Source organism: Oncorhynchus kisutch, linkage group LG2 (genome assembly GCF_002021735.2).
Source record: "Oncorhynchus kisutch isolate 150728-3 linkage group LG2, Okis_V2, whole genome shotgun sequence".
NCBI classification, from domain to species: Eukaryota; Metazoa; Chordata; class Actinopteri; order Salmoniformes; family Salmonidae; genus Oncorhynchus; species Oncorhynchus kisutch.
Window position 1 is genome coordinate 45,878,395 of NC_034175.2, and position 72,089 is coordinate 45,950,483.

The following is a 72,089-nucleotide window of genomic DNA, read 5'->3' on the forward strand; positions in this document are numbered from 1 at the left end:
CAATCAAGGCAAATGTCTGGGCCATAACTCCTGTCTGAGACCTGTCGGCTCAAGCAGGCCTTATTGTATCTCTCCACATGAGTGTCTGAGAGAGGGCTCAATTTTTGGGAGGGATATAAACCAGGCGCCAAACACAGCTAAAATATGTTACGGAAAGTACGGTAGCAGTAGGCCTACATATTTTTTTATTTTTTTCTTGTTTGAGTGTGAACGATTGTTATGGACAGTATATGGATGGAAAGAGAATGGATAATTTAAATGAAGCTGTTGTGAGACATTCATATGCTCTAGGCTTGAGATCGAGTATTTAGTGACTCCAATGCAACCTGACCAGAGAAAATTATGTGGTTCTGTCAGTTTTATACTGTAACGGCAGAAATAGATTATTTCGCCTGGAATCATGGTGGAGCTTAGAGATTTCAAGAGAGTGGCTTACATGGAAGCGATGCTCAGTTCATCGTTTCTCAGCTTGTTTACCGTTCAGAACTAAATCTTCTCTGCAAGGGGAGCCATGCTTGATAAGTTTCACAGCAGTGTTTTGATAGTGGGCTCATCAGAGTTCTTGACAAACAGACTAGCTATGACTACACTCGGCTGTCTATTGATCTGGAAGACCAGTCACGGCTCACGAGTCGTGGAAAATACTTCTGAACCCGAGCAGCACTTTTCACTTAATAATACATTTATATATGTCATTTTCGAAAACTTGGAAATAGTACAGTTGACTTAGAATGCCTTTTATTTGCTTTTAGTTGGATTTACCTCGTGGAAATAAATAAAACATTTGTGCTTCAAAATAATGCGTGAACATGAATAATTCAACAGTTAACAAAAACATTCAAGGTGAAGGGGACGTAAAGAGTAAATTCCTGCCACTTGAATCTGGTAATCCCACAGTGCAAAAGAAACAGAGAGTAAAGTTGTATTTCTTACTGCCGCTGAGGCTAGCTCAGATCTTTCCTCTCTGTTTCTCAATGTCAGTGGTCTCCTGTCAGTTAAGAATGAAAAAACAAAAATGAACTGTAGTTACAGAGAGCTCTCAGTTTGAAAGCTGCTATTAATGTATGAAATACACTTATAGTGAAAGTCAACGACATGCACTATTGCAAAGAGGGCCAAAAGCAAACAAATGATGCACAATCCCGGGATCAAGGTATCTTCAGTTCTGGAACAGCTTCTGTTAAGTGCTATGCCTTGGCATAGCCATGCATCCTCTTACTACAAGTCTTCTCATTTTTATCTTGTGTTAGGAAATTACAAGCTGGAGAGAATTTCGTTATCTTCAGCAGAGATTAAATACATTTTGGTAGCAATTGTCTTACACTACATTTAAGGTGTGATCTAAAAAAAAAGTGTCCGCCCTCAGGAGAGTGAATAATTACATTGCTGCGTATGTGTCTTATACTTGTTTGCATCAGCACTAGTTATCAAAGCATAATTTGCAGAGGAGCCATCTTGCATTGGCCCTTCTTTTTTGAATCAAGAAAACGGTCCTTTCTATTCTTTTTGAACTTGGCAATCATGGAGACAAAGAAAAGTTCACATTAATCAAAGCCAGCAGAGAAGAGAAAAAGGGTTTGGGGAATTGAAATGAGATTTGGAGAATGGGGGGGGGGCATATTTTCAGTTGCCATTTCCACCACAATAAAATTAATTGACAAAAAAATAAAAAATCCTTGGGTGTTCTCATTTTTGTCTAGTATCATCCTGGCGGAACATCACAGACAATATCCAATGATTGCAGTTGTCGTTTTACTGAGGCAGTGCAGTTACAGCTGAATGAGTTGTACTTCAATATTTTTCCTTAGCAAGGCAATTTAAAAAGCATCATTACAGTGTTCCAAGAAATAGACCCACAAATAGTGGTTACGGCTTTGACCAGATCACAACACTTATCCACCCTTAGACATTTATACAGGAACCTCTGGTGCTCACAAAGTCATCATTGATTTCTGCATCAATCCAAAAAATGTCAGGTCTATAATGTTCATGCAAAAAATGTTATGGACACAAACCGCACAATACTTTTAGTTTGTGTAATTTATTAAGCCCAAATCAGGATGGGAAGACCACAATATGTTTGGTTTTCTGTGGCTATCCAAATAGCATGTCAATATACTTGGAATTGATTTTCGGCTACTAGTGAGAAAATGTCATTAGGAACCTGTTTGAACCCTGATCCTCCCTGTCTAAGACAGAGCATCACTTTGGTATTCACAACTAACCTCATCCGGCAAGGTCTTCCTGCAGTTTTAGGTTGTTCAGCTCTCACTTTATCTCTTTGGATCTGTAATTAACTAGTTATTAACCATTGCTAAAGCCATTCCCTTGAACACTCACAAATTGACAATCACAATCCAAACAAAAGTTCTTGAAAAGTAATTCCGGGAGCATCCAGGCATATTCAGGATTTTGGTACGGGCCCATTGGTGATTAATTTCGTACAGTAAAAGTCGCTTCCTTCGACATAATTTGTTCCATGTTTTCCTCCTACTATTTATTGAGAGGTTTCTTCATTACAAAATTGATTTTGCTTTGGGTTCAATACCATTAGAAAATAGAATTAGTTTTGTGAGCTAAATTCTACATCCATTCACTTCCTTGAGTTTCATCATAGACGTTTTTGAGAAGGGTCCATTACTTACAACTCTGTGTTCTAGGAATACTCTTGCTTTTTCCACAGAAGGCATAGGTGTCTATGGGTGCCTTAGATCCTCATAAGAAGCGTTTTTCCTCACTGTTCCCCACTTCTGCATGACAAAAATATAGCCTCCTAATAGCAAAGTCAGTGTTTTGAAAAGTATATATGCTTGGTGATATGCCAAATATATTGGAGAAAGAAACAGATAGGGGGAAGAATACTGAATTGATATTATTGTAAGATGCATCTGATGTTTCTTTGGTAGATTGTCTGAACAGTCACTCTGAGCATCAGTATGGTGAGGCGATTTTCACCCCCTCTCCAAGCTTTTCTATCCTCCAACCCCAGAATACACTTATTTTGGCAGACCAAGTTCATTGTAAACAGCAGGGGGTGCCGCTCCTGAGATCAGATGAAGTACTCCTTCTTGCTCTCGTCCATGGCATCCTGCAGAGCCGGGTCGCCTCGAAGTGCCGCATCCGCTGTTTCGGCAAACTCGGTGCCCTTGGCCTCATTGGTGTGGTAGGTGCCTTTGTGCCGGTACATGTAGCGAATCACTACCACTGCCAAGCAAAGAAGCACCAGGACCACAGCAGCAATGACAGCTGCAAATTGAGATAGATGAGGGTGTTACAGAAAGGACTTTGGTCTCACAATGACAATTCACTATCACAATGACAAAATACAATGAGGGACGCTTTTCACAATAGCCCGCGATTCTGCACAGGCAGGACTTCGACATTGAAGTGTCATTGATCTTTGAATGGGCAAAGTCATTGGACTGTATGTGGATCAGAAAGATGACCATTCCCTGATGGTTGGTAAATGCCAACACAAAACCAAAAGGGATATGCATCTCCAAATACTTATCAAGCTTCAATCTGCCAACAGAGTGCAGTACAAAACAAGAGTTTGCTCAATAATGTGGTATTCAGAGACAAGTACAGGCCTAAACAACTGTTTCTCTGTTATTTTCAAAGGACAATATTTAAATCAAAGTTCATTGTGATGGTTTGCCAACAGTGAATGGTAGTGGTAATGTGGTAATAGAGACACATTGTCCTACAGTGACCTGTTAAGTTTGAAAAATCTGTCTTGGGCCAAAAATCACAACTTGTGAAGATGTTTTGCAACTTAATTGTCTATTTTGTGAAATGCCAGTCTCTTGATAATAAAAAGTCAGTTTCACGCTAGATTCTAGTTTGAACACATTACTGGCAGAAGAAGGACAAAGTGTTTTTTAAAATGCATATTTTGTGGTCTGTTACAGCTGCTGGGAGACAAGGACAGTATTTTGTGCCATAAAAATAGCAATGGCATTACATGTAAAATTTGTCCCGTTGGTTGGCTGACTCCAGAAATTAGCTTTAAATAGCTCTGTTCCGAAACATTTAGCAGACTGCTGCTTTGAAAGAAGGGGAAAGCGATGTCTTTGTGTTGCATCGTTAAACTAAGGAGGATGTCTGCCTCCAGCATCAAATCCATCAGCCATATTGACTTGGATGAGGTTTGCAGAGGGAAGCAAAGCTGATGGAAACCCTTTGAGTGTTCTGGGCATGAGAAGAACCCTATTATAACTCACCTCCTAGTATGGCATCAAAGTATCCATCATCCACGTCGCAAACTAACGAGGCAAAAGGAAAGGGATTTCAGATGTGCTCATATACACTACTGTTCAAAAGTTTGGGGTCACTTAGACATATCCTTGTTATTGAAAGAAAAGCACATATTTTGTAGATTAAAATAACATCAAATTGATCAGAAATACAGTGTAGACGTTGTAATGTTGTAATTACTATTGAGGCTGGAAACAACAGATTTTTACGTAGGCACACAGAGGCCCATTATCAGCAACCATCACTCCTGTGTTCCAATGGCATGTTGTGTTATCTAATCCAAGTTTATCATTTTAGGCTAATCGATCATTAGAAAACCCTTTTGCAATTATGTTAGCACAGATGAAAACTGTTGTGCTGCTTAAAGAAGCAATACAATTGGCCTTCTTTAAACTAGTTGAATATCTGGAGCATCAGCATTTGTGAGTTCGATTACAGGCTCAAAATGGCCAGATACAAAGACCTTTCTTCTGAAACTCATCAGTCTATTCATGTTCTAAGAAATGAAGGCTATTCCATGCGAGAAATTGCCAAGAAACTGAAGATCTCATACAATGCTGTGTACTACTTCCTTCACAGAACAGAGCAAACTGGCTCTAACCAGAATAGAAAGAGGAGTGGGAGGCCCCCGGTGCACAACTGAGCAAGAGGACAAGTACATTAGAGTGTCTAGTTTGAGAAACAGACGCCTCACAAGTCATCAACTGGTAGCTTCATTAAATAGTACCCGCAAAGCACCAGTCTCAACCTCAACAGTGAAGAGGCGACTCCGGGATGAGAGTTCCTCTGTCCAGTGTCTGTGTTCTTTTGCCAATCTTAATCTTTTCTTTTTATTGGCCAGTCTGAGATATGGCTTTTTCTTTTCAACTCTGCCTAGAAGGCCACCATCCCAGAGTCGCCTCTTCACTGTTGACGTTGAGACTGGTGTTTTATGTAGATATTACAAAAAAAAATATTTTACAACATTAACAACATCTACACTGTATTTCTGATCAATTAGATGTTATTTTAAATGGACAAAAATGGTTCTCTTCTTTCAAAAACAAGGACATTTCTAAGTGACCCCAAACGTTTGAACGGTAGTGTAGGTTCACATAAGTTACATAGATGGCTAAAGTACAGTGTGTAGTTATAATGCTGTAAGAGCAATTATTTTACCTTCCATTTATCCCATGTATCTTGAACCACATTAATATTTAGTTTCCCCAGGCTTTACTTTGTTATTTTAACAAATGTAAATGTTTCATAAAGGTTTGTTTTTATAGACAGCTGTCTCCCTGGTGTGTGTGTGTGTGTGTGTGCAGAGAGGTACTTTGTATCCGTCACCGGGGGACAAAACTCTCATTAAAGAAAGTGATTAAAGGTAATCATGAATTATTGCACAGGCAACATCTGCCCATCTTGACTTGACTTTCTCTGAAGGACAGAGTCACAGAGTCAGTCAGTCATAGCCGAAACCGTGTCATTTATAAAAACACAACGTTAAATCCAAAAAGGAGATCGATCCCTGCAAGCATGAGAAAGCGCTATAGCTTAAAGAAGGAAGAAAGAAAGGAAGAACAAAATGGTGATTAGTTCATGGAGACCCCAAAGTGCGCAATTAAAAGGCAGCCTCATTAATGCCTAATCACCCGAAACACATCTTGGTGTTCGCCCACTCATTAGATCCTCATCTCAATGCATTGTTTATGATGTGGACACATTCTCAGCAATTAAAAAAGCCCTAACAGAGCCTTCTCATTTGGGACGGAGGGAGGGAAATTCAACAACAGATCCTCAGTGTGTAGTTGTGGGAACAGAGTAGTGAAGTGAAGCAGCTGGGATGGGACAGTGTCCAGGATGCGTGGCTCATTCAGTTACTGTGTACTAAATCAAGATTTGAATTGTGTAAAACACCTCAACTTTAGGCCTATGGACTTTGACGAATGCTTGCCTGTTCTGGGGGCCTCAATATGCATATGAAATCCATAAGTCATTCAATCTTGATCCAAATATGATTGGCTATTTTAGATGCAGACTCACAGACCTTCCCTTCTCCCTCAGTTAGACCTGACCAAAGCAACACATACTCCGTTATGAGACTGTGGGTGTTTCTCAAAATGCATACTACCGTGCTCCGAGCATGCAAATTGGAGCACGGGAGGATCGGAGTATGTGTCCAAATCAAAGTATGTGAAACGGAGCACGGAGGGCACTTCTCGAATGCGTACTCTGTTTGTACATATTTTGAAGCATGCATCGATGCAATCTTCAAAGGAAAGTATGCAAAGAAATAATGACGCAACCATGTAAAAAATGACGCAACATTTATTGAAGTCAAGTGCGCCCATTACTTGAGCTGAAGTGAGAGAAAATTCACTCCGACTTCGGAATGAAATGTTACCTATTCACATCTCATATATTGCCTGACTACAATATTTTATCTTGATATGGTAGTAAATACATGCTGTGTTAATTTTGGCATGTTTACCTGCCTACGTACTGTAGATCGCAAGCCCGTACTAAGTCAATGGGGCTAATTGGCTAGCTACTATTGCTAGCTAGCCAGAAAGTCACAAAGAATTGATAGCTAGCTACCCACAAAGAATTTACATCTACCTTGCATCACATTTATTTTAGGTTATTTTACATGTTAAACTATCTGGTTAGCTACATTATTACGATTCACATATAGCTAATTGATAGTTATGAAGTAAAATGTTTGCTTTGTGTATATCTTGTTTCGTCTCTTGCCATTGTCCTGGCTGGAAGAAGGTTCAGTGAATGGGTAACTCAATAGGGCCTACCGATTAGCAAGCTAGCCATGAAGAATTGGTAGCTATGTCACGACTTCCGCCGAAGTCGGCTCCTCTCCTTATTTGGGCGGAGTTCAGCGATCGACGTCACCGGTTTTCTAGCCATCACTGCTCCATTTTTCATATATCCATTTGTCTTGTCTTGTTAGCGCCGGTCTTGTGGGATCTGGATACGGACATTGAGCAGGCGTTGCGTACAGAGCCCGCTCCCCTCCAGTGTCCCATTGGGCGTATGTACTTTCTGTCTGCTTTCCGTGACCAGTTGATCTCTTGGGCCCACACTTCTCCCTCCTCTGGTCATCTGGGGATCGGTCGGATGGTGTGCTGTCTGACTGGGAAGTACTGGTGGCCCACTTCGGCTAAGGACGCGAGGGTTTATGTCTCCTCCTGCTCGGTGTGTGCCCAGTGTAAGGCTCTGAGACACCTTCCCAGAGGTAAGTTAAATCCCTTACCCGTTCCACAACGACCTTGGTCACATCTGTCAGTGGATTTCCTAACGGATCTTCCTCCCTCACAGGGAAATACCACAATCCTGGTCGTTGTGGATCGTTTTTCTAAGTCCTGTCGTCTCCTCCCTCTGCCTGGACTCCCTATGGCCCTACAGACTGCGGAGGCCCTGTTTACACACGTCTTCCGGCACTACAGGGTGCCTGAGGATATAGTGTCGGATCGGGGTCCCCAGTTCACGTCGAGAGTTTGGAAGGCGTGTATGGAACGTCTGGGGGTCTCGATTAGCCTCACCTCAGGTTTTCACCTCGAGAGTAATGGGCAGGTAGAGAGAGTCAACCAGGATGTGGGCAGGTTTCTGCGGTCCTATTGCCAGGACCGGCCGGGGGAGTGAGCAGCGTTTGTGCCCTGGGCCGAGATGGCACAGAACTCGCTTCGCCACTTCTCCACTAACCTCTCCCCCTTTCAGTGAGTATTGGGGGTACCAGCTGGTTCTGGCACCGTGGCATCAGGGTCAGACCGAGACTCCTGCGGTGGACGACTGGTTTAGGTGCGCAGAGGAGATATGGGAGGCCGCCTGTGTCCATCTCCAGCGAGCCGCGCGTCGCCAGAAAGCCAGCGCGGACCGTCACCGTAGTGAGACCCTGGTGTTCGCACCAGGGGACCAGGTCTGGCTCACGACCCATAACCTGCCCCTCCGCCTGCCCTGCCGGAAGCTGGCTCCGCGGTTTATGGGGCCATTTAACCTTTTTGGGATAGGGGGCAGCATTTTCACTTTTGGATGAATAGCTTGCCCAGAGTGAACTGCCTCCTACTCTGTTCCAGATGCTAATATATGCATATTATTGTTAGTATTGGATAGAAAACACTCTGACGTTTCTAAAACTGTTTGAATGATGCCTGTGAGTATAACAGAACTTATATGGCAGGCGAAAACCTGAGAAAAATCCAACCGGGAAGTGGGGCATCTGAGGTTTGTAGTTTTTCAAAGCTTGGCCTACCGAATACACATTGAGATTGGATGAGGTTTCACTTCCTAGGGCTTCAACTAGATGTCAACCGTCTTTAAAAACTGGTTTGAGGATTCTACTATAAAGGAGTGGCTCATGAGACCTCTGAGTCAGTGGTCTAGCAGAGAGCCTTGGTCTCATGACGCACGCTCCCGACATGAGTTACTTCTCATTCCAGTGCTTTTCTGAAGACAAAGGAATTCTTTGGTTGGAACATTATTGATGTTTAATGTTAAAACATCCTAAATATTGATTCCATACATCGTTTGACATGTTTCTAAAGGACTGTAACGGAACTTTTCGACTGGCTATTTGGACATAAATGATGGAACTTTATGGAACAAATCAGTAATTTATTGTCGAACTGGGATTCCTGGGAGTGCCTTCTGAAGAAGATCATCAAAGGTAAGTGAATATTTGTGGTGTTGTTTCTAACCTTGTTGATTCCAAAATGGAGGATATGGCTGTTTTGGGCTCTGAGCGCCGTTCTCAGATTATGCTTTTTCCATAAAATCTTTTGAAATCTGACGCAGCGGTTGCATTAAGGAGAAGTCTATCTTTAATTCTGTGAATAACACTTGTATCAATGTTTATTTTGAGTATTTCTGCAAAATCTCCTGATGTTTTGGAATCAAAACATCACTGCACGTAAGGCGCCAATGGAAACTGAGATTTTTTGATATAAATATGCACATTATCGAACAAAACATACATGTTTTGTGTAACCTGATGTCCTATGAGTGTCATCTGATGAAGATCATCAAAGGTTAGTGATTCATTTTATCTATATTTCTGCTTTTTGTGACTCATATCTTTGGCTGGAAAAATGGCTGTGTTTTTTCGACTTGGCTTTGACCTAACATAATCATATGTTGTGCTTTAGATGTAAAGCATTTTTGAAATCAGACACGATGGGTAGATTATCAAGATGTTTATCTTTCATTTCCTGTATTGGACTTGTTAATGTGGGAAAGTTACATATTTCTTAAAAATATTTGTGAATTTCGCACGATGCCTTTTCAGCGGCATGTTGTCGAGCGAAAGGTTAAAGTCCTGAGGAGGGTGAACAAGGTATGTTATAGATTACAGCTTCCCTCTGATTATCGTATTAACCCCTCTTTCCATGTGTCTCAGGCCGGTGGTGGCTGGTCCTCTCCAGGAATCTGAGGTGGGGGAGGCCCCAGTGTACATTGTTTGTTCCATCCTGGATTCGAGGCGTCAGGCGGGGGGGCTAAAGTACCTCATGGAGTGGGAGGGGTACGGGCCAGAGGAGAGGTGATGGGTTCCGGTTGCAGATGTTTTGGATCCTGAACTGCTGCGGGAGTTTCACCGTCGCCGGAGCCGCGCATCAAAGACGGGTACTGTCACGACTTCCACCGAAGTCGGCTCCTCTCCTTGTTCAGGCGGCGTTCGGCGATCGACGTCACCGGCTTTCTAGCCATCACCGCTCCATTTTTCATATATGCATTTGTCTTGTCTTGTTTCCGTACACACCTGGTTTTCATTTCCCCAATCAATCTACTTGTATTTAACCCTCTGTTTCCCATCATGTTTTGTGTGTAATTGTTTCATGTTATGTTGGGGTTTTATTTACCCGCTTTACTTTTGTTATGTTCCATGTTTTGAGCGCATGTTATTTATGTAGTGCTCTCGTTTTGGAACGAAATAAAGTGCGCCTGTTTACATCACTCAACTCTCCTGCACCTGACTTCGCCTCTTAAACACTCGATGACAAGCTAGCTACACACGGACAATGTACATCTACCTTGCATAACAATAGTTTTAGGCTATTGTTGCCTGTTTAACTAGCTGGATTACTACGATTCACATACAGTATATCTGACAATTATGAAGTAAAACGTTTGCTTTGTGTATATCTTGTTTTGTCTCTATTGTTGCCATTGTCCTGGTTGGAAGAATGTTCAGTGAATGGGGAGATGCAGCGTCAGGTAATACAGTAGGGGGAGTGCAAGGACTTCTCAAATGTAATGTTTTATGTGTTCTCCCCACTCTTGTCCTCAAAAGAACATACTCAAGAGAACGTCCTCGGAGAATGCACACGGAGCATGAGAGTGTGGAGCACGGTTTTATGCATATTGAGAAACACCCTGTGTCTGCTGCCGAGCTGCATGTATTTTGTCTTATCTAAATATAACCATTCTTTATTGGTGTATTATCGCTGTTTATCAGATAGAAGACAGGATACCTCTATGCAATCTCATTCCCTTGTAAAAATCTAGATTGGATTTTGGAATGCATAACATTATTCAGATTGCAGAAACTTAAGATACTTTATCGGAAAATAAACTCACCAACAGGGGTTATCATGTCTGCTGTTTCACTCAGACCTGTGAATATACAAAGAAAGAAAGCAGTGTTTGGTTGTAGAATACAGTGGAAGATTCACTTTCACTCCAGAAATGTATAATCATAATACATTTTTCACCTCACAGTCTTACTATATATGAATAGTCTAATTTACATAATTACACAACAGGCATAACTGTTATACTTCTTATAAAGTGTAGGTAGAAATTGTTTCTCAATATTTTGTAACGGAACTGCACTCTTTCAAGTGCATGCATCATTTCAAATACTTGCAAGGAAACCCTGCTGGAAAAAAATAGCAACTTTGCTTAAGGCAAGATTCAACATCACATGAGGCAGCAAGCAGGTCAATAGTTTAAGCTGCTACTAAGATGCATGGTGAAATTCAGAGGGTGGCAGCCTATCCTATCCTTTTTTTAAAGCAAAAATATATCCATCCATAATTCAGGGTAGGGGAACGGGTTAAGTTTAATTTCTTTATATGGTCTACACTTAATCAGGCCAGCCAAGATCTGAGAGCTGTGGAGAGAGCTCAAATCCCTGATAAATTTGCCAAGCAAACACGGGGGGCCTGTCTCGCCCGGAGGTGTCTCCTCGTTAGCCTCGTTAGCAAGATCCGCTCGCTGCTGCGACATGGAGAGTGGGACATCTGCACTGCCCCCGATGGGGACCACTAAGCCACATCCAAGTGCAGATTTCTCTTCCCGTCACCAGAAGCCAAAGAGGCCGACAGGCAGGCAAAGGCGTGAGGAGGGTGGTGAGTATTGGATGCCACAGAGCATTAGCCAACGTGCATCACCTCCTTCTTTCACTTCGTTCGCCGACACATCCGCAGAAGAGTTTGCCCCGGGAACGAGACACTGCTTTCATCGCATTCCCAGAAGTGGCGTTAATCTTGCCCAAAGCCGGCTGTGAAGCAGGCCTGGTAAGTGTCTCCCTGTAGGAAGGAAGGGGGAACTGGAAGCCAAATTAATTCCACCCTGCAGATCTGTGGCTGACACTGTGCTGATATGATATTCTCAGGAAATAAATATATGCTAAAGCCTGGCCGCATCTAGCTCTAGTGGCTCTTGGTCCCTAAATGGCTGTCCAATTTAGTGGCCATCGTAAGGAAAAGTAAATAATATCCATTTAAATGTTAGAAAAGCTGGCATCTTGCTTCTCACACTATTAGACTGCATGGACAATCTTAATGAAAATGTTATCACGTAGTGCAGAGTTGGTGCTCTAAAGTAGTTTTCAGTATAGAGGTATTGCAGTTGGACAGTCAATTTCCTGGTTCCCACTCTGGGCCAGCTGGCATAGGGGATGTCATTAATGGAGTTGTGATAAGTCTTGAGAGGTGAATGCAAATGCTAGCGACCATGACAATAACACTCTTGGTTTTTTGGCAGCGGTCACTTGAGGCCACCCATACTGTCGCAACACAATTATGTCTCAAATCAAATCAACAGTTGTGGTGTTGTTACTGACTTGTACTTGTTGGTGAGTTGCTGTTCAATTTGTAATCCCACAACTTTTTGGGATCATTTAGCTTGTTGGACCAATGCTTCTCCAATTATGAAGTGGCAGAAGGGGCTTGAGAATAATCTCCATCTCAGTCTGAGAAGCTGAGCCTATCAAACAACATGGGAGATTGGGAGACTAACATAAAAATTCATTGTCAAATAAGTAGATGCTAGATATGAATTTTGATAGCACTGCAAAAAAACTGCCAACTCTTCAATACAGCCTTCGAATTTCAAGGATTGAACAGACGGTGTTCAAAGCACAGTTTCACCTCAGAGGATTTCAAACTTTTTTAATATCGATGGGCTGCAAGGGCGGTTTCTCAACTGTATTTCCCACCTGTCGTTGTCTGGTGGATATGGCTGACTCCTGATTTCCGTCAGCAAACAGCTCAGCTGTGGCCCGCTGCCTGTGCCTAACTGAGGGTGAAAACATCCACTAAATGACTGGATAAATACCTCTCTCTTCCCCCATCTCTCTCTGCTCTTCCTCTTTCGGTAATGTTCCACAGAGAAGGACGCTCGTCTTGTATTATTTAACATGCTGAGAGCTGCTCATGCAGCTGTCTGAAAAATCGAAATACTTAGTGTCCTTTAAAATGAAATGCACATCTTTGGAGTTCTGGCAGGTGGAGTGGTTGTGTCTTGGATAAACATGATAATATTGCAGTTCCCTTTATTTATTTTCCCCTTATATACTGTGTACTGAATTTTATAAATACATATACTGCAAGTCGAGAAAATGATGCACAAGCATAACACTCTTGCATGTACAGCATTTGTGTTTGTGGATGAGCTAAGCACCAACCATTAGCAACACTATTCTTAGCTATATGTTACGTAAGCAACCAGGAGAAATCATAACTAATCACATCAAAAACCTACTCATCTGGTCTTGAGACTGCAAGGCCTCCATAAATGAACAATGAACTTTCTCCCAACGTCAGGGTCTTAGAATGCATTAAGATAACACTCCTGAGTAAAATGTCAAATATTTCAATTTGCCGACCAAGGGAACTTTATCCTTGCAGAAGAGTTTTAATATGCAGGGTTTGTCTCTCGTATCTTTCATTCACCTCAAACTCCCTGCCTGGGCTCCAAACATATTTGACTTTATAACTTTCAAAAAACGTTGGTCTAATATTCATATACATGTGTTCTGAACCCTGCCTCTCCCACACACAAAAAGAAGAACTTTGGCTTTCTCAATCATTTTCCTCGTCACATCAACTTAAAGGAGAAAACATATTTCTTATTTATCCCCTCCAGTAAGAGCACTGTCAGAGTAAGACTGGTATGGTGCTGTACAACAAAAATAGTATCTAAATGGGTCTATTCAATGAAAGGGCAATAATTGGCTGACTGAAGAATTGCTTTGATTTCGTCACTTGAGTCAGTAGCTCATAGCCATTCTGAGGAACTGAAAGCCTGAGCTTACTGCTTCCATTAAGTCCAAGTGTGCAACTCCCTGATAGACTATACAGAAGGCAGAATGTACGGGTATGTATGGGTATGTACAGGTATGTATGGGTATGTAAAATGGACTGCAATCCAGTCTTACCATATTTTCTTGGCTACATGCACATTGCTGTCTGAGAAAACAATCGTGCTTCGCTAATCAAAATGGCTACTTTGTTTGAGCTGGCCAAAGCTGCCTTTTCTCTTCCATGTTCCAGACTAATATTTCCCTCACATACTCTACTCATGCACTGACCTCCAAGTCACGTTGTGATAAGAATACGGAGGAAAGGATTGGGTAGCGGTGGGAGGCTGGGGAGGGAGGCATCTTATCAGCTCTTAAACCATGCAGACATACCATTTTAAATTATTAATCTGAGAGGTTTGACCAGCCTCTATGAGTTCATTAGGTAAAACCAGATATCTAATGGGAACCTCCACTTCATATTTTCTTTATACTGCCATTTATCACTGTGAATGCTAGTTACTCAGCTCTAGGATAAACACTTACATTAAACGGTATCTTTACTGATGAACTGTATGTTCAGTATTAGCAGAAAGCATGCCCTTGTGTGTTTAGAGATCTCCTGCAAAACACAGTTCAAGTTGCATGGCAGCCATTTAGGCTAGATAGGCACCAAACTACTCAACGTTGTTCTATCTAGTGCATTCTGTAGCAGTGCAGGTTGATCATCATCTCCAGAGATGGTAATGAAAGTAAATGACCGCCTGAGAGACGAAGCAGCAGAACGACATACATTTGAATAACTTGCGAACGGCCTGCCAGGCATAACTAATCAACACATTCTAATGAGATTCTTTCTTCTGCTACTTTAGACTGGGTTGATTGGGAGGGCAATAGTGCAATCTCTTCAACAGCAGTAATGTCAGATGCTTTGATGAAATGCAAGCAATGCCAGTGCAATCTGGCAATATGGAAACATCAATAATGAACTTGCAATGAAGTGTTTACAAACAGACAGCAAAGTCATCATCAGAGTAGTTCTGTCTACCACATACAGGCAGAGAGAGAGAGAGTGTGGTAGCAACAAAAAAAATGGCTTCAAAGTTTCATTTAATGAAATCTGGCTGAGTATCTCAATCAATACAGACTGTACAAAACAAAACTCAATCCATCTCGTAGATACAGAATGCAATTTTCAAAACAAAACAGTCAGCTGTTATCTTCACCAAAGGGTCCACTGAATAAACACAATTATCAGTACACTTCATCTAGGCCTATTGAGAAACCGTAGGTAATACACAGTCTGTGTTTAAGGTAAAATATGTTTAAGTCCGAGGTCTTGTAATTGTTGCCAAGGATACTACGTAAAGCTAATTTGTGGAGTGAAATGCTCTATACAGAAGACGACCAGGCCTGTAAGTAGCCTTGAGTGGGTCGCCCACGTAAAAGCCCAATATATCATATATATGAGTTGGAGTTTTAAGCTTGTCAGACACCATTTTGTGTTAAACTTGGACAGGCTTTACAAACCTGTATTTTCAGTGTTGAACACTTTTTATTATCAGGCATCCCATCAAAAGTGGAAAGCATATTTCTTCTGGCTGTAGGCATGAATGTACGAGAGATCCTATCAGAAAATTGGTCCTTGAAGGAGCGCTTCTTGGAACCCGAGGTTGTTTATCAAATGTTATGTGTTGTGTTGTAACAAGTTAAATATGTGGAGCGTTGGTTCTCGCAGACCTACCCATGTGCCATGATCATCCCTCTCCCCTTTCCTTCCATGGCTACTTCGTTGCTCGTTGCTACCCTGACAACCCTTATCCATTTTCTGACAGAGTCTCTAACCGGGACCAGAATTCTCAATGACAACATTTCAATCACAGCTCGGGAAGGAAGCAAGTGAGTGAGGAGGCCAACAACTTGCAGGAAGCAGGTGTCTGAAGGGTGTGGCGTGAGGGAAGGCAACCGGGACAAATGGAGAGGAGAAAAAAAGACAATTAGAGAAAAAAACCTGGAATGATATACAAAGACAGGGAGAGGAAGAGTGAAAGGAGAAGATGGAATAGAGGTTTGGGGAATCATGTCTGAGGCTACAGGGCAGCCACACCTCAGCACAAACTCTTGTTTGTGATCCAGTGGGCTGTACTGTAATAAAACATGTTTGGCCCCTCCAATCCCTTCCACCCACGCCCCAGAACCATTACACTGAACCATTACACTGTGTCTCAAGTATTTGGCATTACTTTCCATTTTCCCTTATCTTTCCTTGCCTCTCCCCACATTCTTACTCTGCTTTCCTCTGTCTGTATCTGGCTGTGTTCAGGCTTTTCTCTCGCTATCTCTCTCACACTCAGCCCCTCAGACTCCCTAGTCTCTGTCTGCAAGTTCTGTTGCAAAATCAAAGTTCTACTAGAATGATCGATGACAATGTTATCATCGGACTGCCATGGAATACTCTAAAAGTAATTAACCTGTTGAGGAAGCCTCTAGATTGGCATCTTATAATTTACCATGCCACCATGAGGATGGCTCTCAATAGAACATTGGATCCAATATCGCAGCTCTGATTAAGAAGACAAAACAAATTATCTTTCTCCCCCACCTGCAGTGTCACTTATTTGTCGGGCCCAGAGCTGTCAGAACGATGGATTAGGGTGCGCCCCAGATCCCCTCTCAGAGACTTGTTACCAGGAACCTTACAACCTATCGAATAACCATATATTTTTAGGTCAAACCTCCAGGGAAGCACAATGGTAACTTCATATCGTTGTCAGAAGGATACAAAAATGTATAATTTCTTGGAATGATATCTTGTAGTATTCCAAATAAATAAATAAAGTGTTATGATTTTGTAATATATTCTCCTTGTCCGACAATGTCTTGTCATAATTCATGAACCTGTAACACTGGGTGTTTGGGCTTTGGGTGTTTGGTTTCGAGCACTGGTTGTCAAACCAATTATAATCTGTGGCCTGAGTGACCAGTTAAAGATTTATATCTAACATTGTGGACACATGTTTCCTGAGTCACTGGGTGAAGCAGGGCTGGCCCTCTGCACATCCTGTTTCATGACACTGTCCGATCTCACTTCAAAACAAAAAGTGAAAAATGATAACAAATTCAACTGGAGTCGATGGCTCAGAAAAATAAATGAGGAGCTTTGCAGAAATAGTGTTTACCAAGCACAAGGTCAGTTTAAAATTGCATGAAGGAAATGTTTTCATCTTTCAGAGGCAAAAATGGATTCTGAATTATTGAGAGAGTTGACATGTGGGAGATTGTGAATGACCCATTGGTCACCAGGTCACATATATAGTTATTTAGTGACTGGGAGATAATATTATGTTTCAGGGAGATCATATTGGAAAATTAAGCTGGAAGGGAAACACTGTTTGTCTTTTATCCCTGTGAGACCTCCGAGTGCAGAAATGCAAAAATGCAACAGGTCGTAAACTCATGTCGAACACTACATAGTTAATATCCTTAGACCCAGTATCTCTTGCTGTGTGTCCTCCTGTCTTCTCTATGATGTAGTGATTCTGTAGAAAAAAATAGAGAAACAAATATTCTTAGCTAGAGTTATTTTTCTAAGTGTTGCAAAAATGCTTGGGTCTCACAGGGTTAAGATGGCTGGTTGACTGGACATAGCCCAAGAGTCTACTGCCAAATTGTGAAAAACTGTTTGAGGACATAGGACCTACCTAGTGAAGGTTCGGGAAATAAACTGGAAATATTGTGTTGGACACATATAGTAGCAGCATCACTCTCCCTGTTTTAAACCTTTCTCCTTTACTTTACTACAACACAAAATGAGGAATACAGACAGAATAGATTGAGAAAGTCACACACCTTTAGAGAAAGAGGTGGTGCCCTGAATGTGTGTCAATCATCAAAATCAAACAAATAGACACCTCAATAAACATGATGTCATCTGGCAGATCAGATCACTATTCCAGCATGTTGCGAAAGCCTCACTTGACCTGACTGACCAAAGTTAACCAGTCCACCAGCTATGCTAACAGTTGTCATCTTAACTTTAGGCTACTAATACTTCAAACTTAACATATGCCCCCTGGCTGAAACAGTTATTAGCCCTAATCAGACACTGTCAGTTGGAGACTGCCGCAGGGATTGTTATTTGAGAAATGAAATCACTTTCCCTCAGATCCTTTCAATTACCTCAGTGCTCCCCTGTACCGATTCAATAGCAGGACCACACTTCATCATTACAAAATCACACAGAGGGAAAATAATTGGAGGCTAAAGGTTACTGGCAGCAGGAAGAAAGATCTTTCCCCCTGTGAATTATGGCAATGCAATTGTATTTACGTTGGAGTGGCTTATGAACAATAATGAGCATACTTTTATTTTGGAGAACAACCAATGGTTGCATTGTACTTCAGAATACAATCTTAGGCAAATATAAACAACAAAGAAAAGTTAGGGTACATGAACTTGTTTGAGACCATCGAGGCCCATAATGGTATGTAAACCTGCCTTCCATTAATTAGTCTATCCTTCTGAATTGTTATTGTTTGGGAACAGTTTTTAATGAAAGCTGAACAATGGTATCTGTGTTACATTGACTTCAACAGGGGGATATCCTCAAGAGAGTTACGGTCAACCTGAGTCCACTTCGAATCCCACTTCATAATACAAACATATTCACATGACAGGCTGAAGGAGATGACAAACACCCTTTCCTGTGCCTTCTCCTCATTCTTCTTGGAAAGACACTGGTAGGCAGCAAACTAATCCATCCCTCCTACTGGCTGGCAGCCTTGGCAGCCCGGACTTGTGAGCTGAAGACTAGACGTAACATAGAAAACAAAATACAAATTTGAGCGTCCCGGATTTTCGTTTACTACGTTAAGTCTTCCACTGAGTCCAGGTTGGCCTTGGGGGTCACATCTGGCTGGGAATATAGCTTGGAGACCCTATCTCTTCCAACCATATGGCACTGGCAACTGTAGAACACTACTTTCCATTTCCGTTCTTCTTCCTTTCTTTCCTTGTAGTGTAAAAGGTACAGCAGTTGTCCCATTGCTGACCGGGTAAAGCGGAAGATTCTGGGCCAGGTTGTTAATGGCTATGAAATCTTATGACAGGATCAGATGACTTGCTTCAGGCATGATTGAGGATTATTGGGGACAGATGGTGCCTTGTCCTGTGCTCCCCGTTGCCTTACCGCCTATGGGGATAAACAAGGAGGTCTGTTCTCTGCCGGGCTAACTACTGTAGCCACACACAGAGAGACCACTGAATCAGGGAGAAACAGATAAACAGAACAGTCCAGACCGTGGCAGATAGGTTCAGCGCCTGGCGAAGGCTTTTGCTCTTTTGTAGAAAAGCAGTGAAAGTTTGTTGCCATGGTTTTGGCCTAATTAACTGCATCTCAACTCTGCACCCTACACCCGAATACTTGGAATTTGATTAATTGCAAATGCTATACATTTTTTACAAAATCAGGAACCAACTTTTAAATATTACTCATAACATTTCTGTGGTTACTGACGACAGAGGATATTAGAGCCTGAAACTTTTTTGGAGCTACCGTACCATTTTCTCCTGCTTTTCTCTCAGTTTAGATATGTGTGTAACACTCCTGCACTGAGATTTACACTGTATGGGAGGGCTATAAACATCTGAGAGTTCTCAGCCTTTACCCTGGGTGGAATCAATTAAGCACCTCTGCTGTCTCCAGAAGCTGAAAGACAGACACTCCAAGGGAATTGGAAAACGTACTGGACAGCTGTCCTCCAGGACCAGCATCGAGCCTCCCTGCCAGGCACCTGATTGTCTCTCCCTGGTGTGAAGCTATAGCACCAGCGTGAGGGAGAGAGGGAGAGTGTGAGGTAGTTGGTGCTGCTGCTGTGGCAGCACATCTGTCCTGTTATCTCTGGAGCATGGAGCTGAGGGATGAAGTGGATAGGGGAGGAGACTCTGGGGGGAGTAAGATAAACACACTACAGAGACGCCAGTTTGGGATTGTTATTGGGTCTCTCCCCTCTTTCCACACTGGTTTTGAAACACATCCTCCTCTTCTTCTACTTCATCTCCTGGAAAAATACCTCCAACCTACAGTTCTAAATACAACACATCCTGCTCCAAGAAAACAGAACAGATTATTTCCTGTTCCCATCTCGTCTTTAATTCTACTCCAGTTCTCCCTTTAATTTCTTATCGATTTCTCCAACTACTCCATCCATCCCAGGCTCAATCTATCTCTGTTGCACTTTCTCTCCGCCTGCCACATACTGTTCCCTTCTGTCACTCTCTGCTTCTCTGTATTTGTCTGTGTCCTCCTCTGTCAAGCATGCTCTCTTTCTCTCTCCCGCTTTTTTCTTTCTCTCCCTCCCTCTCTCTATCAATCTTTCCACCTGTCTGAAAGTAGAGTAAAAACCCTGACAGTGAGAGCAGAGGAAGGGGAAATCTCCTTCTCTGCCTCCTCACAAGCACAGCCTCTCACGAATGCACAACTCCAGCAGCCCAGACAAGTCAAGGTCAGCTCTACCGTCATCTCCTCTCAGCTCCTCTGACACATATGCTTTCATACTAAAAATGGAGAATCTCCATTATCCTGTGTCCTTTCCTGACTCTGTGTCTGAGATGCTACATGCTTGTCTCTGTGAACTAAGATAGGGGCACTGGGGGTTAGTGTGTGTGGGAAAATAATAGCTCTATTTCCATGTCTGATTATTCATAGGTTGCAGTTATACGCTGCAGAAAGTTAACATGGTAGCTAGCACAGTGAAAGTTGATAACACATAGAGAAGGGCCTCTTTTCTGTAGCAGGCTAATGAGAACACGTTGAGTGACAGCCACCAGAACAGCTTATACAAACAAACATCAGGTTGCTGCCTCAGTGTTTTTGAACAGCCCTGCCAGCTGGTTGAAAAACAGATCATTGTTCTTCAACACCTATTTAATGCACCTATTCAATGTGGCCTGGTCCACAATTGGTGCTTGATGAGCAAATGGATGTTAACAGATCTGTATACATACAGTCACATTGACATACTCCTTAGTGTGTGGTTAAATTAATCTTGCATTCGTGACGGTGTGTGGCGTCATGTAGTTGTCAACTAAAAGCCTTACATACAATCACTCACACTCTGCTAGTTGTTTATTTATCCTCAGCTCACCAACAAAATGTCTCCTACACAACACAAAGCTTACTACAATCATATTGCAGTTGTATGGTGAAGGACATAGGCACCTGAATGAGCCCAGGTGTATACCCATCTTTGGTCCCACCATATGACAATGTGAGGATGATCTCAAAGCACTCATATGACAGTGCCACACACGTACTTTACTTCAAATCAAATCACATTTTATTGGTCGCATACACGTCTTTAGCAGATGTTAATGCAGTTGTAGCGAAATGCTGGACTTTGTGGCTCCCATAGTGTTATTGTATTGTGCTACAAGCAGGGAATGATTCAACCTGTAGGCATGGTGACAGGTAATTGTCAATTAACATTAAAATCACATTTCCCTCCTAGCACTTTAGGGTTATCAGCAGCCAAGCATGATGGCAAATTTTATGCTCGCTTAATCATTAATATCTCATAAAGCAGAGTTATTGGAGCTTATCCTCATCAAAAAGTGACAAGTCAGTCTCTAAAATTGGGTCTTCATCGCCTATTTTGAGATAATTGGAGCTCGAAGTGATCACCTCTTTTTTGCTTCAACCTAATTCCTGTCAGTAGTTACTGCACAATATCGAATTAAATCGGAAACCCTCTAATATTCTTTTACGGCTTTCAGGCTTTCAGGTGTGCTCAGTGAAAGGAATGTCATGCTTACAAGGAGAAATAATAAATTCACAGACTTGTGCAGAGGAAAATTTTTACCCTCCCTTCCTAAAGCTTATTATGCATGGGTTGGAGAACCAGTCATTTTCTGAAGTAGCCGAATAGAATGATGTTTGCTGCTGCCTCTCCTCCGTTATGAAAATGGAGTTTAAAAATGCATCACCGGAAAATAGGAGAAGGAACAATCAGGCCCTGAAAGACAGCTCTGTAATGTCTGCAGGCGCTTGCCTGCCTCTTTCTTTGGCCCATAACTGTCTCTCTCATAGTAGCCTACAGATGTATTGAGTGATAAGACTTGCTATTATGTCATTAACTTAAATGCTCCAGATAGTAGAGATGTACGGAGATAAAATTTGATCTACACACTGACGAGACAGACACTGACTAAACCTGTGGCCCATGTGGTGGTGTTCTCCATACAGTTTCTTTGTGGTCCCGTAATTTATCCTGAAACCCACAGAGATGAATATATATATATATATATACCCACAGAGATGAATATAAACCCACAGAGATGAATATATATATATATATATATATATATATATATATATATATATATATACAGTATATATATATATATATATATATATATATATATATGTATATATATACAGTATATACATAAATATAACTATTGAATGTTCATAACTTCTTCAACCCAGCCTGAGCAATTTGCTTCTAATATCCAGACAGATTAACTTTGTCACTGCATCACTAATGAGGGGATACTTTTTCTCATGATAAGATTGCACCTTGTTAAATCCCACAACTCTGTAAAAGTGGTTGGTTGTGAGAGATGACTGTTTTTATCCTGTGGATGTCTAGCTGCCACTCTGGCAACACATTCCCCGCTGTCAGGCCCAGGGCCCGGTGTCTGAGGAGATCTATATTCACAGCTGTCATATCGCCCGCCTGCTCCGTCTCCCCCAGACCCTAGCAGACAACCCCAGCATGCACAATGGATAGCACGCACAATGACAGCTGTGAATATAGCATAGCTGGAGTAGCCCTGACTTTGACTAAATCTCCCCCCCCCCATACTTATGTGCCTTAGGTATTGTTTGTATACATGACCATGCACTTCCAGCATGTATTTTTGGCTTATGGCAGCTGGCAACCTAAAACAACACATTTGACTCTACCTATTCGGTGTATGTGACAATGTATATATTTTTCACCTGTCTGCCAATACAGTACATATTCAATGATGAACTCTCAAAGACTGAGAGTTTGTGTTTTTCTTCACGCCGCATGAAATCGTATTGTATATCAAAACTTGCTCAAGTATAGGCCTATTTATTTGTTGTTGTTGCTCAGATCCAATTTTAATTATGAACTTTGATTGATCTGATAAAAATATAAACCCTCAGATATTGCTCGTTATAACATCTGGACATTTCAAAATGTAAAGTATTCAATAGATTAATATCATTTGCATTTCTTGATTCTAACATTTTACTTCAGTAATTTTCTCTCATTCAGTATATTTGTGTACGTGTAAGAGCTATTTTGTGTGTTTGTAACGGTCGTCACGCTACTTGCTTAGCGAGTACCGCTTCCTCCCGATTCAGCTCACGCTGAGACCTAGGAGATCTGCCTTCATAGTACACATGACGTCTTACCAGTCGGCCCCTTTGACAAGCTAGCAGTTTTTCAGAGCAAGTGGCGACACTTCAGGCTGAGGAGTGAGTTTCACACATCACCATATTCCATATAGCAATGAAAATGTATTGCAAATATAGAGAATTACAGGAACTATAAATGTTCTATAATGTATGGAAACTGTATGGAAATGCTTTCACTTTTCTGACATCTACTTTATTTAAGAAAAATGTACTTACTATGACTGAGATATGTGGTTGTCTCACCTAGCTAACAGTCGCTCTGGATAAGAGTGTCTGCTAAATGACTCAAATGTAAAACATTTAAATGTCAATGCTTTGAAAGAAATGTTAACAACTGTAACAATCTTCTTCCTGCTCTGTCAATGTTTGGCCACTTTACAAGGCAGCTCTTGACAGGACACACAGGTGGAGTCTAAAGAAATAAATTTAAAAAAAAACTATGAAATCCAACTCAACAATGGAAGATCACAAGGAGTAAAATAAAACCGCTGCTTGCTGTTGTTAATTTTGTTTTGGTTTCTTGATTGGAACACTCCTGGCCCAAACCCAGTAATACAAGCATCACTCAGCATGCCTCTTAGACTACCAGGTGTCCGATATATGTTGTGCCTCTTCCATTTTTTTTTAAATCTCAGGGGTAGACAAGGTCAGGTGCTGTGTGCTTTACAACAGTGTGGAGTATAAGGGGTCTCGAGAGTTACAGTACAGTGAGAGGGAATCTGTTTTAGTACTTTCACCCTGGCTCCACCCCATATACTCCAAACCATTATCCCTTCCTGTAAAATACTGTAGTGGAGCAGAAGGTGACACTACAATCTGTTTCTGTTCTGCAAGGCACAGCCCAGGCTGCTCAGGCATGCAGAGAGTTGTGTGGTGGTTCAACGGTACCAGACTGGACAGTTGGAGAATACTTACTGGTTGGCATGGGTTGTGTCATGGCTTCTGGTTTCGCCTGGTCAGGGGTCGTGTTAAAGGCCACAGCCGTGGAGTTCCACATGCCGGGCAGAGTGGATGTTAGGCAGGACATCCAGAGAGAGAAAAAGAAAGAGAGAGAAGAAGAAAGAGAGAGAGACAGAAATTAGAGGGTAAAGGTGTATCCTGATGTAGGAGTGTGGGGGTGTTACTCAGCTCTCTAGTATCAAATCTCTATGTGAAAGGAAGTAAGAGGATATGGTATGTAAATATCCTAATCCCTCTTAGCCTGTTTAGTATAGATGCAAAGAAACGTGTTCTGTACACACACACAACCACAAATGCTTGCACACATGAACAAAGACAAACCCACACACCTGTTGCGCTGTTGCATTCACTAGGTCTTGCTGTTCTGTTCTTTAGATCACATCTTTTATTGCTACACAGATACAATGTGAGACATATTCCTGTTGAGTATCTCACTTCAAACTGTCAAAACAAGAATCAAGGCTGATTAATTATTTAATCATATCCCAGTTTACCTATCTACTTATGGCCCTGCCTAGACCAAGCAAATTGTGTTTTTTTTCCAATTTATAGAGCAAAAAATATTCCACTTTATTTGGAACGGCAAACCAGACTAAATTAAACGGGTCTATTTATATAATGAATAGGGAGGGCTGAAATGACTAAATATTAAAGCATTGATCCTCTTACTAAAATATTCTGTCATACAAAAGTTGTACTTAAGTCCTAAATGGTTTTCCAGCAGATTAGTAAGAATGACGAACCCCGTGTTAAAAAATGGCCTTGTTCCCTTTATTCAGATTACAACCTTTCACTTTCAGTTATTTGAAAATGAAATAATCTCCAGAATATTGCTATAATATAGATTTCTAAATTTATTTTGCAACGCTCACACAGGCGACACGAGCGCTGTAGTGAGCCGGTCAGACCATCCCACAGGTGAAGAAGCCGGATGTGGAGGCTGTGGGCTGGTGTGGTTACACGTGGTTTGCAGTTGTGAGGCCGGTTGGACGTATTGCCAAATTCTCTAAAACAAAGTTGGAGGCGGCTTACGGTAGAGAAATTAACATTGAATTATCTGGCAACGGCTCTGGTGGACATTCCTGCAGTCAGCATGCCAATTGCACGCTCTCTCAAAACATCAGACATCTGTAGTATTGTGTTGTGTGACAAAACAGCACATTTTAGAGTGGCCTTTTATTGTCCCTAGCACAAAGTGCAACTGTGTAATGATCATGCTGTTTAATCATCTTTTTGATATACCACATCTGTCAGGTGGATTGACTATCTTGGCAAATGAGAAATGCTCACTAACTCTAACAGATGTGAACACATTTGTGCAGAGAATTTGAGAGAAATATGCTTTCTGTGCTTATGGAACATTTCTGGGATCTTTTTATTTCAGCTCATGAAACATGGGACCAACACATTAAATGTTGCTTTCATATTTTTGTTCAGTGTAATAATACTCTTAGTAAAAATGGTCATCTTTAATTTACAATCTGTAGAAATGATGAGAATAGAAAGGTTCAGAACTTCTGTGAAACATTAGAGCACAGTTAAAATATGTGGAAATTAGAAATCAAAAGTGGATGGTTTTCAGGGATAAATGGGTGTGGTTGAGGGTAGCTGAAGGGTGGTACTAAAAACAAATAAAAACGATAAAAAAAGATAACTAATGTAAAATATACATACCATGTCTGTAAAATGTATATAGTATGTATAAGCTGGAAGTTGAAGCCTACATTTTGTTGTCCATTAGTTTACTCCAGTTAGCGGAGGGGTGATAGGGTTAGGGGAAAATAATAAAGAAGCAAAATATATGGGGGATTGGAAATGATGCAGACAATTACATTGATAGAATCCACAATCTATCTGCAATGTTAAAGTGGATCTACCCTCTAAAACAATCAAACAAATACAAAATAACATCTGAGGCTGTCTATACTATCCCATTCCCTTAGACATGGTCCAAAAGCCCTCCTCCCTCTGCTTCCTTGTATCTGCAGCATGCTGACCCAACAGCTTTCTAACAGACAGAGGAAGTGCTGCTGTGAGGAAGCATGGAGCACAGCCTTATCGCAGTCAAACAGTCAGATATACAGTTTAGTCTGGAGAGCTGAATAACTCTCCTCAATCCCCTCTTCTGCCCTCCTCACACCAACCCTGTGAATGCTCAGGTTTTTAACGCTCATTACTAGTGACTTTTTAGAGAAAAGGATAAAGACAAATATTAACTTACAGATTTAGACCGCTAAGGGGGGCCTTACAGAGGGTCACTTACTCTGGTACAGTCCAATCAGTCTTAGGGCCATGACCATTCATACTGTGCTGAAAACCAGTGTGAATGTTAATGTGGATATACTCAATTAAACAACCATTGTGTACTCTTTCTCTGCTACTGTATGAATAATTTCCTAGCAATTTTTTCTCACTTTCCCTATGTCAGGTTGTTACTACTTTTGCTCTAAATAATGTGTGGTTTCTAACATAATATGTTCTACTTATAATACAGTTGTAATAATGTAATAATAACCAGCAACATACACAGTTAAACATTTTTTATAAGAAAAGGTAGGCATGAACGGTCAAACTGAAATTAATCAATCTCCACTCCACAAAATTATTTAAAAAAAATATACAATCATAGCTGCCTATCTCCTGCATGAAGTTAACTCATGCAAAACACCCTCTAAACATAAGCTGCTATCATTTAATCAGAGATGATATATAATAAGTCAGATTGATTCACATTAAGACAGATCATCAGTCTATGAACTCTGAGCTTGGAGAGGCACTTACCTGTTTGTTTGTGTCTCTCTCTCTCTCTCTCTTTCTCTCTCTCTCTCTCTCCCTCTCTCTCTTTGTCCCTCTCTCTTTGTCCCTCTTTCTCTGTCCCTCTCTCTCTCTATCCCTGTCTGTCTGTTCATGGGTATCATCATGGCTGCCTCTCTCCTGCATGAAGTTAACACATGCAATCTTCTTCCTTCTTCTACAGGGACGGGCAACTTTGATGGGGGTGGGGGCTCTTACACAACGTGCAAGCCCCCTCCCCCCGGCTACCTGGTTACATTAGATAATTTTGTCTCAGAACTTACCTTCTGTGTCTTAGAGAGTTTTGCAGTACCCAACCTATGTCAAGTCATAACCATAACATTTTGACTCAAGGGCGTCAAGTAGAATCCAAGCATTTATTCTGAACTTCGTGTACCACAGAATTTTGACCTAAATTTTCCGTGTTAGGCGTCTACTGGCTGACTGGGTGCCACAATGAGGGCAGATGTCATTCACAGCTGCACCGTCACATAAGCTGAAAAGGCTGTTTGTGTTTAGTTTTCATAAAATGCAGACTACTGCATCATAGATGTATAACTCTGTAGGCTACATACCACTGTCTGCCTCAATTATAACTTTACAGAAGTGTCTTATGTGAGGAGACAGAGTAACACTTTGACCAACGTTGAGGTGCTAAAACAGCCTACTGGTTATAACAAGCCTCAAAATCTCAGTTGCAGGGTGCTTGTGTAAGTAAACAACTAATCAACAAGTTGCTTCATTATCTCCTGCATTGTTAATAGCTACTATGCCACTGTATAGTATATCTCTAAACAGACTCAGGAAGCTCTGCCTTCATCAGGTCTGTTACTATGACAACCTGTCATGAGTCAAGAGCAGTAACAGACAGTACTAACTTTGCCCAGGGTGCAAGAGAAAATTCTACCCTAACTGCATTAAAAGCATGCAGAAAAAAGACATACTAAATCGTTTTCAAAAAGGACCTTAAAAGGAGCATGCACTCACCAGCTGCACAGCAACAGGTTTCCAAGAACCCCTTCCTGTTCTCTCTAACTCCACTCTCCAAGAATAAACCCTTATTCAGAACAGGTTAGCAGAACATTTAAAGGTAGTCGGTCCTCCCTCTTAACAAATATTTAACCTTAAGACATTCACCCTAACAGTGTCTGTAGCCAAAACAATTTTTCTCTCGCCCTAAGAACCGGGTGTGTTATGCAGCACATGAACTGTTTTTTCCCCCCTGTGCCTGTAAACCTATTCCCCTAACTAATTATCTCTTACACTCCACCAATGGACCGGGAGGCCCCTCCCAGCACCATGCAAATGATCCCCAGCTGTTGTGGGGCTGATTCTCACTTTATGCAGCTTTCATGTGCTATTCGGAACTAGGAAACTCTACACCAGTCGTTCTCTCATCATTTGTTCCACGCAACTGTAACTCTAGAGCCATAAATTTCATTCCCATAGGCTCAAAAATCCCTTTCTGTTAAGTCAGTTTTAGCGAAACCTTGTTTGAATCGATACCAGGGTTTTGGACTACATAATTCCCATGATGAATTTGTTTTTGCTCAGTCCACACCCTTTACAACTAAAGTCAACGGCAGTCAATTCACAGATTACATTTTGGCAAGAGGACAATGCCCTACCCTTTCCCCTCTTCCTGTCCCCTCCCTCTGGCCTACCCCGGATTAATGCCACGTTCATGTGCTAGTGGAAACTAAGAAATTCAGAATTTTCTGACTTGCTAAGTGGTTGAACGCGGCATGTGTATGCCTACATCCAAAGCCATATATACTGAATAGAGAGTTGGGCCAATGAGGTTTCTGTCTGAATGTTCTGAGAGAGCCACTTCCTCCTCCATAGCCGTCGCTAAGTGATAGTTGACTCTTCTGAGTTGTGCTGCATAAGGATTTATACAAAAAAAGGTTACCCCTTTTTCTCCCCAATTTCGTGGTATCCAATTGGTAGTTACAGTCTTGTCTCATCGCTGCAACTCCCGTGCGGACTCGGGAGAGGTGAAGGTCGAGAGCCGTGCGTCCTCCGAAACACAACCCAACTGCTTCTTGACACAATGCCCACATAACCCGGAAGCCAACAATCATTTTAAATTCTATTCATGTTCGTTCTAACTCAAAGCCATATCCCTTTTAATGGGTTTGCTTATTATGCATTGTCAACGTTGACCTCAGCAAGACTCAATAGAGTGGTGAGGAGGTGAAGGAGCTCTGGGGACCTTTTGTGTCCGGAAGTAATTTAGCCATTCATTACACTCTGTAGAGTTGCTATTTTCTTGAGTTTTCTTGTGTCAATTAGCACGTGACATTTCTGGATTACTCATTATATTAATAAATTCCAATTTAATCAACAAATACAATAGCCAGTTTTATAAAGGTTAAGGGTACAATATTTTGTACAAATCTGTCTGTGTTGGCAAAATCACCACTGTTGGGTTGTAATTTGAAATACTTGCTAGAAGTTAATGGTTACATGTATGAGGAATGTATATCAAATCAAATCAAATCAAATGTATTTATATAGCCCTTCGTACATCAGCTGATATCTCAAAGTGCTGTACAGAAACCCAGCCTAAAACCCCAAACAGCAAGCAATGCAGGTGTAGAAGCACGGTGGCTAGGAAAAACTCCCTAGAAAGGCCAAAACCTAGGAAGAAACCTAGAGAGGAACCAGGCTATGTGGGGTGGCCAGTCCTCTTCTGGCTGTGCCGGGTGGAGATTATAACAGAACATGGCCAAGATATTCAAATGTTCATAAATGACCAGCATGGTCCAATAATAAGGCAGAACAGTTGAAACTGGAGCAGCAGCATGGCCAGGTGGACTGGGGACAGCAAGGAGTCATCATGTCAGGTAGTCCTGAGGCATGGTCCTAGGGCTCAGGTCCTCCGAGAGAGAGAAAGAAAGAGAGAATTAGAGAGAGCACACTTAAATTCACACAGGACACCGAATAGGACAGGAGAAGTACTCCAGATATAACAAACTGACCCTAGCCCCCCGACACATAAACTACTGCAGCATAAATACTGGAGGCTGAGACAGGAGGGGTCAGGAGGTTGGTTATGAGCCAGGGACTTGGAGTGTTACTAAGTAAGGAAAAAAGGCAATCACATAGTAGCGGTCACTGGTAAGGGTGTATAGTGGTGGATTAGTGAAGAATGGGGACCCGAGGTCAGGTCAGATCACATGAAGGGAGAAGGAACAGTTACTTAACTTCCTTGCCTAGCAACAAAGATGTAGTGTCTAGAGAAAAGGCTCTACCTAAAGGGTGGTATAAATACTTGTGCTGGTGAAAACATGTCTTGGTCTTTTTCAGCTGTTTGACCCAGTGGGTGAATAAACTTGGTTTGAGCTTTAACTAGTTGTCTGTTAGGTTCTAAATAAACAGAGTGAAAATTAACACCACATATTCCATCGAGCCAAGCGGGGAAGGCTGCCCTTTGTCACAGTTCCAAGGCCAGTCAGAACGTTCAACAAAACAATGAAACAACATTGAAACAATGTTTATTTCCAGCAAATGTCTTAGTTATATGATTGTATAACTAGCAAAGGAGTTTTGAAGTTGAGGGTGCGGTATTTAGGGAGCTGGGTAATGAGGACGAAAACTAGCATAGTTCATTCATCAGCTAGTTTCGACAGGGAAAACCAGGGAAAACTTGCTCTGGCCTAGTGTGCATGTGTTCCCATGCGCAACAGGCTAATTCTGGAGACAGATTGTAGTTTTTATGCCCGGAAAGCAGGAGCTGGTAGGGAAAAGCTTGATTGAACAATTCAAGTTTCAAGTTTTAATGTCACATCCAAAAGTACAGTGAAATGCTTTTCTTGTAAGCTCCAAACCCAGTAATGCAGTAATCAATAACAATGTAATACTAAACATTACATAAGGTAGAACAAAAATATACACGAGAATTAGGAATGAGAAATAAGAAGAACACGAGAAAGTAAGTAAGCATACTACATACACTCAGTTACAGTACCATATTTACAATGTGCAGGGATACTGGAGGGATAGAGGCAGATATGTAGAAGGGTAAGGCAACTAGGATGTATAATAAACAGAGTACAAAAAAAATGTGATCCAACAGAAAAAAATAACAAATAATGCAACAAATATTGTGGCTAAGTTCAAATATACTAACAGATTTAAAAAAAAACATTATACCTTTTTTGCATTTTTTCCCCAAAAGATAATCTTTGTAAATAATATTAGAAATAGGACTGGTGGAGTTATGTCACACATGCAGCTAACAAAAATATATGGAAATATCTGCTCTATGCAAAATTACAACAAACTAATTTCAGCATTAAGGTCAAAAATGGAAGAGGAAAGTGGAAGGGGGAAATAGTAGGGAACTTGTCTGTCAGCTCTGCACTAAAAAACATAATTGGTTAAAGAAAATTGTGACAAATAAAAAAGTATACCCGTTTCATTTGAGGATAAAACATTTTGACAACTGTGCCGTATAGATTGCAACATAGTTGGGAAGAGATTTTTGATGTACTGATTCCATGGCACATTGTTTATGAACTAATGTGCAAAAAGACGCCGGATTCAAAACTTCCAAACTTTTGACTGGTACTGTATGTATGTATATGTATTTGTGTGAATATAGTTATGTATGTGTATCTGTACAGTACCAGTCAAAAGTTTGGACACACCTACTCATTCAAGGGGTTTTCGTTATTTGTAGAATAATTGTAAAGACATCAAAACATTCAAATAACACATATGGAATCATGTAGTAACCAAAAAAGTGTTAAACAAATCACAATATATCTTTTTTGAGATTCTTCAAAGTAGCCACCCTTTGCCTTGATGACAGCTTTGCACACTCTTGGCATTCTCTCAACCAGCTTCATGAGGTAGTCACCTAGAATGCATATCAATTAACAGGTGTGCCTTGTTAACACTTTTTTGGTTACTACATGATTCCATTTGTGTTATTTCATAGTTTCGATGTCTTCACTACTAGAAAATAGTAAAATACAGAAAAACCCTTGAATGAGTAGGTGTTCTGAAACTTTAGACCGGTAGTGTTTATATATATATATACACTATATATACAGTGGGGAGAACAAGTATTTGATACACTGCCGATTTTGCAGGTTGTTACGGTTTTCTTCCGTCGAAGGAGAGTCGGACCAAAATGCAGCGTGGTTAATTCGATACATCTTTAATGAAGACGAAAAAACATACAATACAAAAACAATAAACGTAACGTGAAAACCGAAACAGCCTATCTGGTGAAAACTAACACAAAGACAGAAACAATCACCCACGAAACACTCAAAGAATATGGCTGCCTAAATATGGTTCCCAATCAGAGACAACGAGAATCACCCACCACACCAGGACCAAGCGGCGTGGTGACAGGCAGCGACAGCAGAAGCAGCGAAAAGAGGAATGGACATGGGAAGACGTTTTGGATGGCAAGGGTTGTTACACTTGGGAGGAGATACTGGCTGGAAGAGATCGCCTCCCATGGGAACAGGTGGAGGCACTTAGGAGAGCAGAGGCAGCCGGAGATAGGAGCCGGCGATACGAGGGAACACGGTTGGCAAGGAAGCCCGAGAGTCAGCCCCAAAAATGTCTTGGGGGGGGGGGGGGGGGGGGCTCAGGGAGAATGTGGCAGAGTCAGGGTTCAGACCTGAGCCAACTCCCCCTGTTTATCGTGAGGAGCAGCGATCACAGGACTTCTGGACTTGGGAGGAGATATTGGACGGAAAAGGACCCTGGGCACAGCCTGGAGAATATCGCGCCCCAAAGAAGAACTGGAGGTGATGAAAGTGGACAGGCGCTGGTATGAAGAGGCAGCACGGTGACGCGGATGGAAGCCTGAGAGTCAGCCCCAAAAATGTATTGGGGGGGGGGCTCACAGGGAGTATGGCTACGCCAGGTAGGAGACCTGCGCTAACTTCCTGTGCTTACCGGGGGGCTAAAGAGACCGGGCAGGCACCGTGTTATGCTATGGAGCGCACGGTGTCTCCAGTGCGGGTGCACAGCCCGGTGCGGTACAAACCAGCTCTTCGTATTGGCCGGGCTAGAGTGGGCATCGAGCCAGGTAAGGTTGGGCAGGCTCGGTGCTCAAGAGCTCCAGTGCGCCTGCACGGTCCGGTCTATCCAGTGACACCTCCACACACCAGTCCTCCGGTGGCAGCTCCCCGCACCAGGCTTCCTGTGCGTGTCCTCGGCCCAGTACCACCAGTGCCAGCACCACGCACCAGGCCTTCAGTGCGCCTCGCCTGTTCAGCGCTGCCAGAGACTTTCTCCTCTCCAGTGCTGTCGGAGTCTCAAATCAAATCAAATCAAATCAAATGTATTTGTCACATACACATGGTTAGCAGATGTTAATGCGAGTGTAGCGAAATGCTTGTGCTTCTAGTTCCGACAATGCAGTAATAACGAACAAGTAATCTAACTAACAATTCCAAAAAAACTACTGTCTTATACACAGTGTAAGGGGATAAAGAATATGTACATAAGGATATATGAATGAGTGATGGTACAGAGCAGCATAGGCAAGATACAGTAGATGATATCGAGTACAGTATATACATATGAGATATACATATGAGTATGTAAGTGGCATAGTTAAAGTGGCTAGTGATACATGTATTACATAAGGATGCAGTCGATGATATAGAGTACAGTATCTACGTATGCATATGAGATGAATAATGTAGGGTAAGTAACATTATATAAGGTAGCATTGTTTAAAGTGGCTAGTGATATATTTACATCATTTCCCATCAATTCCCATGATTAAAGTGGTTGGAGTAGAGTCAGTGTCATTGACAGTGTGTTGGCAGTAGCCACTCAATGTTAGTGGTGGCTGTTTAACAGTCTGATGGCCTTGAGATAGAAGCTGTTTTTCAGTCTCTCGGTCCCAGCTTTGATGCACCTGTACTGACATCGCCTTCTGGATGACAGCGGGGTGAACAGGCAGTGGCTCGGGTGGTTGATGTCCTTGATGATCTTTATGGCCTTCCTGTAGCATCGGGTGGTGTAGGTGTCCTGGAGGGCAGGTAGTTTGCCCACGGTGATGCGTTGTGCAGAACTCACTACCCTCTGGAGAGCCTTACGGTTGAGGGCGGTGCAGTTGCCATACCAGGCGGTGATACAGCCCGCCAGGATGCTCTCGATTGTGCATCTGTAGAAGTTTGTGAGTGCTTTTGGTGACAAGCCAAATTTCTTCAGCCTCCTGAGGTTGAAGAGGCGCTGCTGCGCCTTCCTCACGATGCTGTCTGTGTGAGTGGACCAATTCAGATTGTCTGTGATGTGTATGCCGAGGAACTTAAAACTTGCTACCCTCTCCACTACTGTTCCATCGATGTGGATGGGGGGGTGTTCCCTCTGCTGTTTCCTGAAGTCCACAATCATCTCCTTAGTTTTGTTGACGTTGAGTGTGAGGTTATTTTCCTGACACCACACTCCGAGGGCCCTCACCTCCTCCCTGTAGGACGTCTCGTCGTTGTTGGTAATCAAGCCTACCACTGTTGTGTCGTCCGCAAACTTGATGATTGAGTTGGAGGCGTGCGTGGCCACGCAGTCGTGGGTGAACAGGGAGTACAGGAGAGGGCTCAGAACGCACCCTTGTGGGGCCCCAGTGTTGAGGATCAGCGGGGAGGAGATGTTGTTGCCTACCCTCACCACCTGGGGGCGGCCCGTCAGGAAGTCCAGTACCCAGTTGCACAGGGCGGGGTCGAGACCCAGGGTCTCGAGCTTGATGACGAGCTTGGAGGGTACTATGGTGTTGAATGCCGAGCTGTAGTCGATGAACAGCATTCTCACATAGGTATTCCTCTTGTCCAGATGGGTTAGGGCAGTGTGCAGTGTGGTTGAGATTGCATCGTCTATGGACCTATTTGGGCTGTAAGCAAATTGGAGTGGGTCAAGGGTGTCAGGTAGGGTGGATGTGATATGGTCCTTGACTAGTCTCTCAAAGCACTTCATGATTACGGATGTGAGTGCTACGGGGCGGTAGTCGTTTAGCTCAGTTACCTTAGCTTTCTTGGGAACAGGAACAATGGTGGCCCTCTTGAAGCATGTGGGAACAGCAGACTGGTATAGGGATTGGTTGAATATGTCCGTAAACACACCGGCCAGCTGGTCTGCGCATGCTCTGAGGGCGCGGCTGGGGATGCCGTCTGGGCCTGCAGCCTTGCGAGGGTTAACACGTTTAAATGTCTTACTCACTTCGGCTGCAGTGAAGGAGAGACCGCATGTTTTCGTTGCAGGCCGTGTCAGTGGCACTGTATTGTCCTCAAAGCGGGCAAAAAAGTTATTTAGTCTGCCTGGAAGCAAGACATCCTGGTCCGTGACTGGGCTGGGTTTCTTCCTGTAGTCCGTGATTGACTGTAGACCCTGCCACATGCCTCTTGTGTCTGAGCCGTTGAATTGAGATTCTACTTTGTCTCTGTACTGGCGCTTAGCTTGTTTGATAGCCTTGCGGAGGGAATAGCTGCACTGTTTGTATTCAGTCATGTTACCAGACACCTTGCCCTGATTAAAAGCAGTGGTTCGCGCCTTCAGTTCCACACGAATGCTGCCATCAATCCACGGTTTCTGGTTAGGGAATGTTTTAATCGTTGCTATGGGAACGACATCTTCAACGCACGTTCTAATGAACTCGCACACCGAATCAGCGTATTCGTCAATGTTGTTGTCTGACGCAGTACGAAACATCTCCCAGTCCGCGTGATGGAAGCAGTCTTGGAGTGTGGAGTCAGCTTGGTCGGACCAGCGTTGGACAGACCTCAGCGTGGGAGCTTCTTGTTTTAGTTTCTGTCTGTAGGCAGGGATCAACAAAATGGAGTCGTGGTCAGCTTTTCCGAAAGGGGGGCGGGGCAGGGCCTTATATGCGTCGCGGAAGTTAGAGTAACAATGATCCAGGGTCTTTCCACCCCTGGTTGCGCAATCAATATGCTGATAAAATTTAGGGAGTCTTGTTTTCAGATTAGCCTTGTTAAAATCCCCAGCTACAATGAATGCAGCCTCCGGATAAATCGTTTCCAGTTTGCAGAGAGTTAAATAAAGTTCGTTCAGAGCCATCGATGTGTCTGCTTGGGGGGGGATATATACGGCTGTGATTATAATCGAAGAGAATTCTCTTGGTAGATAATGCGGTCTACATTTGATTGTGAGGAATTCTAAATCAGGTGAACAGAAGGATTTGAGTTCCTGTATGTTTCTTTCATCACACCATGTCACGTTGGCCATAAGGCATACGCCCCCGCCCCTCTTCTTACCAGAAAGATGTTCGTTTCTGTCGGCACGATGCGTGGAGAAACCCGCTGGCTGCACCGCTTTGGATTGCGTCTCTCCAGTTAGCCATGTTTCCGTGAAGCAGAGAACGTTACAGTCTCTGATGTCCCTCTGGAATGCTACCCTTGCTCGGATTTCATCAACCTTGTTGTCAAGAGACTGGACATTGGCAAGAAGAATGCTAGGGAGTGGTGCACGATGTGCCTTTTGTGCCTCTTTATTTATTTGGTCAGGCCAGGGTGTGACATGGGTTTATTTTGTGGTGTGTTTGTGTATGTTTTTTTTCCGTAGGTTCTCAATCAGAGGCAGGTGATTCCTGTTGTCTCTGATTGGGAACCATATTTAGGCAGCCATATTCTTTGAGTGTTTCATGGGTGATTGTTCATGTCTCTGTGTGTGTTAGCACAAGATAGACTGTTTAGGTTTTCACGTTACGTTTATTGTTTTTGTATTGTTCGTGTTTTTTCGTCTATTAAATATGTATCGAACTAACCACGCTGCATTTTGGTCCGACTCTCTTTCGACGGAAGAAAACCGTAACACAGGTGTTCCCACTTACAAAGCATGTAGATGTCTGTAATATTTATCATAGGTACACTTCAACTGTGAGAGACGGAATCTAAAACAAAAATCCAGAATATCACATTGATGATTTTTAAGTAATTAATTTGCATTTTATTGCATGCCATAAGTATTTGATCACCTACCAACCAGTAAGAATTCCGGCTGTCACAGACCTGTTAGACCTGTTTTCTTTAAGAAGCCCTCCTGTTCTCCACTCATTACCTGTATTAACTGCACCTGTTTTAACTCGTTACCTGTATAAAAGACACCTGTCCACACACTCAATCAAACAGACTCCAACCTCTCCACAATGGCCAAGACCAGAGAGCTGTGTAAGGACTATATATGGAGTGTGTGTGTGTGTGTGTGTGTGTGTGTGGGGGGGGGGGTGTGTGTGTTTGTGTGTGTGTTGGAGTGTCAGTTTGCCTGTGTGTATAGGGCCCTGAGAGTGTTTATGGCCCTGTGAGTGTGAAGGGCCCTGTGAGTGTTTATGGCTCTGTGAGTGTGCAAAGAGATGGCTAGTTGTCCTTTAGCTGGTGGACCATTCTTGATAAACTAGGGAAAAACCCATCAGAGTTGCAGTTCTTGACACAAACTGGATTTTTTCTGGAGTCTCTCACAGTTGAAGTGTACCTATACATGCGTTGTAAGTAGGAAAACCTGCAAAATCGGCAGTGTATCAAATACTTGTTCTCCCCACTGTATATATATATATATATATATAAAATATATGGGGGATTGGAAGTGATGCAGACAATTACTATGTTTTAAACTACAATCTATCTGCAATATTAAAGCTGATCTACCCTCTAAAAAAAAAATATATATATACTGTATATAATAATTATAGCAGCAGCGTATACTATGATTGTATGTGACTGTGTGTGTGTGTGTGTGTGTGTGTAGAGTCAGTATAAATGTTTTTGCATGTTATCTGTGTCTGAGCAAATTATGGAGTGTGTGTGTGTGTGTGTGGGGGGGGGGGGGGGGGGGGGGTGTGTGTGTGTGTTGGAGTGTCAGTTTGCCTGTGTGTATAGGGCCCTGTGAGTGTTTATGGCTCTGTGAGTGTGCAAAGAGATGGCTAGTTGTCCTTTAGCTGGTGGACCATTCTTGATAAACTATGGAAACTGAGTGTGAAAAACCCATCAGAGTTGCAGTTCTTGACACAAACCGGTGCACCTGGAACCTACTACCATTCAAAGGCACCTAAATATTTTGTCTTGCCCATTCACCCTCTGAATGGCACACATATACAATCCATGGGTGTTTCTCAAAATACATACTACCGTGCTCCATTATATTCACTCAACAAAGACTGATCAAATGTATGTTTTGTTCATTCTGTAGCATTTATTTTCCTTTACTTCTATTAAGAAAGAAATGCTAACTTTAAGTTTTATGCCACCGTTTAAAATCTTGTGACGTTCCATTGTTTAAAAATATTATACAAAAAAAGAATAATTGGCAATGTACCAACTCTACAGCTTTTTCAGGGGATACTGCACATTAACTATTTATCTTGGTTTACGGGTGATACTGTTCATATCTTTATTCCTCCCTGTCTGACTTTCCAGGGTGTTCGGTTTCTGAGAGAGATAATGTTGCATCTCCAACAGCATCCATTCATTTTGACACATACTGTACACGCAGTGGGATTGCTCATCATCTGGCCATTTATTTCAAATGTCTTTGCATGTCGCACTCTATAAAATACGTCACTATAGCTCTACTTTCACACTCGCACACACAGTTTGACTGCACCCCTTCTGGCAAAGTCTTAAATCTTGACCCAAGAGTCCGATCTAGATTTTGCTCCACTGCCTCTGGTTTGCCACAACGCAACTGCACCTCTGCCTTGATGAGGTATTGTTGTCAACCTACCCTGATGAAGTTGTTATTTACTTCCATGCATTTTAATGAACTTTTGTTTTATCAGGTAAATTGACTGAGAATATGTTCTCATTTGCAACAACAACCTGGGGAAGAGTTGAAGGGGAGAGGGGGAGAAATGAGTCAATTGGAAACTGTAGATGTAATGAGCTAGAACTTGATGCATTACCCGTAATACATTTAATGGACAATTTTTTATTAGATTAAAACACTTAGGAAACACAATGGAAAACAACTGTGAAGCGAAAATCAGTAACTAACAAAGAAGTAAAGATACAGTAAAACACTGTTTTGAATCAATTACCATTGGGGTTGTTCAACCTCCAAAATGTTTTGCTCTATGACACTCACAAGCCACACAAGAGTAGTTCGAAGGTCAGGGGTTCTTCTACAGTACATACAGTAGAAAATAATAGGAACTCACAGGACATAGTGTCTATAATACTGTAATAATCTCACTCACAGTTGACACTGACTAGTTGGACATTCATTTCCCACTGAGCAAACAATTTCCGTACTTAAAGCATTCTTATAAATTCACTTTCATAATTTTTTTTGCTTGTAGGACCATATTTTTTTATTAATATTTGAATGCAACTGTTTGAATAAAATAAAATAAAATAAAATGTTATTAGTCACATGCGCCAAATACAAAAGGTGTAGACCTTACAGTGAAATGCTTACTTATGAGCCCCTAACCAACAATGCAGATTCAAAAAATATGTATAAGAATGAGAAATAAAAGTAACAAGTAATTGAAGAGGAGCAGTAAAAAAATTACAATATATACAGGGGGGTGCCGGTACAGAGTCAATATGCGGGGGCACCGGTTAGTTGAGGTAGTATGTACTTGTAGGTGGAGTTAATTAAAGTGGCATAGATGACAACAGAGAGTGGCAGTGGTGTGGAGAGGGGAGGGGGAGGGCAATGTGAATAGTCTGGGTAGCCATTTGACTAGATGTTCAGGATTCTAATGGCTTTGGGGTAGAAGCTGTTTAGAAGCCTCTTGGACCTAGACTTGGCGCTCCTTTACCGCTTGCCGTGTGGTAGCAGAGAGAACAGTCTATGACTAGGGTGGCTGGAGTCTATGACAATTTTCAGGGACTTCCTCTGACACTGCCTGGTATAAAGGTCCTGGTTTGCAGGAAGCTTGGCCCCAGTGATGTACTGGGCCATTTGCACTACCCTCTGTAGTGCCTTGCGGTCGGAGGCCGAGCAGTTGCCATACCAGGCAGTGATGCAACCATCCTCTCGATGGTGCAGCTGTAGAACCTTTTGAGGATTTGAGGACCCATGTCTCCTGAGGGGGAATAAGTTTTGTCGTGCCCGCTTCACGACTGTCATGGTGTGCTTGGACCATGTTAGTTTGTTTAAGTTAAATTGTTCTGTTTTCTACTTGTAGCCTTGGTTGTCCTGAAATAAAATGGTAAAACACTTCATTGTGAGGCTATATATAATTGCTGGACATAAATGAAAGTAGTGAAATAAGCTTTGATTTTTGTTGGGGTCCTTGAGGTTTTAGAGGGATAGTTCACCCAAATTACAAAATGACATATTGGTTTACATGCTTTGGTTTGTTTTCTACTTTTTCAAATGCTAACTTTTTAGCATTTGTGGAAATAATCCAATGCAAGTCAATGGTACCTATATTAGCATTTTCACGCTTCATGTCCAAATCTAAAATCTTACTTGTTGGTTTGGATATGAAGCCCGAAAATGCTAATATAGGTTACTTGTTCCACACATTGAAATTGTGCTACAAGTGCTGAAAAATTACCATTTGAAACAGTGGCAAGGTAAACAAAACAAAGCATGGGTTGCCTTCATACATAGTCCATAAACTACTTATAGTTAGCTAACGCACTTTTGTACATCGCGCTGTAACGTACAATTTACCTTATTTTAGCCCCCAAAAAACATAATACTGTAATACGAATACCATTGTAACGCATAATTTCTCCCCTTTCCAGCAGAATCAGTGACGAGACCTTCATGCTACCCGTCTCTGCATGATTGAAGAAGGCAATGAGCTCCATCGGGTCTTTTTAAAAATGACGGGTGGGGAAGCGAAACCTACTTCATGATAGGGGAGATAAGCCGTGTGGGGACACAGCTTTTTTCACCTGATCTGTCCAACTTATCACCTCTAAAATGTAAATAAACCACCATAAAGAGTTTCTTTCATGTGTCATTGCATACTTATTTGAAGGTTTGTGTCGAATTTGAATCGGGTTTTTAGGGCGGAAGTTATCTTCAGAAGGTAACAGCGGCTGTCGCGGCTTTTGAGAGTCATGTTAGCTTGCAGTGATGACGCAAAAAATGAATGCATTCAGTTGTACAATTGACGAGGTATCCCCCTTACCCTGTTCCTGTCCATTTCTTGTTTTTAATCTATGAGAGAAGCACTACACCTGGTGGAGAGAGGCTGTATGACACATAATGAGTTGCATTATGCGTGCTGTATGTTATGTAATGACAAGTCACAATTTAACATACAGCGTCAGAGGGGTCATTTAAAAAAAACTTTTCTCCAATACTATCGGTCCATTACCATGTCATTCAACGCTTGAATAGAACCGTAGTTCACACCCAAGATTTTGATGCCAACACAGTCGCTACAGTTCCATTAATTTTCATTACAGCCTCGTTTGAATGCCGCGGTTTTGCAAATTTATACGGAATGGGATTAGTCAACAGTACAGGGTAAGGAAACTAAATATAATTTTCTAATTTGGGTGAACTATCCCTTTAACATTTAGGGGATACCACCATCTAGTGGACAGAGCATGGTAATATCAGGATGGGATATAAACCTAACCCTGGTGGGTTCGTTGATGACCATTTATTTGGATTCCTCATGTCTTACTCATTGTTAGAAAGATGTTTGGTCCAAATCAGATGTTAGGTACTATATTTACTGAATATTATATTAATCCTATAAATTTGCCTAATTTATCATATATCAATCTCAAACAAAATAGAGCTGCAGAGATGCTAATCTTATCTGTTGGTAACTACTGTCGTGTCTTTGGCTATGCCGGATTAAGTGATATGACATGTTATTCTATAAAATCCTTTCTCTGTAATTAATATTACCTGATTGAGCTAATCATGTAAATGTAATTAACTAGAAAGTCGGGGCACCACAAAATAATATTTATAGAGCTTTATCTTCCGAATAAACTCTTAAAACCTAGTAATATTTTACATCAATAGCAGACCATTTTAATCGTCATCTTATTTCAGTCTCATCTGAAAGTTGTAAATTATTGGTTATCTTCACGAACCCTGGCTAACAATTTGATTCAGCAATACAAAATTGTGTTAATTTTTTATTTACTAAATACCTAACTAATCACACAGAATTACATATACACAGAATGAATCATACCTTGATTACAAATTATATCATGAAGGAAAACGTCCCTAGCGGAGGGAACAGATATGACACAAAGAAAAGGGGCTGAGTTTGAGTGAAAGAGTGGGAAGACTGAGGAACAAAGGGAGAAGTGATATCTCTATCGTAAATAGTTCAAAGTTCATACCATTCGCAACCAAAGCTCACGCTGATGTTGGCTTCGTTCTGTAGTTATTATCTGAACCATTCTGACATCGGACCGTCGTCCTCACATCCTCGGAACAGGAGGTTACATTTTCGTCAAGGCTTTATATAGTGGAGCGAGAACGGTGTGTTTGAAAAGTTTTAGAACCCATGTCTCTTCACAGGGGCGGGCCACTGATTGAGCAGAGCCCTAACCTTATGAAAACTCAAATCTCTCATTTGGAAGCTAAAATTACATTTAATCTTTTCACGAATAATTTTATATTTAAACATTTAAATTTAACAACAATTCCATGTGAATCCGATAACTACAATGTGCAGACTTTCCACTGTATAGTTTATGTCATCCTATCATTGTTGAGAATGTCTTAGATGACAACCGAACTGACATCATATTCATTAAGTACCACCGCATATGTTCAATTGGTTGGATTACCAGAATATAGTATATAATATAATATATAATATAATTTCCCCACACCTTCTGATGTTCCCAGAATCTCTATGTTAACCAAAGGATTTTCAAATGTCACATCAGTGGGGTAGAGAGAGGAAAAAGGGGGGAGAGGTATTTATGACTGTCATAAACCTACCCCAGGCCAACGTCATGACACTACAGAAATTATTTCAAAACAATCTGAGATGGTGGGTGTCATGGCTTGCTGAAATGACATGGAACGACCCATTGAATAACTGTTTTATTTCCTCTGTAGCTGAGGAATTGTATCTAAGAAACAAGCTACTGACTCTTCTACAGACAGCAAATATCGAATAATAATAGTGGATTAAACCTAGTCATAAAAGACGGAATAATAATAATAAACAGAAATACAAACAACATTTTATTCATTTTGAAATAAAACTGAGTGAATCAAGCTTGTTTAGAGATTAAATTTGAGTTATAGTCTTGTTATACTCTTATTTCAAATACACATCACCCACTGAGCGGAAAGCGCTGCGGGGTTCCTCGACACATTGACGGCCTGAAAAGTAAATAAAGCTTGGCTAGCCGGAACTGAATAGCTTTTTAATTGTGACCATTTTCTTTTAGAAACGGGGGTGACTGGTGGCTGTCAGCAACTACAGATGCCAGGCAAACAGTTTTCATACCCATCTCACTGGTGCTAGGATTTTTGCCTATAATTCGAGCTATTACATGAATTACCTAGAAAACAAATTGTCTCGCTAATTTACTGAAGTGGGTGATACTAAACATTGAGAGAAGAGCTCATTCATTTACATCACCAACTTGCAGTCATAGAGCATGGTGTTGTGGTAACAATAATACATATTCATAACATGTACAGCGATACAGTTTTTGCGTACTGTAGGTTCCTGTAGTAGCCTCATATAAACCTAACCCCCATATAACACCCCATCAGGCCAGGTGTATATAAATAGACCCATGTGAGCTTAATGGTATTTTTTTTATTATTCAAGATCAGCATTCTATATTCTCCTCCAATGACGTGCGGTGAGGTTGGTGGCTGAGTAGGCACTAGCTATTATAGAAGCCAGATTTACTCACAAATAAACTGTCATGAAGCCCAAGCTCACCATACAACAGATAGATCCAACAACCAGAGTAACACAGGCTATTAACTGAAATTGAGAAGAAAAGAAATCACCAAATGTAAATACCAGTGCAGCGAAGTTACTCAAGCGTAAGCTTCTGATGACGGCATATTTGATATCATCTGACAAAATGACACACTGCTCAACTCAGCTCAGCCATAGACCAATGTATCATCCACAGTTACAACTTATAGGTGGCACTAAACAACCAATATATGAACACATTTCATCTCAATCATTTGGAATGCTGACTACACATTTCATCACAGTAATTCGCAATGCAAACTCCACAGCCTTTCACAATGTACTTACATACAACTCTACACACACACAGGCACACACACAATAATATTACAGAGTGGCTGCTGTTCAGGATTTTCAGGAACCCGACTTGCCATGGCTATTGATACGGAGATTTCCGTGCATGTGCAGATTGATGTACAGTATTTATTTAATGTGAATGCTGCCCACTCTGCTACCTGTGTAGCTTCTGCACAGTGTTCCCACGTCTCCGCTGCCCCTTCCCCCTTCTTGACATGGACGGGAAACTTCATGTTGTACACTAAAGATATGGACAACATATTCAAACAATGTATGCCATTGTTACAGGTGCGATTTAACGTTATTTTTTCAGGAAGGGTGTTATGCTACATGTAGCTATCATGTTTTACACAAAAGACATAATCAACATGTTTGAACAAACTTTGTTGTGTTGTAACAGTATTGCAAACATAAGCCAGAAACAAAGGCAGGCTATTTCGTGTTTTTAGCTGCTGAGTTACATGCAGCTATTTAGGCAAGCACATCAAACACAAGCGAGACACTGACAGGCTGTCAAAAGAGCAATCATCATTGCACAAATGTGCTATTTGTTTTCCCATTAGAAATAGTAGGCAGTCTAAAGTAGTAGGTGACAAACAAACTAAGGAACTTTAGCATGCAGGGCGATGCAAAATTATCTCGGCCATTGTCAGAATCTGGTTACCGGTCTAGATACATATGCTCAGCTGCTGTTTGCTGGCCAAGCAAACTGAAGTAGGGTCTTAACACGGATGCCTTCTAGATTTGCCTGATAACAGACAAACTAAAAGAAAACCCACATCAACTTAGGTTAGGGAGTTAAAATACACATGGAGCAAACCAAAAAGGGAGACAAAATAAAAGGCTTTGTATTCACAAACAAACAGGACGAGCTAAATGGCTGTGTAGCTCTTCCAACATCTCTCATGCCAAGCGAGTCTCTACAGCTCTTGAATGTCACCTATACAGAACCAACCTTCAAATCAAAATAAAAACCAAAGCCTGTAACACACACATTCAGTGCCTTTAGAAAGTATTAACACCCCTTGACCTTTTCAACATCTTGTTGTGTTACAGCCAGGAATACATTGAGATTTTGTGTCACTGGCTGACAGACAATACCCCATAATGTCAACAGTTTTTACAAATGATTAAAAGATGTAAATCTTTAATGGCAAGATTAAATAAATTCAGAAGTAAGGATGTGCCTGACAAATCGCATAATAAGCTGCATGCACTCACTCTGTGTACAATAATAGAGTTTAATATTATTTTTGAAAGATTACCTCATCTCTGTACCCCACACATACAATTATCTGTAAGGTCCCTCAGTCGAGAAGTGAATTTCCAACCACAAACCAATGCCTATTGGTAGATTGGTAAAAAATATAAAAGCAGACATTAATTAAGCAAGGTGATGTTATTAATTACACTTTAGATGGTGCATCAATACACCCAGTCACTATAAAGATACAGGCGTCCTTCCTAACTCAGTTGCTGGAGAGGAAGGAAACTGCTTAGGGATTTCATCTTGAGGCCAATAGTGACTTTAAAACAGTTACAGAGTTTAATGGCTGTGATAGTAGAAAACTGAGGAGGGTTGTCACGTTCGCTGAAATAATTATCGGACCAACCTGCAGCGCGATATGGTTTCCACATATTATTTATTAGAAACGTACAAAACAACAAAAGAAGAATGAAACAAACAATGAACCGTAACTAAGAGGTGAAACATACACTAACTCAAAACAATATCCCATAAAACACAGGTGGAAAAATGATACTTAAATATGATCCCCAATTAGAGACCACGATAGCCAGCTGCCTCTAATTGGGAATCATACCAAACACCAACATAGAAAAACTAAACTAGAACCCCATATAGAAATAATAACTAGAAAACCCTCCAGTCATGCCCTGACCTACTCTACCATAGAAAATAAGGTCTCTCTATGGTCAGGACATGACAATGGTTCAACAACATTGTAGTTACTCCACAATACTAACATAAAGAACTAACATAAAGAACATACAGAATACAAATATCCAAAAACTTACTGTCACACCCTGACGCCAGGTAGGAGACCTGTGCTTACCGGGGGGCTAGAGAGACCGGACAGGCACCGTGTTATGCTGTGAAGCGCACGGTGTCCCCAGTGCGGGTGCATAGCCCGGTGCGGTACATTCCAGCTCCGCGTATCGGCCGGGCTAGAGTGAGCATTGAGCCAAGTGCCATGAAGCCGGTTCTACGCAGCTGGTCTCCAGTGCGTCTCCTTGGGCCGGCTTACATGGCACCAGCCTTGCGCATGGTGTCCCCGGTTCGCCTGCATAGCCCAGTGCGGGCTGGCAGGGCGACCGGGGCCGACCGCACTGGCAGGGCGACCGGGGCCATTCAACCGGGTAAGGTTGGGCAGGCTCGGTGCTCAAGAGCTCCAGTGCGCCTGCACGGTCCGGTCTATCCAGTACCACCTTCACACCCCAGCCCTCCGGTAGCAGCTCCCCGCACCAGGCTTCCTGTGCGTGTTCTCGGCCCAGTACCACCAGTGCCAGCACCACGCATCAGGCCTACAGTGCGCCTCGCCTGTTCAGCGCTGCCAGAGCCTTCCTCCTCTCCAGCGCTGCCGGAGTCTCCCGCCTATCTAGCGCTGCCGGAGCCTTCCTCCTCTCCTGCGCTGCTGGAGTCTCCTGCCTGTTTAGCGCTGCCAGAGCCTTCCGCCTCTACAGCGTTGCCGGAGTCTCCTGCCTGTTTGGAGCAGCCAGAGCTGCCAGTCTGCATGGAGAAGCCAGAGCTGCCAGTCTGCATGGAGCAGCCGGAGGTGCCAGTCTGCATGGAGCAGCCGGAGCTGCCAGTCTGCATGGAGCTGCCAGTCTGCATGGAGCAGCCAGAGATGCCAGTCTGCATGGAGCAGCCAGAGCTGTCAGTCTGCAAGGAGCTGCCAGTCTGCAAGGAGCTGCCAGATCTGCCAGTCTGCAAGAAGCCGCCAGAGCTGCCAGTCTGCATGGAGCAGCCAGAGCCGCCAGTCAGCATGGAGCAGCCAGAGCCGCCAGTCAGCATGGAGCAGCCAGAGCCGCCAGTCAGCATGGAGCAGCCAGAGCCGTCAGTCTGCCAGGATCCGCCAGTCAGCCAGACTCTTCCAGATCTGCAAGTCAGCCAGACTCTTCCAGGTCTGCCAGTCAGCCAGACTCTTCCAGGTCTGCCAGTCAGCCAGACTCTTCTAGATCCGCCAGTCTGCCAGACTCTTCTAGATCCGCCGATCAGCCAGACTCTTCTAGATCCGCCGATCAGCCAGACTCTTCCAGATCCGCCAGTCAGCCAGACTCTTCCAGATCTGCCAGTCAGCCAGACTCTTCCAGATCCGCCAGTCAACCAGACTCTTCCAGATCCGCCAGTGAGCCAGACTCTTCCAGATCCGCCAGTCAGCCAGGATCTGCCAGAGCCTTCCTCCTCTCCTGTGCTGCCGGAGTCTGAAGAGCCCCTCTGTCCCGAGCTGCCCCTCTGTCCCGAGCTGCCCCTCTGTCCCGTGTTATTAAGTAGGGTTGCCGTGGCTAGGAGGTCACGGAAGCGGAAAAGGTGGGGGACTAAGACTACGGTGAAGTGGGGGCCACGTCCAGCACCAGAGCCGCCACCGCGGACAGATGCCCACCCAGACCCTCCCCTATAGGTTCAGGTTTTGCGGCCGGAGTCCGCACCTTGGGGGGGGGGCTACTTGGGGGGGGGGTACACACCCTGACCATAGTTTACTTTGTATGTTTCTATGTTTTGGTTGGTCAGGGTGTGAGCTGAGTGGGCATTCTATGTTACATGTCTAGTTTGTCTATTTCTATGTATGGCCTGATATGGTTCTCAATCAGAGGCAGGTGTTAGTCATTGTCTCTGATTGGGAACCATATTTAGGTAGCCTGGGTTTCACTGTGTGTTTGTGGGTGATTGTTCCTGTCTCTGTGTTTGCACCAGATAGGACTGTTTCGGTTTTCACATTTTCATTATTTTGGTAGTTTTTTCATGTATAGGTTTTCCTTTATTAAAATATCATGAATCATCACAACGCTGCATTTTGGTCCGACTTTCCTTCACCACAAGAGAACCGTTACACTTACATCCTGTTTGCAATAAGGCATTAAGTAAAACTGCAAAAATGTTGGAAAAATACATTATTTTTATGTCCTGAATACAAAGCGTTATGTTTGGGGCAAATCCAACACAACACATCGCTGAGTACTGTACCAGTACCATCATATTGTCAAGCATGGTGGTCGCTGCATCATATTATGGGTATGCTTGTCTTCGGCAAGGACTAGGGAGTAAAATAATAATAATAATAAATGGCATAGAGCTAAACACAGGCAAAATCCTAGAGGAAAACTTGGTTCAGTCTGCTTTCCAACAGATGCTGGGATTCAAATTAAACCTTTCAACATGACAATAACCTAAAACACAAGGCCAAATATACACTGGAGTTGCTTACCAAGATGACATTGAATGTTCCTGAGTGGCCTACAGTAGTTACAGTTTTGTTTTAAATCGACTTGAAAATCTATGGCAAGACTTAAATGGCTGTCTAGCAGTGATCAACAAGCAACTTGACAGAGCTTGAAGAATTTTAAAAAGAATAATGTGCAAATATTGTACAATCCAGGTGTGCAAAGCTCTTAGAGACCTCCCCAGGAACACTAACAGCTGTAATCACAGGCAAAGGTTGACTCGGGGGGTTGAATACATATATAATCAAGATATATTAGTGGGTTTATCTTTCATTAGATTTTTCTTGACTGAGAAATGCAGTTCAAAACATCAGTGTCTCATCAAAACGAAATTTGAGCTTGACATGTCAAATGCGTCACAGGGATGTTGTCTGTAAATCTAAACCATAAACAGCTAGACCTCTTTAGGAAATGAAATTGAAATTAAAACCACTGTAGACAATAGTGAAAATGATGAAGGAGGCTACTAAGGGACATCTTTTATACTGTTGAATGGACATCGCCTTGGGGGCAACTTATATGATAGACTATAGGTTAACTCCACGGTGTTGAATGGAGTAGCCTGTTGAATGAACATGAGCATTTAGGCCTACCCTTACTACTTAAATGAAGTCCATCGGGGTGAACCTCTCGTGACAGTGTTGTAAAAGTCTTTATTCCACTTGAGTTTGACAAGTCTCTCAGTAGTGGCATGAGGGCCAAGAATGGCACAGTTGTGCTTTCCCAACACTCCCAATACATAATCCACCAAGGCCGCAGCTCATTTGTCATCGCTCACTTCAATCCCAAATTTTTTATTTCACCTTTATTTAACCAGGTAGGCTAGTTGACAACAAGTTCTCATTTACAGTGCCTTGCGAAAGTATTCGGCCCCCTTGAACTTTGCGACCTTTTGCCACATTTCAGGCTTCAAACATAAAGATATAAAACTGTATTTTTTGGTGAAGAATCAACAACAAGTGGGACACAATCATGAAGTGGAACGACATTTATTGGATATTTCAAACTTTTTTAACAAATCAAAAACGGAAAAATTGGGCGTGCAAAATTATTCAGCCCCTTTACTTTCAGTGCAGCAAACTCTCTCCAGAAGATCAGTGAGGATCTCTGAATGATCCAATGTTGACCTAAATGACTAATGATGATAAATACAATCCACCTGTGTGTAATCAAGTCTCCGTATAAATGCACCTGCACTGTGATAGTCTCAGAGGTCCGTTAAAAGCGCAGAGAGCATCATGAAGAACAAGGAACACACCAGGCAGGTCCGAGATACTGTTGTGAAGAAGTTTAAAGCCGGATTTGGATACAAAAAGATTTCCCAAGCTTTAAACATCCCAAGGAGCACTGTGCAAGCGATAATATTGAAATGGAAGGAGTATCAGACCACTGCAAATCTACCAAGACCTGGCCGTCCCTCTAAACTTTCAGCTCATACAAGGAGAAGACAGATCAGAGATGCAGGCAAGAGGCCCATGATCACTCTGGATGAACTGCAGAGATCTACAGCTGAGGTGGGAGACTCTGTCCATAGGACAACAATCAGTCGTATATTGCACAAATCTGGCCTTTATGGAAGAGTGGCAAGAAGAAAGCCATTTCTTAAAGATATCCATAAAAAGTGTTGTTTAAAGTTTGCCACAAGCCACCTGGGAGACACACCAAACATGTGGAAGAAGGTGCTCTGGTCAGATGAAACCAAAATTGAACTTTTTGGCAACAATGCAAAACGTTATGTTTGGCGTAAAAGCAACACAGCTCATCACCCTGAACACACCATCCCCACTGTCAAACATTGTGGTGGCAGCATCATGGTTTGGGCCTGCTTTTCTTCAGCAGGGACAGGGAAGATGGTTCAAATTGATGGGAAGTTGGATGGAGCCAAATACAGGACCATTCTGGAAGAAAACCTGATGGAGTCTGCAAAAGACCTGAGACTGGGACGGAGATTTGTCTTCCAACAAGACAATGATCCAAAACATAAAGCAAAATCTACAATGGAATGGTTCAAAAATAAACATATCCAGGTGTTAGAATGGCCAAGTCAAAGTCCAGACCTGAATCCAATCGAGAATCTGTGGAAAGAACTGAAAACTGCTGTTCACAAATGCTCTCCATCCAACCTCACTGAGCTCGAGCTGTTTTGCAAGGAGGAATGGGAAAAAATGTCAGTCTCTCGATGTGCAAAACTGATAGAGACATACCCCAAGCAACTTACAGCTGTAATCGCAGCAAAAGGTGGCGCTACAAAGTATTAACTTAAGGGGCCTGAATAATTTTGCACGCCCAATTTTTCAGTTTTTGATTTGTTAAAAAAGTTTGAAATATCCAATAAATGTCGTTCCACTTCATGATTGTGTCCCACTTGTTGTTGATTCTTCACAAAAAATACAGTTTTATATCTTTATGTTTGAAGCCTGAAATGTGGCAAAAGGTCGCAAAGTTCAAGGGGGCCGAATACTTTCGCAAGGCACTGTACAACTGCGACCTGGCCAAGATAAAGCAAAGCAGTGGGACACAGACAACAACACAGAGTTACACATGGAATAAACAATAAACAAGCCAATAACACAAACAAGTCAATGACACAGTAGAAAAAAAGTCTATATACAGTTTGTGCAAAAGGCATGAGGAGGTAGGTTATGAATATGCCATAGGAGCGAATAATTACAATTTGGCAGATTAATACTGGAGTGATAAAGGAGCAGATGATGATGTGCAAGTAGAGATACTGGTGTGCAAAAGAGCAGAAAAGTAAATAAAAACAGTATGGGGATGAGGTAGGTAGATTGGGTGGGCTATTTACAGATGGACTATGTACAGCTGCAGCGATCGGTTAGCTGTTCAGATAGCTGATGTTTAAAGTTGGTGAGGGAAATAAAAGTCTCCAATTTCATTGATTTTTGCAATTCGTTCCAGTCACAGGCAGCAGAGAACTGGAAGGAAAGGTGGCCAAATGGGGTGTTGGCTTTGGGGATGATCAGTGAGATATACCTGCTGGAACGTGTGTTACGGGTGGGTGTTGTTATCGTGACCAGTGAACTGAAATCCCCAAATCTCCTCCTTGACTTTGCATTTATTTATCTCATGATCACGACATAATAAAGTTACTTTGTTGAGATCACGATATAAATGCTGTAGAGTGGACATATTGATGATAGATTTACAGTATGGCTGAGGCCAGGGCCGACAGATCAGAGATGCAGGCAAGAGGCCCATGATCACTCTGGATGAACTGCAGAGATCTACAGCTGAGGTGGGAGACTCTGTCCATTGCAGACAGCCTACAAGCAGCATCCAGATGTATTAGTATGTGAGGCTGCTATTGAATCTGATCAGCAGGTGGGTGTTGTTGGGAAATCTTTTTGGTGGGTGTTGTTGGGAAATCTTTTTGTATCCAAATCCGGCTTTAAACTTCTTCACAACAGTATCTCGGACCTGCCTGGTGTGTTCCTTGTTCTTCATGATGCTCTCTGCGCTTTTAACGGACCTCTGAGACTATCACAGTGCAGGTGCATTTATACGGAGACTTGATTACACACAGGTGGATTGTATTTATCATCATTAGTCATTTAGGTCAACATTGGATCATTCAGAGATCCTCACTGATCTTCTGGAGAGAGTTTGCTGCACTGAAAGTAAAGGGGCTGAATAATTTTGCACGCCCAATTTTTCCGTTTTTGATTTGTTAAAAAAGTTTGAAATATCCAATAAAGTTAGGATGATTCTAAGGGCCTGTGACTGACAGGGGCCCTAACAAATTATTAGAACATTAGGTACATTTTTTTCAATATTAAATGATTAACCTATCATCATTAATATAAAATTTTATTTACAATGTACTAATACAACTAACGGTTTATTTTAATTTTCTTGTTTTTGGCAAAAAAGTAAACATAAAGAGAGCCTCTGTATTGAAGAGGTTAATGTATATTTAAGTTATTCAGTAATGTTAAGATCATTTTCCATTCAAGAATTTTACCATTACAATTACATTTAGGCTGTAAAAGATGGCCTTTAACACTTTTCTTATAGAGGGTATCACTTTTGCATCAAATAGTGAATTCCACTGTATGCAGAATGTTGCTTGCATGTCTGCACAGTGTTATATTTTCACAGCTCACTGTCAGTAAACATCATACAGTAAATAATGGACTACAAGGGAGTTGCAAGCCTGCAAAGGTAGAGTTATTTAAAGCTTTGAAGGGTCGATTGGGTTCTGAAGGTGTGTGGTTACAGCAATTGTACAGGGTTGGTGTGGCCTGAGTTGGTGAGGCCCAATGTGATATATTTTCATAGGGTCCAAAATGCCTGGCGGCGCCCCTGTCTGAGGCAGCAAAGCCCACTTGGATCAGCGCATACATTTTTATTGATTGCTACACTAAGAGTACATTCCATTCTAACATCATACTTTCATTTGTGTTTGGAGCTCATTATCTGTTTATTAGTTAGAATGCTAACAAGCTAATTGTCCCTTACCTCGAGCCAAGAGCGTGTGGAGCATCTAAGCCCTGAACGATGCCTGACAGGCAAACTGTCTCCCAGGCTGTGTGCCACACCTAAGACCACGGGCAATTGCATGCAAGCAACAACACAGCTAACTTGGCTAGTCTTGTGAGCGAGCTAGCTAGCTAGGTAGTCTTGTTAGCTAGCTGACTAGCTTGTTATCTGTGCTGGTTGTTAGCTTTCATAACTTATATGTGCATAATTGTAAGGTACATTTCATGTTTTATGAATAATAATTACATTTACAGAGTGGGTGAGCTCCGTTCATTACAAGCTAATCAGATTCAATTTCAGCCTCAGAGGCTGATAAGTCAGGGTTCTGCCCTGTAGGCTGTTTCATAGGTAAAGCTCCTTACAGGCAGATTAGCAGTCTTTATGTGTCAAGAGTGGGTGCGCTCTATTCCTGGAAAGCTGATCAGATTCAATAGCAGCCTCACATACTAATACATCTGGATGCTGCTTGTAGGCTGTCTGCAAGGAGCCTTACACATGAAACAGCCTATAAGGCAGCATCTTGATTGATCAGCCTCTGAGGCTGCTATTGAATCTGATCAGCCTACCATGAATAGAGCTCACTCACTCTGGATGATATGCATCAGCCTATAACATGCTGACAGCTAATCTGCCTGCAAGGAGCTTTACCTATGAAACAGCCTACAAGACAACATCCTGACATCAGCCTCTGAGGCTACTATTGAATCAGATCAGCCTGCCAGGAATAGAGATCACCTCCTGGATCAGATATTCATCTGCCTACAAAACACTTCAACTGCTATTTTTCCTGCAAGGAGTCTTACCTCTGAAACAGCCTAAAAGGCAGCATACTGACTTATCAGCCTCTCGAGGCTGAAATTGAATCTAATCAGTCTGTCGTATTATATTATCCACAAAACATGAAGTGTCCCTTATAATTATATACAGATCAGTATTGGAAGCTAACAATCAGCATAGATAAAATATAGTTTTCTAGCTAGCAAATAAGATTAGCTCACAAGACTAGCCAAGTTATCTGCGTTGTTTCTTGCATGTGATTGGCTTTGGTATTGGGGGCAGTACGCAGCCTTGGAGACAGGACTGCTTGTAAAAGCAACATTCAGGGCTTAAATGCCCCGCAAATGCATTGCGATTAATGCAACCACAGGGATCTTTGATGAGGTGGTTATAGTGCATCTGAACAAATGCGTGGTAATTTTGATTATCTCGTCATCTTAACAAAACAACTTTTGTTATGTAGTGATCATGAAACAAATAAGTTGTGATCTCGACATAATGAGGGAATGTCATTTTTATTCATATGTCCTCTCTGGACTTCCGTAGGTATTGGATGTGTGATGCCGATTTTTCATGTTTATTGAGGGCATTGGTCAGGCAACTTAGTGTCTATTTTCCAGATTGTTTTTTCTAGCTAGCTAGCTTCATTTAGTTTAAGGGATGTGCCCTCCAAATTATGTTGACATGCCCAAATGTGCAGAGCTTACCCACACATGTTAAGGCAATAAAAATGAGCAAAATACAAAAACCGCTCAATGCAACGAATGTCAGCTAGGAAAAGCAATGAGTCCTATACTGACCCGGTCTATTAACAGTGACTGCATTCAGGAATGGCACGCGTGTCAACAATTTGAATGGATTGGGACATTGGGAAGGAAGGCATGCAGACCCTGGCACCTTTCCTGAGGTTTTGATGCAGTTTTAACAATTGTTTTGATTTTGAGCATAAAAAACACTGCGCAGCGGTCTAAGGCACTGCATCGCAGCGCCAGAGGCATCACTACAGACCCTGGTTTGATCCCAGGCTGTGTCACTGCCGACCGGGAGACCCATGAGGCGGTGCACAATTGTCCCAGGGTCGTCCAGGTTAGGGGAGGGTTTGGCCGGCTGGAATGTCCTTGTCCCATCACGGTCTAGCAACTACTTGTGGTGGGCCAGGCGCGTACATGCTGACAAGGTCTCCAACAAATTGGTGCGGCTGGCTTCCGGGTAAAGCAAGCAGTGTGTCAAGAACCAGTGAAGCTTGGCGGGGTTGTGTTTCGGAGGACGCATGGCTCTCGACCTTCGCCTATCCCGAGTCCGTACGAGAGTTGCAGCGACAAGACTGTAATTGGGACACGACTGTAATTACCAATTGGGGGGAAAATATATATATATAAAAAAATTGAATGACCAATTTGGATATAATTAAATGTTTTATTTGGCTTAGATTATCACAGGGTAAGCACTGCCTACCCAGCCTACCCTGACTGCACTATTCTCCTCTGGGGACTGTATCTTCATTTCTAGCTAAGGTGCTGGTAGGCTTGTTCAGTAAGACCCAGCTCTCTGATCCATTACTGAGATGGACTGTTTGTTGTAATTACTGAAAATACCTCTACATTCTTACAGACAGGCAGGTCCAGGAAGACTTCTGATGATATGTTTGAGGGCACAAACACATACTTAACACAAGTACGCAACACGCGCACGCACACACACGCACACGCACACGCACACGCACACGCACACACACACACACATATGCACAAATTGATTCAGGTGTAAATTGAGCACAAAAACCCATTAGCATTTTGCCTCCAAAAGACATTCATGGCGTCTGATTCAACTGGTTTGATTTACGTTGGTGATGCTATTACCATGATTCTGTCAGCTTAGGCTCCTGATACAATGTGTGTGTACATGTGCGCATGTGTGTGTCTACATGTGACCTGGCATTATAGTATATGCTTGAATGTATATTGTTGAGAATATCTTTTTCATCATGTCTGTTCCCGTGGTGATGCTGACTAAACATGGAAAATTGTTTTGGCAGTATTCTTCCAAGGGCAAATTGACAGCTTTCTGAACTAATGCATAACACCACTGTATTATCACATATTATCACATCATCTCGCTAATTAAAATAATTTCTTTAACATAAATGAACAAGTATAAAACTCATATTTACATCGACTTCAACATACTAATTACTTCTGTCTTCCTTTGTTGGATTGGTTTTCTTATTCTCTTGATAACTTTCCTCCTTGCAATTCCCTCTATCCATGTAACAGTGAACTTGTTCAAAGTGTGAAATGCAACTAACACCATTTTAATTGTCTAATTGAACAAATGGATGCTCTAATTGAGTCATTAAGCACAAAGAAGTGTAGCGAACTCAAAAGGTTCACAGTTCTAATGGGTTTCAGCTCTAAATAACCATCTGAAAAGTATAGATTCAGAACGATCAAAAACATGGTAATGATTTCTGTTACATGGAAGCCATGTCAACTTTGAGTTGACATTAACTAGCAGTGTCAGAGTGGAAAAATGCTTAAATGGTGGATCACGTTGTTTTTATTTTTATAACGTTGTTTATTTCAAAAGAGGAAGACAAAAGAGATGACATTCATCACAGAGTTCTCTGCTCCGTTTCATTTTTCTTTGACTGGTTTTGTGGCAAAGTTGAGATAATGGCAGGATGAGATGTGCGATGGATGTCACAGACAGTATACCCAGTGGGGATTCTCACTGGTTGGCATTTGGGGCTTGTCAGTACTAGCGTCTCATCAGGTGCCAGAGGCAGATGCCAGATAAAGAGATGGAGGAAGGAAACGGATGGTAGGATGGGAAAGAACAGATGATAAACTGGAAAACATAGAATTAGAATTCCATTTCTATGCCTTCAACAGCGGGAGATTTAAAAAATACAGGTACTGTATCACAGCTTTGAGTGCAGCCCTTCTGTCTCAAAGTGAAATTGGTTAGAAATGAGAGCAGTTAGCAAAGATTTCACGTCAACTATATAATTAAGTTACAGCAAAGTGACAAGTACTGTAAGATACAGCATACAAACACACCATTTGAATAGAACAAACGGTACCATTTAAATCAACATTCCCTGCTTGGTGCACCATTTAGAATGTTCAGACTGATTATTCAAAATCGTAATTTCTCCTCCCTCTTATTGTTATTGAGGTGACAAATGCTAAATGACTCTGGATAAACAACACCCATGTATCAAGAGGGACAGAGATTTTATCATCCGCTTAGCACAAAGAAGAATACATTCCCACCAGCCTACCCACATCACCCAACACTAGCAGGTCACATACCCAACGTATAATATCAACGGTCACGTACCGTCAACATTATATGATAGCAATGCTCTCATTATGTTAATGCTCTCATTCTGTGCTTAATTAACTACACTGAAGAAATTGATGCATATAGAGAAACAATGGAAGTAGAGAATAACTAAGGAAAAAACATGGAGTAACAATTATTTTTGAACTGTCAGCTACTGTATGCTGTTGTAACAATACAACTACTCTTGATTGGAGTTTGTTCTGCTTCTAACATCTGGGTTTTAGGCCTAATTAAAAACTGCCGAACTGAACCCTTCCATTCCCTGTCCGTGAGAGATGACATGCAGCTCAAAAAGTAGCCAGTGTGCTACTACTTATAGCTTCTTCTTGTGCAGCAGCAGGAGGACAAGTGCAGTGGGCGCTTGCTGGGGGTCAGAGGAACAGGGGAGGTGGAATTTCCCTTTTTAATTTTTTTTTTACTTAGCTAGTTTGATGGGCAATTCTGTCACAGAACAGGAGAGAAAACCTACTTAAAGTCAAAGAAAAATGTATTAATAAAAAATGCTACCAATCTTAAAGGGCACTTTTCTCATAGGAGGTCACAAGGGCAGATGCTCAGGTACCCCTAGAGCCCCATCTGTGCATATGTCTGCTCCTACACAGCACTTTCAACTTTCTATTTTCCTTATCATCTTCCTTTAGTTCTATGGAACACAAACTGCTTTCAGGTGCCAGAGTGGAATAGTGCCGCAGTACCTAAATCAACCAATAAGAGGAGCTCTGGCTCTTATCTTTCTGCTGATGAGTCCACAGAGAACACTGTTGTTCATCAGTTTTCATCACTTTCACACTCCTCCTTTAGTTGGGTCTTTGTAAGGACTGTAATTGCATCATCTTGTACAATGTGTCCCTCAGAATAATCTCCTATTCCATTAACATAATGCCGTATGAATGTCATTCTCATTAGAAGTATTGACAATGCCTTATATGCTCTCCCTCCCTCAGCTCTGTGTTGCTGCCACACGTACTCTCTCACCAGCCATCTTTCCAACCCTCTTTTCTTTATTTTTTCCTCACTCACTCGCCATCCTCCTCTGCTCCATCTGTATTCCTTTCTTCCCTTTTCCCACCACCGACTCTGTCTCTCCTCTCTCGCTCTTCCTTTACCCCTCCTTCTCTCCTTATTGCTTATTCTGTCTACTGCCCTTGCTTTCCCTTCCTCCCCTGCCTGCCTCTCCTTCTCTCGCTCCTTCTTGCATTGCACATGCTCAGATGCACATGGCTCAGATAAGGTTGAAAGAGAGCGAGCGATCCAGTGGATGCAGGCGGGAGTCAGAGGCTAATGCCAGACGACTGGAAATCTATGACGCTTGGTTTGGCCCAGGGGGTGGGCGACAGCAGCCGCACAAATGCCAATACAGTGTGCGTCTCAGACACAGTCTGGTGGGAGAGAAACATGGGGAACCAAAGCAAAGATCACAGGGAGAGTGTGTGTGTGGGTTGGTGTCGCTGTAGGTCAGCCATACAACCACCAACACACCCCACAGGGCTTTTCCAACCAGTGGCCACCCTTATGTGAGAGAATCTGGGTAAAGAAGAAGAATAAATAGCTGGGGATAGCCTGAGGGGAACAGCATACAAACGTTTTCGCCTTGGGTCAATAGACAAAAACCAGTGTGTGTCTGTGGTTCTATGTGGTTCTATGTGGTTCCTGTAAACTGCTGTGTGCGTGTGTGAGTGTATGTGTGTGTGTGTGTGTACATTTTGCCCATGTGTGCTGTTCTATGGGAGTAGTGCTTACACCACAGTGTTCTCTCTCACTAATCCATCCTCTGTCGTCAGGCCAGTTTATCAAGGTTTACATTGTGAGGCCACAGTAAAGCTGAGCTGTACACCTGCATGTGCAATGATACAGATCTCCAGGAGGGCACTTGTGTATGTGTGTCTGTGTCTGTGTCTGTGTCTGTGTCTGTGTGTGTGTGTGTGTGTGTGTATTTGTGAGTCAATCTGTTCTCTTAGGGCTGATATGATCTTGTGTCTATGCAGCCATCGAATTTACATCCCCCTGTGCATTTTTGGTCTGTGAGTTTAATCAGCTGAGAAGAGGAGAACGCATAGATGTGGTAATAAATCTGCAGCAGCTCAGTAAGCCATGTCTGAGCCTCGCCGATCATGGTTAAATCAATTACCCTTTGTGTTTGCTCTTCCCGGCATGCTTTGGTCGCACGACTCTGACCTTGTAGAAACACCCTCTGAGCAGACTTGAGCTAAACAAGGTGCAGCACTAATCACTGAAATTGAAATTTCCTCCAGTACAACAGGGAAACAATCTGCGAGTGAAGAACTTGAGCTGGCAGAAAGAATGCAGTGACCGTGGTGAACTGTGGATGCGATATCCATAACTGGGACAAAACAACTGCCTCGGCAGAAACTTTAAGAACAGGCCACAAATCCATTTAGGGAGAAGAAAAGCACGGGTTATTCCTCCAATTTATTTTAGCGGATCTGAAGCTTCTCCTTGCCGGAATCTGATTGTTTTGTGTCACAAAAGCCATTAATAATATCATACCACCTCTTATTGAAGAGGGAAATTACTCTGGGTGTTAGGCTGACTGTGGACAGAGGTTAGCTGCTGCTAGAGTAAAACCTTTCATTAGTGATGCACTTCATCCTGGGTAGCTGGTTAACCTGCAGGTGACACCCTGACAGCGTTTAGTCACTGACTCACAAATCTCTCATGAATGATGGGCTGAATGGAGAAATCAAATCAATTACTCTCTTTTTGATCACTGTGTGGCAAGCAAATCCCCTCCAAAGTGCTACCTTTATGTGTGTGTGTACTAGCGTGCATGTGCAGCGCATATCCCTTCTTTTGTGTGTGTGGTATAGTTCTATGTGTGATTATGTTCTGACATTTTGACAGGTGGTTACACCATAATGGAACCCAACTGGATATACAGGAAGTAAGGTTGGAAGGGTTGAAAGTTACATTTTTAAGGACAACTCTCCTGTTGTTATTCTGTACTCCTGGTTCAACTGACATGCCTTAAAGCAGTGCAACATGTCAGCAGCTGTCACGCCCGGACATTAGATATCTCTGTTTTCTATATATTTTGGCTAGGTCAGGGTGTGACTAAGGTGGGTACTGTAGAGTTGTATGTCTAGGGTTTTGTATGTCTATGGTTGTTGTAGGTCTAGGGGTTTTGTATTTCTATGTTGCCCTGATATGGTTCCCAATCAGAGACAGCTGTTTATCGTTGTCTCTGATTGGGGAAAATATTTATGCAGCCCTGTTTCCCACTTTCTGGTGTGGGATCTTGTCTACAGTAAGTTGCCTTTGTGCACTCCAGTAGCTTCACGTTTCGTTTGTCATTTTGTTAGTTTGTTCGGTGTTCATTCTTTTAATAAAGAGAATGTCGCATACCACGCCACTCCTTGGTCTCCTTCATATGACGAACGTGATAGAAGATCCCACCACAAATGGACCAAGCAGCGTGTTCAGGAGGAATGGACCTGGGAGGAGATCCTGGATGGAGCAGGATCCTGGACACAGGCTGGGGAGTATCGCCGTCCGAAGGAGGAAATAGAGGCAGCAAAAGTTAAACCAATGAGGTAGGCCACAGAAACCCCCCCCCAAAAAATAAAAGTTGGGGGAGGGGCACATGGAGCAGTCGGTGGAGCCGAGGAGAGAACCAGAGCCAGTCAGGGAGTCGGATGGGGAGCTCGACGCAAGATTCCGGAGAGAGGTGTTAGCATTGAGAGCGCTGCAGAGCGGGCGTGCTGAGTTGTGTGTCATCAGCCCGGTGTCACCTGTACCGGTCCCACGCATCAGGTCTCCAGTGCGCATTCATAGCCCAGTGCGTCCTGTGCTAGCTTCCCGCACTTGCCGGGCTGGAGTGAGCATCCAGTCAGGAAGGGTGGTGCCTCCTCTCCTCACTCGCCCTGAGGTGCGTGTCATCAGCCCGGTGCCACCTGTACCGGTCCCACGCATCAGGTCTCCAGTGCGCCTCCACAGTCCAGTACGTCCTGTGCCCCCTCTCCACACTCGCCCTAAGGTGCGTGTCATCAGCCCGGTGTCACCTGTACCGGTCCAATGCATCAGACCTCCAGTGCGCCTCCACAGTCCAGTACTTCCTGTACCTCCTCTCCACACTAGCCATGATGTGCGTGTCATCAGCCCGGTGCCACCTGTACCGGTCCCACGCACCAGGCCTCCAGTGCGCCTCCACAGGCCAGTACGTCCTGTTCCTGCTCCTCACACTCGCCCTGAGGTGTGTGTCCCCACCCGGTACCACCAGTGCCGGCACCAAGCATCAGACCTCCAGTGCGCCTCCACAGTCCAGTACGTCCTGTGCCTCCTCACCGCACACACCCTGAGGTGCGTGTCATCAGCCCGGTGCCACCTGTACCGGTCCCATGCACCAGGCCTCCAGTGCACCTCCACAGTCCAGAGCTTCCGGCGACAGATCTCAGTCCAGATCTTCCGGCGACAGTTCCCAGTCCAGAGCTTCCGGCAACAGTTCCCCGTCCAGAGCTGCCGGCGACAGTTCCCAGTCCAGAGCTGCCGGCGACAGTTCCCAGTCCAGAGCTTCCGGCGACAGTTTCAAGTACGGAACCTCCAACGACGGTCCACAGTCCGGGAACCTCCAACGACGGTCCACAGTTCGGAACCTCCAACGATGGTCCACAGTCCGGAACCTCCAACGACGGTCCACAGTCCGGAACCTCCAACGACGGTCCACAGTCCGGAATCTCCACCGCCGGTCCACAGTCTGGAACCTCCACCGACGGTCCCCAGTCCGGGGCCTCCAGCGACGGTCCCCAGTCCGGGGCCTGCAGCGACGGTCCCCAGTCAGGGGTCTGGGGACCGGGGCCTCAAGCGGTGATCCGCAGTCCAGCCTCCAGCGACGATCCACGGTCCGGTTCCACAAAAGCGGAGTGATCAGTGTAAGGAGGGGGCTGTCCAGAACCGGGGTATCTCTGTTTTCTATATAGTTTGGTTAGGTCAGGGTGTGACTAGGGTGGGTACTCTAGTGTTGTATGTCTAGGGTTTTGTATATCTAGGGTTGTTGTAGGTCTAGGGGTTTTTGTATTTCTATGTTGACCTGATATGGTTCCCAATCAGAGACAGCTGTTTATCGTTGTCTCTGATTGGGGATCATATTTATGCAGCCCTGTTTCCCACTTTCTGGTGTGCGATCTTGTCTACAGTAAGTTGCCTTTGTGCACTCCAGTAGCTTTACGTTTCGTTTGTTATTTTGTTAGTTTGTTCGGTGTTCATTCTTTTAATAAAGAGAATGTACGCATACCACGCTGCTCCTTGGTCTCCTTCATATGACGAACGTGACAGCAGCAAGAAGCCTCTGAGTACTACATGTAGTTCGAGGGGAGGAGGTGACTGACTGTTTGTCATTGATTTAAAGCCCTATGGGACATAAAACCTCAGGGTTTCATCCTTCTCTGCTAATCGACCAATCAGCCAATGAGAGGCTTTCTCTGGAGAGATATTTTCCTCTCTCTAATGATTTCAGAAGCATTATCACACCGCTCTTACTATGAACACCATATCCTTGTAGCGTAGGAAGAGACCTTTCCTTATTAGACCATCTGATACCTCTCTTCACCTCCCTGGAATGTTTATTGTTAGAGCTGATTGCAGCTATTTAACTTACCATGCTCTTCCCGAGCTCTAATATACAGTACATACGAGGTACAGACAAGTCCCAACCAATACATGCAGCTTTCTCTATGGCAATCAAGACAGGCCTTGTACAATCAGACATGTTCCTTGGTATAAGCGGAACTTTACAATGCCTCTTTGCAGTTTAGATAATAATGTTTGACTTTACAATGGAACATGTAAACACAAAGTTTAAAACAAAGCCATAGACAAGTAATTACACAGGAAAGGAAGTACTCATAAAGCTGAGACAATGCAGCTTCTTGTCAAAACAACATCCAATGCATGCATTCCTGATTACAATTTCTGCTTCAGAGAGCACTAATGAAAAAGTAAATAGATAAAATAAAAGTTCCATGTCGTCCTCACCGATTAACCTTGTGAGATTGCGGTCTTACAAATTCATTTTCTCGATCTGCAGTAAGACTAAAAGGCACAAATCAGACAGTGTGAAATTCGATTCCTCCTGCCAATGTGCATGAAATTGGCAGATTTCTTTCTTCTTCAAGCCATGTTTTTTCGTTTTCTGTTATTTTGTATTGCCAAGTTTCACTTAGCAAGGTTGATATTAAGTAGGAACCCAAATTAATGGCTCCCGACATCATAAACAAAAATCAATACCATTACTTCAATTTGTTTTTTGGCATGGCTTGTTGGTGTATAAGCAATTCAATCTATGAAAGTTGGCAGTGGGTGGCCAATTAGTTTTAGCTTGTCGATACCCTAATTAACATCAGACGACAACAGAGACTCAAAAAATGTATTAATGTATCTTCCAGTCACTGTAAAGATATTGTCTCACTTATGCATTTAAATAGCTTATCATCCCTTGAAAGATGACAGTAATTTTTTTACTTAGTTCATATTAGTAACAATTGGTAAACTCCCTCCATGGTCCCACTTTCTGAAAAAGTAAATGGAAAGTACTGTAGATTCACTGACGATGTAAAGTAAAAGGTTAGGAATGGCACATTGTGTACTGACAGCGAAGCAAACAAGATAGTCAAAGCTTAAAAACATATCTATTTTTGATACTATAGCAAAATACAAAAATTGAGATTGGTCATTTTGATACATTTTGTCATTTCAGACAAAACTAGAAAAGAAAATTCACTAAAGTAAATGTGGTGGGCTTGGTGGTCTTGAAGAATTTGTGCTTGTGAAATAGTAGTGGTAGGGATGGCAGTAGTAATGGCATTAGCTGTAGTGGTAGTAATAGGGACTTCGTAGTTATAGTGATGTAATACTCTGGGTGTCGTGGGTGTGGAGTCAAACGCAGGAGACAGAGAGTACAATGCTGTGCTCTTTAATTGCACCAACGCACCACAGGGTGCTCACAATAATAACGGCCCCAAAACACAGGGAATGAAAAATGACTACTGAAAAATGCACGACCAGGAACTAACACGTTCCTCTACTACAGAGCCGAAGGTTACAATGAATAATCCCGCACAACAACCAGGCTGTCTAATAAAGACAAACTAATCATCACAAACAGGTGCTACCAATAAACATACAAGGAGGGGGAGGAAAGACAATCAGTGGCAGCTAATAGGCCGGTGACGACGACCGCCGAGCGCCACCCGACCGGGAAGGGAAACCACCCTCGGTCGGACTCGTGACAGTACCCCCCACCCCTGACGCGCGGCTCACGCAGCGCGCCGACACCGGCCTCGAGGTCGCCCCGGAGGACAAGGTGCAGGGCGATCCGGATGGAGGCGATGGAAATCCCTCAACATAGATGGATCCAAGATGTCCCCCACCGGTACCCAGCACCTCTCCTCCGGACCGTACCCCTCCCAGTCCACGAGGTACTGCAGGCCCCTCACCCGGCATCTTGAGTCCAGAATGGCCCGGATCGTATATGCCGGGGACCCCTCGATGTCCAGAGGGGGGGAGGGACCTCCGGCACCTCACTGTCCTGCAGGGGACCAGCTACCACCGGCCTGAGGAGAGACACATGAAACGAGGGGTTAATACGATAATAGGAAGGGAGTTGTAATCGATAACACACCTCGTTTATTCTCCTCAGGACTTTAAAGGGCCCTACACACTGCGGACCCAGCTTTCGGCAGGGCAAGCGGAGGGGTAGGTTTCGGGTCGAGAGCCAGACCCTGTCCCCCGGTACAAACACGGGGGCCTCACTGCGGTGGCGGTCAGCACTCCTCTTCTGCCGTCCACTCGCTTGTAGTAGAGATTCCTGGACGGCCCTCCAGGTCTCCTTGGAGCGCTGAACCCATTCCTCCACCGCAGGAGCCTCGGTCTGGCTCGGATGCCATGGTGCCAGGACCGGCTGGTACCCCAACACACACTGAAAAGGGGACACGTTAGTAGAGGAGTGGCGTAGTGAGTTCTGGGCCATTTCAGCCCAGGGAATGTATCGTGCCCACTCCCCTGGCCGATCCTGGCAATATGACCGCAGAAACCTACCCATCTCCTGGTTCACTCTCTCCACCTGCCCATTACTCTCGGGGTGATATCCGGAGGTCAGGCTGACAGAGACCCCCAAATGCTCCATGAAAGCCCTCGATACCCGAGACGTGCATTGGGGGCCCCGATCAGAAACTATGTCCTCCGGCACCCCGTAGTGCCGAAAGACATGGGTGAATAACGCCTCCGCAGTCTGTAGGGCTGTAGGGATACCGGGCAACGGGAGGAGACGGCAGGACTTAGAGAACCGATCCACAATCACTAGAACCATGGTGTTCCCCTGAGACGGCCAGGAAATCGGTCAGGAAATCTTCGGATAGATGTGACTGCGGCTGCTGTGGAACGGGGAGGGGTTGTAATTTCCCTCTAGGAAGGTGCCTAGGAGCCTTACTCTGGGCGCACACCGAACAGGAGGAGACATAACCCTTAACGTCCTTAGCCAAAGTAGGCCACCAATACCTCCCCTGAAGGCTCCCCACTGTCCTCGTCACCCCAGGGTGATCCGAGGAGGGTAGGACGTGAGCCCACCGAATCAATTTGTCCAAGCGGCACGTACCTTCGCCCTGCCGGACACTGAGGCGGCGCAGGTTCCGCCCGTAACGCCCGCTCGATGTCCGAGTCCACCTCCCATACCACTGGTGCTACCAGCTTTGAGGCGGGAAGGATGGGAGTAGGTTCGGTGGACCCATCCTCCATGTCATAAAGGCGGGACAGTGCGTCAGCCTTGACGTTCTGGGAGCCTGGTCTATAAGACAAAGTAAACCGGAACCGGGTGAAGAATATGGCCCACCTTGCCTGACGTGGGTTAAGTCTCCTAGCTGCCCGAATATACTCCAGATTCTGGTGGCCAGTCCAGATGAGAAAGGGGTGCTTAGCCCCCTCAAGCCAGTGTCTCCACACCTTCAGAGCTCTAACCACCGCTAGCAACTCCCGGTCCCCCACATCATAGTTACGCTCCGCTGGGCTGAGCTTCCTTGAGAAGAAAGCGCAGGGGCGGAGTTTTGGTGGCGTACCCGAGCGCTGTGATAGCACGGCACCCACCCCAGCCTCCGACGCGTCCACCTCCACTATTAATGCTAGAGAGGGGTCCGGATGTGCCAACACGGGTGCATCAGTGAACAGCGCCTTCAACTTGTTGAATGCTCCGTCCGCCTCTGCTGACCACTGCAACCGCACCGGGCCCCCCTTCAGCAGTGAGGCAATGGGAGCCGCTATCTGGCCAAAACCCCGGATAAACCTCCGGTAGTAGTTGGCAAAACCCAAAAACCGCTGCACCTCCTTTACCGTGGTCGGAGTCGGCCAATTACGCACGGCCCTAATGCGGTCGCCCTCCATCACCACCCCCGAGGTGGAAATGCGATAACCCAGAAAAGAGACGGCTCGTTTAGAGAACACGCATTTCTCAGCCTTGACGTATAGGTCATGCTCCAGCAGTCTACCGAGCACCTTGCGTACCAGAGACACATGCGCGGGGTAAGTGGCCGAGTAGATCAGAATGTCATCGATATAAACAACCACTCCCTGCCCGCACAGGTCCCTGAGAATCTTGTCTACAAAGGATTGAAAAACGGCTGGAGCCTTCTTTAACACATACGGCATGACGAGGTACTCATAGTGGCCTGATGTGGTACTAAATGCGGTTTTCCACTCGTCTCCCTTCCGAATATTTTTATTTTTTAATTTTACCTTTATTTAACTAGGCAAGTCAGTTAAGAACAAATTCTTATTTTCAATGACGGCCTAGGAACAGTGGGTTAACTGCCAGACTATACGCGCTCCTGAGATCCAGTTTTGTGAAGAACTGCGCTCCGTGGAATGATTCCACCGCCGTAGCGATGAGAGGTAGAGGGTAACCATACCCCACTGTGATGGCATTTAGACCTCTATAATTAATACACGGACGCAAGCCTCCCTCCTTTTTCCTCACAAAAAAGACACTTGAGGAGACGGGTGAGATGGAGGGCCGAATGTACCCCTGTCCCAGCGACCCCGTGACATATGTCTCCATGGCCAACGTCTCCTCCTGGGACAACGGGTACACGTGACTCTTGGGAAGCGCAGCGTTTACCTGGAGATCTATCGTACAATCCCTTCCCGGTCGATAAGGTGGTAATTTAGTCGCTTTCACTTTACTGAAAGCGATTGCCAAATCGGCATACTCGGGGGGAATGCACACGGTGGAACCCTGGTCTGGACTCTCCACCGACGTGGCACCGATGGAAACTCCCAAACACCTTCCAGAACACTCCTCTGACCACCCCTGGAGAACCCCCTGTCTCCACGAAATTTTAGGATTGTACCGGGCCAGCCAGGGAATCCCCAGCACCACTGGAAACGCAGGCGAATCAATAATAAAAAGACTGATGCGCTCCCTATGATTCCCCTGCGTCACCATGTCCAGTGGGACCGTGGTCTCCCTGACCATCCCTGACCCTAATGGCCGGCTATCTAGGGAGTGCACGGGAAAGGGAGAATCTATAGGCACAAGCGGAACCCCTAACTTAAGGGCGAGTCCGCGATCCATAAAGTTCCCAGCTGCGCCTGAATCGACTAGCGCCCTATGCTGGGAAGAGGGAAAAAAGTGAAGGAAAAAAGTTAAGACAAACATGTGGCCAACAAAGGGTTCTGGGTGAGTTTGATGCTGACTCACCTGGGGTGATCGAGAAGCGTTCCGCCTGCCATCTCTACTCCCAGACGGACCCCCCTAGCACCGATCAAACGTGTGTCCTCTCCGACCACAGTTGGTGCAGGGAAGGCCTCCTCCTCCGGTACCCCTCGGCACAGCCCCTCCCAACTCCATCGGAATGGGAGCGGAGGGGCTGGGTGGTGGAACGCACAGGACCCTCTCCGAACGCCCGCGGGCAACCAGCAGATTGTCCAGTCGAATAGCCATGTCAATCAGCTCATCCAGTGACAGAGCGGTGTCCCGACACGCTAACTCCCTGCGGACGTCCTCCCGGAGACTACACCTGTAGTGGTCAATAAGGGCCCTGTCGTTCCACCCAGATCCTGCTGCCAAGGTCCGGAACTCCAGCGCGTAATCCTGGGCGCACCTCCTCTCCTGCCTGAGATAAATAGTCGTTCTCCCACCGCTCGGCCGTCTGGAGGGTGATCAAACACGGCACGGAAGCAGCGGGAAAACTCTGGGTAGTGCTCCCACGCTGAGTCTGGGCCATTCCAGACTGCATTCGCCCACTCCAGAGCATGACCCGTGAGGCAGGAGATGAGGACACTCACCCTCTCCGCTCCCGAGGGAGTGGGTCTGACGGTGGCCAGGTATAGCTCCAGCTGAAGCAAAAACCCCTGGCAACCTGCCGCCGCTCCATCATAAGCACTTGGTAGCGTCAGACGGAGGGTGCTGGAGTCGGGAGATGGGGAGCCGGGGGTGCCGAAGGTGGAGAGAGGAGACCACTCCTCTCCCATCGGTCCATTCTCTCCATTACTTGATCCATCGCGGATCCGATCCGATGGAGGACGGTGGTGTGGTGGAGAACCCGTTCCTCCATCGATGGGAGAGGGTTGGCTGCTGCTCCTGCTGACTCCATTCAATTTTTAGGTGCGGGATTCTGTAATACTCCGGGTGTCGTGGGTGTGGAGTCAAACGCAGGAGACAGAGAGTACAATGCTGTGCTCTTTAATTGCACCAACGCACCACAGGGTGCTCACAATAATAATGGCCCCAAAACACAGAGAATGATAAATGACTACTGAAAAATGCACGACCAGGAACTAACACGTTCCTCTACTACAGAGCCGAAGGTTACAATGAATAATCCCGCACAACAACCAGGCGGGCCAGCTGTCTAATAAAGACAAACTAATCATCACAAACAGGTGCTACCAATAAACATACAAGGAGGGGGAGGAAAGACAATCAGTGGCAGCTAATAGGCCGGTGACGACGACCGCCGAGCGCCACCCGACCGGGAAGGGAATCCACCCTCGGTCGGATTCATGACAAGTGACCTATTTTGGGGTGGTTTGTAGGTGTGGAATTATTATAGTGTGTTATAGTGGGCTAGTACAGTAGGCTAAGTGAGTACAATATCATCATAAGCCATATAATGGGTTTTGAAGCTCTCAGACTTTTTTTAGTTTGAAAATTCTGAAAGTTTGGTGGCAGTGATTTCAGTTTAGAATGTTGAAGTCTGCATTCCGCCATTGAAATTGATGGGGATACAACAAACTTTAGAGTTTAGGAAGTAGGAATGGTAGCAAAAAGCTGTGATGAAGCAATCTAAATTGAGTCAGTCTGCACATGTCAACGTTGAGGTGGTGTTTGTAGCTTTAATAGTTCAAGAGCAGTGGTGAATCCAAGTACTTCCCATTCAAGCCTATGGAGCATTTATGCTAAGTTAAAACAGTTATAGTTCGAAAAGTACAAATAGCACCAACTATCTTTTAACATACAGCCTATGTTGAGTCAGTTTGTACATGTAAATGTTGGTGTGGTGCTTGTAGCTTTCATCAGGGCTGGATTAATGCAAGTGCTTACCGGGGCTGAAGCCACTGGGCCCATGCCTGTGGGGGGACAAAGAGGCAGATTTGTATTTATTTCTTATTATTTAAAACAATTATAAAGGAAATATAGACTGTATATATTACATATGCAGTGACTTCAGAAAGGATTCATACCAGTTAACTTTTCCAAATTTTGTTGTGTTACAGCTGGTCTTCAAAATAGATTAAATATAATATTTAATTCTCACCCATCTACACACAATAACCCATAATGATAATGTGAAAACATGTTTTTAGACATTTTTCAAATTGATTGATAATGAAATACTGAAATATCTCATTTACATACAATAAGTGTTCACACCCCTGAGTCAATACTTTGTAGAAGCGTCATTCACAGGAGAAAGAGACTGAGGTTTCGCGGAAGGAGAGCGGGGTGCCTTGTGAGGATCAGGTGACGAGTGACTAATCAGCCTTTGCCATCTGTACTATTGGTCAATGTACAATCTCTGGATAATAAATTAGACAAACTAAAAGCACATATCTCCTACCAATGGGACATTAAAAACTGTAATATCTTATGTTTCACCGAGTCATGGCTGAACGACGACATGAATAACATACAACTGGCGGGTTATACACTGTATTGGCAGGATAGAACAGCAGCCACAAGGGGTGGCGGTCTATGTATATTTGTAAACAACAGCTGGTGCATGATATCTAAGGAAGTCTCAAGGTTTTGCTTGCCTGAGGTAGAGTATCTCATGATAAGCTGTAGACCACACTACCTACCTAGAGAGTTTTCATCTGTATTTTTTGTAGCTGTCAACATACCAACACAGACCGATGCTGGCACTAAGACCGCACTCAATGAACTGTATACCGCCATAACCAAACAGGAAAACGCTCATCCAGAGGCGGCACTCCTGGTGGCCGGGGACTTTAATGCAGAGAAACTTAAATCCATTTAACCTCATTTCTACCAGCATGTTAAATGTGCAACCAGAGGGGAAAAAAACTCTAGACCGCCTTTACTCCACACACAGAGATGCATACAAAGCTCTTCCTCACCCTTTGGAAAATTTGGAAAATCTGACCATAATTTTATCCTCCTGATTATGGCTTACAAGCTAAAATTTAAGCAGGAAGCACCAGTGACTTAGTCAATGAAAAAGTGATCAGATGAAGCAGATGTTAAGCTGTAGGATTGTTTTGCTAGCACAGACTGGAATATGTTCCGGGATTCCTCCGATGGCATTGAGGAGTACAGCACATCAGTCACTGGCTTCATCAATAAGTGTATCGATGACGTTGTCCCCACAGTGACTATACATACATACCCCAACCAGAAGCCATAGATTACAGGCAAAATTCCCACTGAGCTAAACGGTAGAGCTGACGCTTTCAAGGAGAGGGATTCTAACCCGGATGGTTATAAGAAATCCCGCTATGCCCTCTGATGAAACATCAAACAGGCAACGCGCCAATACAGGACTAAGATCGAAATGTACTATACCAGCTCCGATTCTCGTCGGATGTGGCAGGACTTGCAAACTATTACAGACTACAAAAGGGAAGCACAGCCGAGAGTTGCCCAGTGACACGAGCCTTCCAGATGAGATAAATAACTTCTACGCTCGCTTCGAGGTAAGTAACAATGAAACATGCATGAGAGCATCAGCTGTTCCAGATGACTGTGTGATCACGCTCTCCACAGCCAATGTGAGTAAGACCTATAAACATGTTAGCATTCACAAGGCCGCAAGGCCAGATGGATTACCAGTACGTGTACTCTGAGCATGCACTGATCAACTGACAAGTGTCTTCACTGACATAGAGTCTGTAATACTTACATGTTTCAAGCAGACCACCATAGTCTATGTGCCCAAGAACACTAAGGTAATCTGCCTAAATGACTGCTGACCTGTAGCCATGAAGTGCTTTGAAAGGCTGGTCATGGCTCACATCAACACCATTATCCCAGAAAGCCAAGACCAACTTCAATTTGCATACCGCCCCAACAGATCCAAAGATGATGCAATCTCCATTGCACTCCACACTGCCCTTTCACACCTGGACAAAAGGAACACGTATGTGAGAAATCTATTCATTGACTACAGCTCAACGTTCAACATCATAGTGCCCTAATATCACATCAATAAGCAAGGACCCTAGGACAGAACACCTCCCTCTGCAACTGGATCCTGGACTTCCTGACGGGCCACCCCCAAGTGGCAAGGGTATGCAACAACACATCTGCCACACTGATCCTCAACTCGGGGGCCCCTCAGGGGTTTGTGCTCAGTCCCCTCCTGTACTCTCTGTTCACCCATGACTGCACAGCCAGGCAC

The 72,089-nt window shown here is 43.5% G+C and overlaps 1 protein-coding gene across 4 annotated transcripts; it reads right to left on the reverse strand.

The window, feature by feature from the left end:
* Positions 1-721: 721 nt before the first annotated feature.
* LOC109867281 (glycophorin-C-like) lies at positions 722-28,215 on the reverse strand. 4 transcript variants are annotated; one of them, XM_020456365.2, is made up of 5 exons: positions 27,957-28,215; positions 24,132-24,168; positions 10,822-10,857; positions 4,224-4,265; positions 722-3,246 (listed from the first exon to the last, which is right to left on the reverse strand). In XM_020456365.2, the coding sequence occupies exons 2-5, from the start codon at positions 24,151-24,153 to the stop codon at positions 3,050-3,052; spliced, it is 297 nt and encodes a 98-aa protein (XP_020311954.1). In that variant the 5' UTR covers positions 24,154-24,168; positions 27,957-28,215; the 3' UTR covers positions 722-3,049. The 4 variants fall into 4 exon arrangements, with proteins under 4 accessions (XP_020311954.1, XP_020311961.1, XP_020311934.1 ...); XM_020456372.2 differs by lacking the exon at positions 27,957-28,215 and adding an exon at positions 26,398-27,944; XM_020456345.2 differs by lacking the exon at positions 27,957-28,215 and having other exon boundaries at positions 24,132-25,184.
* Between the last annotated feature and the right edge of the window lie 43,874 nt (positions 28,216-72,089).

Excerpts from the sequence above, each read along its gene's own strand:
- LOC109867281 (XM_020456345.2), bottom strand. The coding sequence starts at position 24,243 with ATGTCCTGCCTAACATCCACTCTGCCCGGCATGTGGAACTCCACGGCT. Across the intron at positions 4,266-10,821 it reads AGACATGATAACCCCTGTTG|TTTGCGACGTGGATGATGGA; the intron begins GTGAGTTTATTT and ends TTGCCTCGTTAG. Across the intron at positions 3,247-4,223 it reads CTTTGATGCCATACTAGGAG|CTGTCATTGCTGCTGTGGTC; the intron begins GTGAGTTATAAT and ends CTCAATTTGCAG.